This window comes from Mchenga conophoros, linkage group LG23 (assembly GCF_057382185.1).
Source record: "Mchenga conophoros isolate Kocher_MC1m ecotype Shallow Benthic linkage group LG23, M_conophoros_male_GT1.1, whole genome shotgun sequence".
NCBI lineage: Eukaryota > Metazoa > Chordata > Actinopteri > Cichliformes > Cichlidae > Mchenga > Mchenga conophoros.
In genome coordinates, this window is record NC_140547.1 from 27,182,405 (window position 1) to 27,254,493 (window position 72,089).

Genomic DNA, 72,089 nt, shown 5'->3' on the forward strand with positions numbered 1-72,089 from the left:
GGCAGAGCTTCAACAGCATTCTGAGGGAGACTGGGGACATTGAGTCTGAATGGACCATGTTCAGCATCTCCATTGCCGAAGCTGCTGCATTGAATAGAATAGAATAGAATTCAACTTTATTGTCATTGCACATGCACAGGTACAGGGCAACGAAATGCATTTGCATCCATCCAGAAGTGCTTTAGTGATATAGATATATTACAATATATATTAGCAATAATATAGATATGTGAGTATATTACAGAAATGGGTCTATTATGGTATGTTATAATGTACACGGTATGAAGTATGTTGTGAATATTCTATAACTATAAGTATGTACAGGCTGTAGTGAGTACAAGCTATGTACAGGCTATGAACAGGATATAAATATGAAAAACTATACAGAATATGAAATAAATAACTTTACAGAATCTGAGATATACAGCTATACAGAAATGGGAACTATGCAAGTTGTAAACAGTTGTAGGATTAAAGATTATCGAATGTACAGAATGATTATTTACACAGAGCTATACAGTAGTGCAGTTAAGATAAGTGAGGGTGTAGATAGTTTTTACAGAGGCTATATAAAGTGCTAGTGGTTGTGAGTGGTGGTTCAGTCCATGTTATTATTGTGTGTTTGAGGGTACAGTTGTCCATTGTGGGTGTGTGTATGTTCAGTCCATGAGTTTAACGTGGGTCAGATGTCAGGAGGCAGAGTTCAGGAGTCTGACAGCTGTGGGGAAGAAGCTGTTCCGGTACCTGGTGGTCTTAGTCCGGAGGCTCCTGTGGCGCCTCCCAGAGGGCAGGAGGGTGAAGAGTCCATGTGATGAGTGACTGGGGTCTTTGATGATTTCCCCAGCCCTTTTCAGACACCGCTTCCTGTAGATGTCTTTTATGGCAGGAAGTGGTGCTCCGGCGATGCGCTGGGCAGTTTTCACGACCCTCTGCAACGCCTTCCGGTCCGAGGCAGAGCAGTTCCCATACCAGACTGTTATACAATTGGTCAGGATGCTCTCGATGGCAACGATAGAAGTCCACCAGCTGCAGCCGCAAGGTGGTTGGTGCCTGCCATGGTGGTAATCCCCGAACCAAATGGTGGACGCCAGAGGTGAAGGAAGCCACCAGGCTGAAGGAGTCCTATCTGGCTTGGTTAGCCTGTGGGACTCCGGAGGCAGCCCGTTTCGAGGTTAGCCAGGCGGCTAATGCTATCTACCGCCTGACTACCGAGGACAGTGACGTCATCAGCGAGAGACCGGTGACCAGCATCGCGGAGCATGACATCCGAGCGGCACTGAGGAGAGTGAACACAAGGAAAGCGGCGGGGCCAGACGGTATCACCGGCCGTCTGCTGCGCTGCTGTGCTGACCAGCTAGCGTCCCTGGCAAAGTCTGTGGTCCCCACATGCTTCAAAAGATCCACCATCATCCCTGTGCCCAAGAACAGCAAACCCTCATCCCTGAACGATTACTGGCCAGTTGCACTGACCTCGGTAGTAATGAAGGTGTTTGAGAGGCTGCTGAAGAACATCATCTCCTCCTCCATCCCAGACACCACAGATCCGCTGCAGTTCGCCTACAGATCCAACAGATCCACAGAGGATGCCATCGCCCACGTCCTACACACCACTCTCAGCCACGTGGACAAGAAACAGGGTAACTATGTGCGAATGCTGTTTGTTGATTACAGTTCAGCGTTTAACACAATAGTGCCCTGCAGACTGTTCACAAAGCTGAGGGATCTGGGACTTAACAGCCGTCTGTGTGCATGGGTGTTGGACTTCCTCACTGGCAGAACTCAGTTGGTGAGGGTGGGCAGGTGCTTCTCCAACAGCATCACCATCAACACAGGAGCACCTCAGGGATGTGTCCTCTCGCCACTGCTCTACTCCCTCTACACTTCAGACTGTGTGGCCACCCATGGCTCCAACACCATTGTGAAGTTTGCTGACGACACAGTGGTGTTGGGTGCCATCTCCAACAACGATGAGGCGGCCTACATGGATGAAGTGAAGAATCTGGCATCGTGGTGCCAGGACAACCACCTCCAGCTGAACGTCAGCAAGACCAAGGAGCTGGTGGTGGACTTCAGAAGGGGTCAGCACAGAGACTACAAGCCCATTATCATCAATGGAGCTCCAGTGGAGAGGGTGCAGTCCTTCAAGTATCTTGGTGTCCACATCTCCTCAGACCTGACATGGGCTGCCCACATTCAGGTCCAGACCAAAAAGGCTAGGCAGCGCCTGTATCACCTACGACAACTGAAGAAGTTCAGGGTCTCTCCAAAGATCCTCAGGATTTTCTATACAGGCGCTGTGGAGAGCATCCTCACACAGAACATGACATCGTGGTTCGGGAACAGCTGTGTGAAGGACGAAAAAGCTCTCCAGAGAGTGATCCGTACAGCAGAACGCTGCTGCAGGATTGCTCTCCCCCCGCTTCAGGACACCTACACCAGGAGATGCCGGACTAGAGCAGCGCAGATACTGAAGGACCCGTCCCATCCTGGCAACAAACTGTTCCAACTTCTGCAATCTGGTAGAAGGTTCCGCATCTTCCGGGCAAGGACAGAGAGACTCAAGAGGAGCTTCTATCCCCAAGCCATCCGTGCCCTAAACACACACACCCGCCCTCTCACATCATCTATAATTGACTGAGACAGGACTCTTCCAGACACTAACCCAAAGCACAATGTACATTTCAATTCCTTTAATTTTAAATATGTTTATATTGTCTATCCTGTAAAATAGTCAGATATCTATTCATATTAATGTACAGAATTCACCTGCTTGCTGCTACTACTGCACATTCACCCAGTGTATATACTATGTGTGTGTATATATATATATATATATATATATATATATATATATATATATATATATATATATAATGTTCTTCCTCTACACACCCCCCCCCCAATTTTTGCACATGTCGAGGAGCGTGTCAGGCTACATTTCACTGTGTGTTATACTTGTATAACTATACATGTGACAAATAATAAAGAACCTTGAACCTTGAAGAACCTTGAACAGGTATCGATAGGCCAAGCGGAATGCGGCTCAGGCAGTGGCTGAAGCAAAAACTCGGGTGTGGGAGGAGTTCGGAGAGGCCATGGAAAAAGACTTTCGGACTGCCTCGAAGAGATTCTGGCAAACCGTCAGGCGTCTCAGGAGGGGAAAGTGGTGCTCTACCTGCACTGTGTATAGTGCTGGCGGAGCGCTGCTGACTTCAACTGAGAAAATTGTCAGGCGGTAAAAGGAATACTTCAAGGACCTCCTTAATCCCAGTGACACGTCTTCCGAGGAGGAAGCAGAGTCTGGGGATGAGGGGAATGACCCGCCAATTTCCGGAGGTGAGGTCACTGAGGCAGTTAAACAGCTCCTTGGTGGCAGAGCACCTGGTGTTGATGAGGTCCGCCCCGAGTTCCTGAAGGCTCTGGACGTTGTATGGCTGTCCTAGTTGACATGCCTCTACAATGTTGCGTAGAGATCAGGGGCAGTACCCCTGTACTGGCAGACCGGGGTGGTGGTCCCCATCTTTAAGAAGGAGGACCGGAGGGTGTGTTCCAACTACAGGGGGATCACACTCCTCAGCCTCCCTGGGAAAGTCTATGCCAGGGTGCTAGAAAGGAGAGTTTGTCCGCTAGTCGAACCTCAGATACAGGAGGAACAATGCGGTTTTCGTCTTGGTCGAGGAACACTGGACCAGCTCTTTATCCTCTCAAGGATACTTGAGGGCGAATGGGAGTTTGCCCAACCAGTCTACATGTGTTTTGTGGACATGGAGAAGGCATTCGACACGGGGTGTCCTGTGGGAGGTGCTGCAGGAGTTTGGGGTGTCTGGCCCATTGCTACGGCCATTCGATCCCTATACAACCGTTGCAAGAGCTTGGTCCGCATGGCCGGCAATAAGTCGGACTCGTTCCTGGTGGGTGATGGGCTCCGCCAGGGCTGCCCTTTGTCACAGATTCTGTTCATAATTTTTATGGACAGGATTTCTAGGCGCAGCCAAGTGGCGGAAGGCTTTCACTTCGGTGCCCTCGGAATCTCATCTCTGCTTTTCGCGGATGATGTGGTTCTGTTGGCTTTATCGAGTGAAGGCCTCCAGCTCGTACTGGAACGGTTCGCAGCTGAGTGTGAAGCAGTGGGAATGAGGATCAGCACCTCCAAATTTGAGGCCATGGTTCTCAGCCGGAAAAGGGTGGAGTGCCCACTCTGGGTTGGGGATGAGTTCCTGCCCCAAGTGGAGGAGTTCAAGTATCTGTACCGGTCCGTCGTGGTGAAGAGGGAGCTGAGTGTAAAAGCAAAGCTCTCAATTTACCGGTCGATCTACGTCCCTACCCTCACCTATGGCCACGAGCTGTGGGTAGTGACCGAAAGAACGAGATCGCGGATACAAGCGGCGGAAATGAGCTTCCTCCGAAGGGCAGCTGGCCTCTCCCTTAGAGATAGGATGAGAAGTTCGGCCATCTGGGAGGCGCTCAGAGTAGAGCCGCTGCTCCTCCACATCGAAAGGAGCCAGCTGAGGTGATTCGGGCATCTGACAAAGATGCCTCCTGGGCGCCTCCTGGGTGAGGTGTTCTGGGCATGTCCCACCGGGAGGAGGCCCCGGGGCAGACCCAGGACACACTGGAGAGATTATATCTCTCGGCCTGCCTTGGTGTTCCCCTGGATAAGCTGGAGGAGGTGGCTGGGGAGAGGGAGGTATGGGCATCTCTGCTTAGGCTGCTGCCCCCGCGACCCGGCCCCGGATAAAGCGGATGAAGATGGATGGATGAACTGAATCGATCTCCATCTCTGCTCATGGATTATTGTATCCCTTTCTCTTGAATTGCATAAACTGCTAACACAATACTTGTCTTAAAGGTTTGTTCACATTGGCTGAAAAGAGAACTATAGAGCTGAGGAAAAATAAGATCATGTGTTAGCTGTAGTTGAATCGAACTGAGCAAAACACATTTGAAATGTATAATTATGCAAAAATATCACATTTAACTTTAAGCTGCAGTTCATTAGTGAAAAAGGAAAAGAAAGAAACGTTAGCTGAATTTGCTCTGAAGGCTGAAACACACATATATAGGTGCAAATGATGTTGATTGGGTGCATGTTTTTATACCATCTTGCATGAAGAATATCACATTCGACTGTCCTCGTGACATATTCTGATCTGAATAAAATGTCCCATCTGGAAAAATGAACTAAACACAGAGCTAAGAAATTAAAAAAGTAAAACCCCTCTGGACACTCACTCTTAGACATCCCATGAAATCTTTCTGCCAAACACACTCTGTCAACCTCTCTGGACCCTTCAGATCACATAGTTGCCCACTCCGATAATTACAGTGGTAAACTCAACCCCTTCGGCCCTGCTTGACCCTCAACAATTCAGCTTTCCGCTTGAGTAAGTTGTAGGTGTGTTTACTGGGCACCAGCTTGTTCCTGTTAATAATATGAGCACTGAACCTTGGACCTCACCTGACGGCACTGTCTGGGACAATAGCCAGCTCGAGTGTGTCTCTATATGTGTGTGTGCTTCCTTTCCCATAATCCTGTTCCCCTCATGAGCCACAGAGCCTATAAAGCTGTCAGTGAACATGTAGGACACGTCACCTTTGCCGGGGTTTCTCACACACACAGATGTAGAGCTGCTGCATTATCACACATACCCTGAAAAAGCCACTGTTACACATGCAGAAAGGTATGCACATGAGAACAGTCAAGACAAACAAAAGACACACATTTAAACTGACGCACACACACACACACACACACACACACACACACACACATTCAGAGTCACACGGCACAGATAAACACAGAGTATTAACCTCTGCAGATTACTGCGCTTGTCTGTAATATGTTAAATTGGAAGCCTGACAGTTTAAAGAGTCACTCAGTGTATTAAGAATCACAAGTGTTTACACAAGGCATCTATTGGGTGTTATGTCACGCAGTAAACAAGCAGACAGATGAATCGATGATGAACCACCCTTTTTTTCTTTTCTTCACTAAACTGTTTCTTTTTCGATTAAGAGACGTGTAGGTATAAAAGAGAAGAAAAATACACGGTTAAAGTGCTCAATGCATATGTATGAATGTCCACATGAATCCACGTGTGGCTCTGTGCATGCATGTGCAAATGGGGGGTCATCCAGCTCCTGGTCTGATGGGGGGGGGGAATTATGGGAAACAGATGACTTACGCTTCTAATTTGTGGCCTTAAATTGCAAACAGAGTTTCACGAATCCAGGAGAGTAATAAATGCTGAAAGAATTGTGTGTGTGTTGAAGGTAGGTGGGTTACACTGCACACACACGCAGTCATATCATGTTGGCTGCAGGTTCACAGAAACACAGAATGACAGATTTTACATTTCAGGTATATTTTATATATCAGATTTGATGTTCCATGTACAGCAGTCAGAGCAGCAGGAACATGGATAGCTGTGGAGAAGAACACTGGTCCTAATAAAGAGGAACAGCAGGTATATACATCTATCTATATAAATATAAATAGATATGTATACACACACACACACACACACACACACATATACACATATATATATATATATATATATATATATATATATATATATATATATATAGTTAATTGGATGAGTGACGAAACGTTTGTACTGATCTCTAAATAGCTCAAGATGCAAAAACTTAATCTAAATAGAAAAAAAGTGGTCATATTATGATGATATGAAGTACCATTATGGTATTATTGGCACTGTTTGAAACAGGCTACTCCTTCTTTGAGCTAGCTTTCTTTTGATTGTCTGCCCATCAAAAACAGAGCAACATATGGGTAACCTTTAGCCGGTCTCATTTGCCCCAGATTGCAAATCTCTATGACATTATAAAAATCCAAGTGTGGAAAGAAAGTGTCTCAAACTAACTATATAAAGGAGTAAAGCCTGAGGGATGACATCTAGATGCCCTGATCTCATTATTTGAAGATTTGGCTATGACTAAAAGAAGACTTGCAACATTGCATGTATGATATATTTTTTTTAAATTGTAAGTGAAGAACATTTACTGCGATATACCCAGACAGTTTTTAGTCAGGTATCCCTTTAATTGACCAAGAAAAGGTTGGAGGTCTGTACTGGCCACTTATGTTCATGAAAATAGATAAATCTGTGTACAGTGTGTGGTCACATATCCACATGTCAAAAGTCCCACCGTGACAAAGCTCTGCTCCTGCAACACATTTTCCATGAAGGTAAACAGCTGAGCTAGCAGCACATAAACTGGCACCTGTTGGTCATTAACCTTTTCAGCCAAGGTAGTGAGAGACGCACGCGGCTCTTGTAGCTAGTAGGAATGTACACCAAAGATTCCTGACCAATGGGAGCTCAGGGAGAGAAGACAGCTGGAGAGGTTTCACCTGGCACCTGTTGAGCAACCCAAGAACTTGTCACAGACACACTCCTGCTGCTGGTTTGAGCTTTGAGTGGAGCTATTAGTCATTGTCAGTATGGGCAAATCTGGTGTGAATCATCGTCATATGGGCCTCTAGACATTTATGTCTCTCCCTTTTTTTCTCACTGATAAAGTTTTACTGCACCTGTTAAACATGAATGTGGCGTCAATGATTTGAGCTCAAGGCTGGACTATTAAAATATGTGAATAATTCAGCACTCTATGCGTTTAGACTATGATATACTTATTTTAAAGGTGGAATTATGCAATTTAACATCAAGTTATTTAATCTTCACAAAAACTAGATTATTCATATATTATTTTGTAGAAATGTCCATAAATTGGCATATTGTTGTAAGCTTTTTAATGATGTCTCGTGCTTACCCTTACATCAATTAATTAAGCAAATGTAAATCTATAGATCAATAAAATCAGCAGGATTACAGCTAGAGAACTCTTTTTGCAGCCTTAGTTGTCTAAATGAGTAACATTTAGAAAAATCTAGTATTTCCAACATATTAAATCATGTGTTAGTCATGGGCCATGCTTAAAAACACCATCTGCAGTGACTGGAAGGAGAACACAATATTAAATAAGCTATCAAGTGCAATTACATATCAAAGTATCAAGACATAAGTAGAGTAATAAAATCAAAACATGCATATACTTACAGATCATACTTGTTAGTATGGGGTTGGACCTCCTTCAGAGCTGTCTTAATTCTTCATGGCACGGATTCAACAAGGTGCTGGAAAAATTCCTCAGAGGTTTTGGTCCATATTGACATCAACATCACACAGTTACTGCAGATTTGTTGGCTGCATATCATGGATGTGCAGCCAACCAGATTTCAGTCTTAAAGGACTGAGATGTGGTGACTGTGGCCATGTGAGTACAGTGAACTCATTGTCATGTTCAAGAAACCAGTTTGAGATGATCTTAGCTTTGTGACATGGTGTGTTATCCTGCTGAAGCTGCCATCGGAAGATGGTACATTGTGGTCATAAAGGGATGGACATGGTCAGTAACAATACTCAGGTATGCTGTTGTGTTTAAACAATGTCGATTTGGTACTAAGGGGCCCAAAGTGCCCACCAGCCTAAACCGCTGGTACAAGGCAATGTGGATCCATTGGTCTTCTGCTGCTGCTCAAGGTTGAACATGTCATTTCTTCAGAGATACTCTTCTCCATACCTAGGTGTAATGAGTGGTTATTTGACTCCCTGTTCTTATCCATCAACAAGGCACTTTCACTCAGAGAGTTGCCGACCATTGACTGTGAACCCTAGAGAGGGTTTTCGGAAAATTTCAATAGATCAGCTGTTCCTGAAATACTCAGAACAACAAACATCCCACTTCAGTGTCACTCAGATCGCCTTTCTTCTTCACTCTGATGCTCAGTTTGAACTTCATCAGGTCATCTTGACCATGTATATATACTTGAACGCATTGAGTGACTGGCTGATTAGATATTAAATGAGAAGCAAAACAGGTCTATCTACTCAAGTGTCTGGAGAGTCTACATGGTCTAAAAACATTCCTGTCTAACCCACACAAATTGGCCTCCCATGAGGCAATCTGTCTAATTGAAATTGGATCCTAAGAGGTTGAAGGTGTTGCATGCTATGTCTCTGGCCAATCAGTTGGTCGTCAAAACTATTTGCAATAGGTTGACAATTGCAAACAGTCAATCAGGCAATGAGGTTACTGTTTTACTGTAGTGTGACAGACCAATTAGTGAATTGTTGCCATCTTGTTATTTTGAAATCAGACAAGACAAGTGAAAGGTGGATTTGACTGAGAAACAGGAAAAGGGCTTCACCCTAAAGCATACCCTGGGCTCCATAATTTACTAAATGAACACTATGTTGTGTTCAGTAACACTAAGTTTATCTGGAAAATGATTACTGTAGTCACAAATTCGGGGAACTGAGGGAACTTTTTTTCATAGTCTACTTGACTTGGTTTTGCAACTGTGCTGGCCATTAAAAGTAAAGCAGATTTAAGTCACTTCCACATTAGCTTCACTTTTTACTTGCTACATCCCAGACGGCTTCAAAGAAAAACAAAAAGCAATTCGCTTGCCTTACATCGCATTGTAGCCGGCAGTTAATGACAGCTAATGGACAAGCTTTAGCTGTCTAAATAATCCTCTAAACTCTTGGCCACCTCATCAAATGTCAAGGAACATCATTCTTCATTCTTAGTTGCTTGATTTTATTGACACTCAGTGTTCTCTGGCTTCTACATTGTTGCAAGTCTCTTACTTTTCATACACTCCTTACCTCCAGTTCTTAACACACTTTTATTGATCAAGTGACAGGAAATCAGTCAAATATCAAACTAATCAAGCTGAAGACTAACCACCCAGTGGGCCATAAAATATTGGGACAATCCCTTCATTGCACAGAAAAACTGTGCGCCGAAATTGCAGGGGGTCTGTAAACTGTGATGGATGATGCAACAGACAATCTGGTTTATATTTTTATGGCTCCCTTTGGCTAACCTCAGGGTTGTTTACTGTCATGTGCTTCTGATGGCCAGCTTTAACGTCACTACATTAACAACCGTTAAACCAATAAAACAGGTTTTTAAAGAACACGGCAACTAAATGTTGCTTATTTAAAGGCATTGAAATATAAACTCCAAATAAATCATAATTTTAAAGCAGCCGTAATCTCCTGGAGTAAAAGTGTGTGTGGCAGCAGTCATTTTATCTCATCAAAGAAGCGTTTGTGTGTGTGCGTTTGTATCATGAATGGCTGTGGTGGTCAGATCATTGTCACTGTCTGGACAGATTTGACACTCGTATTCATCTCATATGCCATCACATTGACATCACATCCCCCTTATTTACAGTACTTTCTGTGCTCCTCTACAGTCAAGCTTTTGTTATGTATAGTGTGCCCGAATGCATGTTTTATGTATGAATATTTTGCACAACAAAAGAAAACTAACACACCGTTTTTGAGACTCTGTTTGCTTCAGGATGTGGAATGGGACTAAAGCATTTTGTTTTTATCGGTGTATATAATCAATTTAAAGTCCATAAATAAAGTAGCACAAAGGAATCTGAGGGAAACTCCACCAATTTCACACATCAAGGTTAGTTTACTAGTCAGGACTCAGCTGGTAAACAGAAAGGCGTCATATCTCCTGTGTCTGGAATATTCTGGGAAAACAATTCCTGCTGACATCACTGTGGTGTCTCATTACCTTCTCCAAGAAGGTTATGTGATTAATCAAACCACTACTGATGAACCTGAACAAAAAGTAGTGAACACCTTGGCATAAAAGTGAGTCACTTTAGGTTTGTCTGGATCTGGATCCAGGAATTTCTGGACAGAATTAGATTATGTGCATCACAGATTCACAAACATTGGATCCAAATATCTTACTGGACATTATGCCGTGTTTTATTTTATTTTATTTGTGTAACATAAATAACAGAGGAAAAAAATCACAAAATAATCAAAATAGGCCACGCAAGACTCAAGTGCAACATCAAAATAAGAGTAAGATTAAGATATAATGTGAGTCCGATGGAAGTTAATGAATTACTTTAAATTAACATAAAAATCTAGACGTTATAAAAGCAAATGCTGAGTAAATGCAGAGTAGCACCTTACTGCAAATCTAATCATGCCTGTGTGTTTGCTTCCTTGTCTGCCACCTTCTCCTAGACGACGAGTTTAATAACCAAAATTGGCATCTTAGGTCCCTGAGGTTCCTTGTCTATACGGATAATTGGAGGTGAGCTTCCCTCCCTCCAAGACATCTACAGGAAGCGGTGCCTGAGGAAAGCGGGGAGGATCATCAAGGACTCCAGTCACCCCAGCCATAAACTGTTCAGACTACTTCCATCAGGAAGGAGGTTCTGCAGCATCTGGTCCCGTACCAGCAGATTGAGAGACAGCTTTTTCCACCAGGCCATCAGACTGCTGAACACTTCATAGACACCTCAGCTTCACTACTGGAACTTTAACATTATGCACTCCATACTGTACAGTAATGCCACTGTTTTGCACATGTCTCACTCTGTATATTTTATTTTATTTATTTTATATATTTTATTTATTGTTTACTCTATTTAATTTGTAAAATATGTGTACACACACACACACACACACACACACACGTAGAAAAATATTTAGTATACACATCCAGAAATGCATATACTATTATATATTGTACATATATTTATTAGTTTCAGATGTAGCCATTCTTGTATTTTGCTTGTTTACATTATTGTATTTTGCACAACTCTGTTGCTTGTGAAGCTCGCACACAAGAATTTCACTCACATGTGCTGTACCAATGTACCTGCACATGTGATGTGACAATAAAAGTGATTTGATTTGATTTGATTTGATTATACCAAATATTATGATGTCCTCATGTTACCTACAACACCTTACGAAAACATCCTGTCATTTCACATGTCATTTATCTTCACAAAAGCTGAAACATACAGGATGTATGTATGGACAAGCTGTTTGCTCAATTGACTGCACAGTAATCCGTCCATTCATCCATTTTTGTCCACTTATCCAATTCGGGGTTGTGGTTGAGCTGGAACCTATCCTATCCTAGCTGTCATAGAGCAAGAAGCAGGGTACGCACTGTGCAGGTCACCAGTTTACAATTTTTGGTAGATAATTTTATCAAAAATTCTCCAAAGGGCACCAACACAGTGGGCATTCCTTAAAAGCCATGATGTTGGTAGAAGTCACATGCAGGAGAATTCAGACTTGTTAAGTAGTTTTAAAGAGGTTTGACTGGTGACTGTGTGCATCCATTTTTGCATTCCATTTTTTATGTCTTGCTGGCTGCTGAAATTGAGACTATGGTTTAAAACAAATGCCTGGAGGGGTTTCAAGATGTTTGCGAGACTTGCTTCTAGAAGGATTTTGATAAAGTGTAAGAAGCCCTGCACCAAATAAGGCAACGTTTACATCTTTACACAATTTAAATTGTTGAGTTTCATAAAAAATAATTCAGAAGTTGTTGTAAGAGGAGGACTCAGCCATTCCCGTATGGGGACTGACTCAGTTGTGGTAAGAGTCTCAAGTGGAGATTAAATGAACTGCAGTTATTTCTACTTATACTTCAGTTTCTTTTCAGTTCTCAACACTCCTGCATGTGCAAAGAAGATCAGACCAAAAACTGCTCTTTTGTAGGATCCTGGCTTTTTGGGAGAATGGCCTATATGAGAAAGCCGTCTGGTCTTTAAGGGCGGTCAGAGCTTGCTCATGAACTCTGCTGTGTTTTTAATGTTAGGTGAGAAAAATGCTCAAACCCAAATAAAACAGAAAAACGGCACCACGATGGCTGACAAATTCCCAGTCCTCTACAGAGAGAACTGTGATGTGGTTCGTTAGAAGTAGAAAATGTAATCCAAACCAACGACAGGAAACAACTCGAGGGATTATGGGAAGAAGGAGGCAGAAGCCACTCTGCCTGCTCGCAAAGCCAGGGAGAAAAATATCAGCCATTAATTTCCACCTCCGCTGCCAACATTTCGAACCTACATGGCTTTTATTTACAACTCGTGGTTGCCTTGTTATTGGACAGTGTGAAACTAAACTCAAATTAAGTTTTCCACTCCGGTTTGGACCAACAAAAACAAACTATAGGTGTGATTGCAGCTTTACTTTAGATAAGAGCAAAATGGCAGTGGAATAATCAAAGTTTTTCACGGGCCATTTCCTTAATCATGTTACTCTTGTATTGCTGGTGTGCATTTAAATGTAGCTGCTTTCTCCGTTGTAAACATGGGAAAATTCTTTTGTCTGGAAGTAAAGCCAACCTGAAGCTTAAAAGATGTTAATCTAAAGCAGTCTGGTGTGAAACAAGAGAGATTAAAATGGGAAAAGACAAAAAAAATAAGTGAAGAATATGCAGTTAAAGGACTGCTGGGTGTAAAAACTGAAAACGAATAAAGAAAAATTTAAGGTTGAGAAGACACACACACACACACACACACACACACACACACACACACACACACACACACACACAACCCCGTTCAGCTATCTTAGTGAGGACCTTCACTGACATAATGCTTTACCTAGCCCCTTACCCTAACCCTAACCATTAAAAATGAATGCCTAACCCTAAACCTAACCATAACCTAATTGTAACCCTGACACTAAAACCACATTTTGAGCCTCAAAAATGCCTTTAAATACCTTCATATTTGTGAGGACCGGGTTGTGTGTCCTCACAAGTGACTTTTGGTTCTCACAAGTATAGTAGAATGCAGATTTTGGTCCTCACAAAGATAGCTAGATAGGAACACACACACACACACACACTCAGCATGTGAGAGAAAATGCAATTTCCCAGAGTGGTATACTTTATAAACTCAGTGTTAGTGGAGCTCCTTTTACAGTGTTTGCAGCAGTTCCTGAAAAAAACCCAAAACATCCAAACACTGTGAAAGACACCGAGCCTTTTTTCCCATGGTGCGATCGCTACGTATATCATAGTACAGAACACCAAGCCCCCCCCTCAAAAAAAGCCATTAATGTCCGGGTAAATTAAAGAGCATGTCAAAGTTTTTTGTGTCTTATTTATGCTGTGCTACTCACTGAAAATAGAGGTGATATATTTTACGCCGTCACATACAATGTAAAGCAGAACAAAGGTCACGGTCATCTGTCTTTGGTACGTAGCACATTACGGTGAAAGATCTTTTCATTCAAACGTGAATTGATTGCTCAGGCTGCAAAAGGTCCCGACTGTAAATAGATTCGGACGTGGACGGCGGGAGGAAACAAACTTGATGCTGGGGCTCGTTTGAAGGGATGAGGTGGCGACAGCCAATAGGAGAAGAGCAAGGGAAGAGGGTGGCCACATGCAACTTAAACCCTCTCTCCCTACACAGGTACAGTTTCTCAGGTTTAACCCGACTTCTGAATCTGTCCTCTGCTCAGAAAGAAAAAAACCTTCCTGTTTTACCCACGCAGAGAAGAATGAACTGCAGTACTGATAAAGTAGCATGATTTGAAGGCCACATTGTGCAGTAGTTCATAAATCTATGTAAATGTCATGCTTACATTATCACGAGCAGTTTGTCCCGTCATGAGAAGCACCACTGAAGTTGTTCTTTGACTTTCACCACTCAGACTACTCCTGTCTGTTTAGTGTCTTGCACTGCTTTCATGTAACATTGGATTTTAAGCAACAGGGACTAAAATTGGAGTTGCAAAAGTTATTTGCAAGAAGCTGAAGTCTAGGTGAAGAGAGGTGTCCACTGAGACTTAAAGACCAGTTCACCAACTGTCTGTTTTTAGTAGCTTTCAGAAACTCATTGTGGGAGGAGCTCAGACTAGAGCCGCTGCTCCTTTACATTGAAAGGAACCAGCCGAAATAGTTCATCTGACTAGGGTGCCTCCTGGATGTCTCCTTGGTGAGGCATTTCAGGCATGCCCAGCTCGGAAGAGGACACAGGGCAGAACCAGCACACACTAGAGAGATTTGGCTAGTTTGGGAATGCCTCAGTATCACCCAGAAGAGCTGAAGGAGATGGTTAGGGAGAAGGAAGTCTGAGCTTCTCTGTTTAGACTGGTGACTGGGACCTGAATAACCTTCTGAAAATGAATGGATTTGATTACGTTTGTTGTTTCCAGTTTGAAATCTAGGACAATGTCAGCTCATTGTGCACAATCGAAAAACTTCTAAATCTCCGAGAATTCTCACTTTCTGGATAGCGACCAGAAATCACCAAAACCATCAGTGTTCAGCCTGTTTCAAACATTGAAACTGTTAATATAATAATAGTGAACTGATCTGGGTGTTAGGCTGCTGGTTGGACAGTCTGAATGACTTCTCTTGAGCTTTTGTTGATGGACAAATGACAGGTCAGATTATACTGCATGACATCCATGTCCAGAAACAGGTGGAGATTTATAATAAAGCTTAACTTGGCAAATTTTAAAGCTAATTCACAGTGTTACTCTAAAAAAATGAAAAGCAAGGTCCTTGCTTTAAAAGTCCTAAAAGGATATCTATGCAAAAGAGTTATTACTTGTACTATATCAGATGCTGTTGTACCAGGATAGACTTATCTAACCACATTGCTGCTCCAAATTCACCACAGCAAATTCCTTTACAAGAAAAAAAAAGGCAGCAGTCGACACTGTACTGAAAACTGGGAGAAGGACTGAGAAGGGCGGGAGATGGGCGCTCAAGCCTGGATTGCTGGCTTGGCATGGCAGTCCATTTAACAGCCCATGCAAAGTGTTTACAATAAGTCTGTCTGTGGCTTCATTGTCTCGTAAATGAGGACAGCGAATCACCTGGCGAGGGGGAAAAAGGTCCCGAAGTGGAAAGGCTTTTGTTTGGCGAATGGCGAACCTCTCCCCGTCGCCTTCCCAGGGAAGAAAGGTATTTTTTTTTCTGTCTTTTTTGTTATTAAACCCACAGTCATTAGTCAGCTACAGTGGAGGGAGATGAAGAAAAGGGAGGAGGAAGAGGGGGAAAACAAAAAAAAAAACGTGAGGCCCTTTGCGGGACCTGAACCTTTTCAAATGTGAGTGCGCCTTTTGTTTTTGCAACCCTGTCAAGAACGGTCACCTAATTAGACCTGATATCTCTGGCCAAAGAGAACCCGTTTGTTAATGGCTCTTTACGGAATTTTCTTAATGAGTTTAGATGGCCATTGTGTAGCAGGGATCTCCTCTAAGACAACAGCATTTCCAAGCAAACACACACATTCACGAAAACGCATACACGCACACACATCCACACACGCAAAATAAAAGAAATGAGGGCGAAGATTGAGCACTGGGAGAAGCGAGCTGACATGACTGTGGGCTAAATAGGCAAGGTGTAGCGAGAGCTGTGAGCATTATGGGAGGAATCAAGGCAGGGTCATTAAAGCGGAACAAAAGCGAGTGAGAGCGTACCCAGGGGCCTGGTTCCTATCTGGCATTGTGTCAGGCCTTGACGGCGTTGGACGTTTTCAGACGGGGGAGCTGAACACAACACCTTGATCACGTCTACTTGCTGACACCGTTTTCTTCAGCAAACTCCAGCGGCTCTATTTTGGGAGGGGATCGCCTTTTTTTATTTTATTTTTTTTGTCTTATACTCTCCTCCAACACTCCCCTCACCCCCCGCCCCCCCGCTTTTGTTCATGTCTCAAGGCTGCAGCCTCTCTTTCTTCTCAGCTCTATGGAGAGGGAACAAGCTTGTTAGCTGGCATGGATATTTTGACTGGAGATATACTTTGGCCACTTGCCTATGGAAACAGTGTCAAAGCACAACCTGGCTTAATTGTCACATCGGCAGTCCTAGGAGAGGTCTTTGGTGAGGTCCAGGCCTAATAAATATCAAAAGCTCCTCTCATCTCTCTTTTTCCACTCACCCCCCTCACACACAAACGCATCCCTTTTTTTTTTGCCAGTGAGGGAAAACTTGAAAATTAATCTTAGTGTCAAAACAAGACTTTCTCTTCTTGCTTCAGAATCTCTAGTTATTTTTCTGTTTTTGTCCCAGAAGTTTTCATCAAAGGGTAGCGCTGTCTGAGACCTAGCGTAAGACCATCCGTGCAATTTATAGATTTGATGTTTATAGAGGCTTGCAGTTGCTCAGTTGATTTAATGAGAGTCTAAAGCTTCAGCAAAATACACAGCAGAAAGGAGAGAAGAAAAAAAACATATATCAACAACAAACAGAAGCTGTTCAGGAGTAGGACATTACACCAGTCAAGGCGGTGGAAGGGGAATGGCATTCGGGGAACTCCAATCTGATCTAACTCGAGGTTTTCCAAATGGGTCACCACGCAGTTGCAGAGCTAAACGGTGGCACGAAGAACCGATTCTTGATTATACACAAGATATGCAGTGTGAGAATTCTGAGAGTTTTTTTTTTTTTTTTGCACGAATATTTAGCAAAACATCTGATGTAACTTTTCCCATTTGCTTTGATGTGGAGAGGTCGGATACAAAGTCAGATTTTGATCCTTCATAATTTAACAGCTTTGACTGATGTGGAAACTGTGGTTTAATTACTTCAGAATAATTAACCTAGACATGCTAATTAGATTATTAATGTATGAATGAAAATGTTTAACACCAATAAACTGTATATTTTTTTAAAGAACCAAAAACATCAATACAGCACTTAGGCAGCAGAGAATAACCACAGTACACTGAAAAACTTGGATTTGTTTGTATTTATAATTTCTTTTGTAGTTAACTGACCATAAACTGTGTGTAAAAGATGAGTATAGCTGAAGAGAACATGTTTGGAGGATAAAGGGTAAGAGGGTAAAGTGCTAAGTTATTAGCTAACATTAGCAAGGTTGGATAACAAACTACATCTGCAAGCTTTCCTGCTAATTAGTGCTAAATAGCAGACTGCCACAGTACAACTGATCTAAAGGTGTAAATTAGGTATATTTATTGTAGAATGCTGTTGTCATATTTATTCTGTAATTTTACAGTTTTATAATAGTCATTTTTTGGAATGTTGCAGTTTTGTATCCATTCAGGAATGTAACTGTCATGTTTTTTCTGGAATGTTACAATATTTATTTGGGAAGGTCACAGTGTTTCAGTATCTATCCTCAATTGTTACTGTCCTGTCAGTACTAGAATGTTACTGTGCTATAATGTTAATTCCAGAATCTTTTTTGTAATTACATTCATTCTGGAACGTTTCACTGTTAAATGCACAGCAATTAAAAATGAAAACTTACAATGTTATATTGTTAATTAGAGTGTTGCTGTTATATTCATTCTCTAATGTTTCCGTGTTACTCATCCACTGTTATTACTGTTTCTTTAAGCACTGGCATCGGGTATTTTTGTGTGAAAAAGTAAATGCCCTCCAGCAAAACCTTTGGACCCTGTGAGGTGACCCCATGTACAATGACAAATTACATGCTTCTTCTTTTACAAACTGCAACTTTGCACATTTTTGGACAAAAGAAATGCTGAAAAATGTTTTTGATGCATGGTATGAAACGTGGTGCATTATAATCAACAGCTACTGAGCCAGAAAGTATCAAAACTTTCTCTTTATTGAGAAAAGTCAAATCTACCTGATTGGGGGTGGGGAGATAAAACACTGAGCAGGATGTACATTCAGAGAATATGACCATGGTCGGCTATAAAATGCCTTTCCATCATTGTTACTTCAGTGACTGATGAAGTCATATATGTCTGAGATATATAGGAAATTTTATTTCTAATGATTTATAAACCACAGCTTCATATCTGTGCTAAGTCACATTGCTATCAGTCTGCCCTGAAGAACAATTCTCTTCAGTTTTTTCCACCCAAACTAATAATAAACTCCGGGACCAGAGCACTGTTTATGATATCTGCTGTGGACATCAGAACAAAATTGACTATTGGCAGTTTTAAGTGCGTCTGACCCATCATTATGTGTTTCAAGTATCTTCTATATGTTCTCTGTTTGGTTTCCTTGCTGCCTCCGAGACAAATTCCTGTGCATTTATGCTAAATGATGCATTTAGTGATTCTGGGCTTGATTATAAAAGGGGCAATTCACCCATTTTTTTTGTAAACACACTGCTTCGGGGTCAAAGTGTCTCATTCAGCCACGCCTAATGCTCTCAGACAGTCACCGCCGCCTCATAAAAATCGAGGAGTTTAGGCTTTTATCTTTCCCCCGTCTGTTTTAATAAGCACACTTTGTGACAGCTTAGGTTTCCCCAGGATCTTTTAGGTGATCCACAACTGAGGCGGAGACTTCCAATTAAAGAGGGAGGGAGAAACGGGGAGTGACATGGAGGAAGGTGATGAGAGATGCAAAGGAACAAGTCTGGTAAAAGAGGGGAAAAAAGGTTTAAATCTGCATGGCCTTTTTTTTTTTTCTTTTTTTTTATAACCCCACTCTTGTCTGTGCCCTTGCCCTTGTTAACTGAGTTAGGCCTGTTACATTAGCCGCTGGAATGCTTTATGTACTTGTACCAATTCAATTATTTGTTTCTGCGACTCAGCCGTGGCAGGAAGTGAGGAGAGAGGCACTCACATAAATTCTAGCTGTTAATTTCCAAGTAATGCAGTGGCCGTGATCATTTAAGACAAGACAATTGATACCACTGTCAGGAAAGAGACATCTCCAAAGGATGCTTTTTTTTGTTGTTTTTCTTTTCTTTTTTCTCTCCTCAAAACATCACGATGACACACGGTTCAGATGAACTTCCCGGAAGCCCTTTGATTAATGTAATACAATAAGAGAAATGGGAGGCCAAAATGCCTGAGCACGTCTTGTTTCTGAATATTTGACTCAACAAATGAAATTCTCTCTGTCTGTCTCCTCCTGCCCCTGCTGTCGAGGTCCTCTCAATCGTTTTCTTTGTCATCAATCAATAGACATGACAGTGACAAACACTCTGAGATCCCCGTCTTCCTCTTTTTTCCTCGCTTTATTGCTTTATGGCTCCTCATTGTCAGGCTTGCCGACACATGTATTTCCATGTCATCTTTTGGAGGTGTCAGGAAGATGACAGAGGGGAAAGCGGAGGAAGGAGGGGAGGGGGTCATGAGCAAGAGGCGATGCCGGTTCATTTATGTCAGTCTCAAATGGAGACGGTGATCATAAATTCATATGTTAGCACAGGCAGAGGCGCAGGTCACTCAGCTCTGCAGCATCAAAATTTAGATTAAGTGCACCTAGACAGCAATCACTTCATTATTTACCCAGGACAGTAAATGGAGAGAGATTTGTCATGCCCTGTGCTGGTGCATGCAACCAAAAAGTGGTTCTTAGTGCATTAAATAGAGTCAAAAGTTAGAACAATGCATGAATAAATAAAAAGTAAACATATATATTTATTCAAAAAACTGGCTTTCTGTAGTTTTGATGGTATGGAAGACCAAAACTGACAAAATAAAAAAAATATACAAATACATAAACGACTGAAAATACAAGTGAATATGCAATAACTAATGAATTTATTAAACTGTGACATAATTGATGTGTTTGTTTTCTCAGTCTTACTTATCATGTTTCCTCCTTGTCTTTCTTTCTTTTTTGCTTCTGGTTAGAACTTTACATCCACTCATAATGGGGATGAATGTCATGGTAAATTTGTGCTTTTAATAATTTCTTTACTTCATTCTTTTTCCAGCGTGGAATGATTGTACACATCTTTAATGACTCTAAAGAGCAAGAATTAAGTGCATAGGTCTGAATTTATTTGGAATTTTCTCTAATCCACACAGGGTCAAATATATGGATCCATCTGTTCTCTTACACTTATCCTTATCAGGGTTGAGGGGGGGCTGGAGTCTATCCCAGCTACCATAGGGTGATAGGTAGGGTACACACTGAGCATTCTTGGAGGAATTAGTAGAGTTCATTTAAATTGGTTCATTTTGTGACGCAGGCCCAACATTCAAGCGTAGTCCCCAATTTTTCAATAGGGCTGACATCAGGGCTTTGGAAAGGCCAGATTCGAGCTGTTGACTTGAGGTGAAGTTGAAGAATTTGGAGGCAGTCCTATCCATCCACTTTATGTAATGTACCAGTACCACTGGCAGCAAAACAGCTCCAAAGCATGATTCTACCACCACCATGCTTGACAGCTGGTACAGAGTTCTTAGGGTTGAAAGTCTCACTTTTACTCCTCCAAAAATACTTCTTGTCATTGTCTCCAAACAACTCAATCTGTTACTTGTCTGACCATAAAACTTTTCTCCAGAAAGCATTTGGGTGCAAATGTCGAGCTTGAAGGCATCAATTTCTTAGGAGCATCATCATTAGTCGGCATCCTTTCAGTCCATGGTCATGTGCTTGACTGCTAACAGTGATGCTGATATTCCAGAAGTTTCCAATTCATGGTGGTCTTGATCCTTGGGTTGTTCATGAAGTGCCTTGAGGCGACTTTTGTTGTGATTTGGCACTATATAAATAAAATTGAATTGAATTGAATTCACAGGGTTAGACTGCTAATCTGGCATACTGTGCATTTGCCCAGTAGGCTGATGTACTTTTAGGTAGATAGGTCGATTGCAGGGCTACCACCACTTGGCAAGTGTTTGCAGACAAGTCGATGTCTTCCATACAAGCTATGTATGATTGTGACAACCTGCTGACTGGTTGGTAAATACACAATCTTCACAAGTGACCAGTGGTTGCCAAGGGACCGCAGACCAGTCTTTAATACTCTGACTGTATCTCTTAAACATATCTACAGAAACATGCAGAGCTGCACAACATTTCCCTAATGCACTTGTTTTCTGTGTAGGTTCTCAAATGGGACATCAAAGACTTTAATGAGTGCAAGAGACAAGAGCCTAAACTACCAGAATGCAACTCCCAGATTTGAGCCAGGTGGAACAATTTGAATTTGAAATTTGAAAACTTGGTCACTAATATAACTAAAAATAAAACAGTAAAGTGAATAAATACGGGGGACTGAAGGAAATTAAGAGAAAGATCACTTTTAGGAGTAATTTCAGATGTTGGAAGGTTTAGCCCTCTATAAAATCCAAATGAGCTGACAGCAAGATGACAGGATGGCATGTACACTGAAAAACAACCTACCAAAGTTAGATAATCATGGGTATATATCAGACTTTCAAATGTCTCACTCTGAGAAATCATTCACCACTGCTGCTCATTACTCCAAAACAAAGAAGTGGTCTTTGTCCTGCACCTTAATCAGCAGAGACACAGTACTAAAACCTGAGGGCAACCTGAATATATTTCCAGGCACCGGGCCTCGTTTTATGGCACCTGGTTGATCTTGTGACAATAATATGAAGCAGATTTGGTTGTAAAAGCATCACATCATACATGCAAGTCTCTTTCATCTCATTCATGGTCAGTGTAGCACCTCCAGGCTATGTACAGTATGGCACCTCAAATTAGAGCACTGACGCTCCAGATTCAAAAGAGCTGTTCTTGTCTACAGTCTTTGATTGGACTGTCCTTGATCAAAGTGATAATGAATAAAAGTGCTTAAATCAAGTGGTGTTTGCCTCTGACACTGGAAATGGGGAGTTTATGTCTGAGAGGCCCCTTCTCACTGGTGAAAGGAATGAAATGAGGTCTAAGAAGGCAAAAAAAAAGGTCATAGAAATATTTTTTTTCTAAGTAATGACATATTTTTGTACAGCTGCCACCAAGTAGCAAATTTGTTCAGGATAACAGTTTTTAATCAGCAAATTAAAATCAGAGATGTGCTAATTCAACATAGATCAGCATCTGGATGGAAGGGCAGGCTGTACAATAAGTCTTGCCAGGAGTATTTGGCTCCTTACTTTGCTGTTTTTAAATAAATAATGACAGGGAGGCATGCATTTATACTTAGTGCATTCTTATTCTCACAAGATACATATTATAAACTATAATGCACAGTGGGAAACCCTACAAAATTGCAATAGGTGATTCTATAAAACACATGCATATAAGAAATTCTGGAATAAACCTAGTTTAAACAATTTCAAGAACCAGTATATACTACCAGGTCTTAGTCGCACAGGCCTAAAAGACCACTCCCCCAGCAACCTCCAGTCGCTGTGAAAAAAAATCGCTGTGTATCCCCCAACTGTTTGGCAGCTGGTTGCAGTTGCCAGGTGAAATTGCTTGCAAAGAGGATGCTGCACTAAAAATGTCCTTGTGGTTACTCCATGGTCACCTGTAACTTCCATGGAAGACATCAACTTGTCTGTAAATACTCAACAACAACATGCAGACCACTGGTCAAATTCTACGAAGTGTGGCACGAACCAAATAACAAGACTGATTTCAACTTTTTTGAATTTTTTCAAGTCACAATACAGCTCAGAGAGTAACTGTTAAACTTTTGTACACAAGTTGGTGTCTTTCACGCAAATTGTGGTCAACCGCAACAACCTGCTAGTGTCAAGAAGGAGGTATTTGGCGAAGCACCCTCTTTGTGAGCATATTCACCCAGTAACCACTCCCGAACCAGTTGCAGAATACACATTTTTCCCTAGTTACCAGAGGATCCCAACCCCCTTTCAAACTTTTGGACTCACCATCAGATATGTGGACTTACCCACTGTGGTCATCCACTGTGAATAAGGGAGCAGCTGAAAGTAGCGTCTTCTTTTTCTATGTTATCTTAGTGGCTAGCGAGCTGTCGTGGATCAGCTCAAACAAAAAAAATGCATAAATTTATTTCTGTCGTGACCAAAAAGCCACAAACCAGCAGGAATTTCAGTTCTTTCTAAAATACCAACATTTTGCCATTTAATGATGGACTGGTACTTATATAGCACATTTCTATTCAGTTGCGCACTCAAAGCGCTTCCTACTACAAGTATTCACCAAATCACACAGCACTTTTATCTGTGCCTATGGACTTTCTAACATTCACATTCAGTATCTTGCCCTAGATACTTCAGCATGCGGACTGGAGGAGTCACGGACTGAGCCGCTCAAAACAATGACCAAATTTAGACCTACTATGTGGTGTTTTGCAGCTGTCGTTCACCACACTCCTACTTACTTCATTACCATCTTGCCTTTGGATGTATGCAGGAGTAAGCTCTGCAGATAAAATGTCCATCATGTGCTTTTTCCTTGCTGTTGGACGCTCTGATTGAACAGTTTCTAGTGATCTGATGAGGTAAAACTTTAATGGGATTAGGAATTATCTAACAACTCCTTATAAGTCAAATGGAATCAATGCTATTAGGTCTCCACATTGTTAAAGTGATATGTATATATATGTGTATATATATATATATATATATATGAACTCACTGCCGCACAATGTGTCCTTGATGTGTCATTTCATCCTTCCTGTGTAAAAAAACAAGTGTAGTGCCTTGGACACCTGACTGCTCTTCAGACAGGTCATGTTAATCATTGTACATTACCTGTTAGTGACCGGGACAAAGTCAAACTGTGGTTACCTTTGTGAGGCCAGGTGGAACACACCTGTTAATGAGACAAGGATTGGACAAAGGTTGGAGGAGATGTCTCCTGTATTCTTGGAAAAGTTAATTATTGGTCCATGCTTTTGTTTTGGAGAGAAATCTCAGGTGAATCTGTCAGACTATGTCCAGTTCTGAGAGACAAAGGGTTGAAGTTGCAACAAATTGATTTAATGATCCGCCTCAGCTTTCAGCCTTGAAAGAATTACTAAAGGGCCTGGCAGTGTACAGTTTGTAAAATGGCCAGCTTTGCTTAGTTGATCACAATGCACCAACATCATATTTGTCCCTGGCGCCTGACTTCAAATGGTCTTCAAAGAAGTGATAAACGGATTGACACGAATAACTGCTCATCCATCAGGTGTCCAGCTGTCCGTGTCCATATCTGCAATGGAGTATAAGCAAGTCAATCTGTGCTGGACAGCCCAATTCATCTGTACAACCATCTCAGGTGGTTGTATTCTGGTTATATTTCTGTATAAAAACTAGGTTGTCAAGCACTTAAGTCATTTTGCAATTAAGTGGAAATCCTGCGGGAACTACATCACTATTCATTAAGAAATTTCTGTTTCTAAATATAAGTAGTTCAGAATTTCTACGTTTGTGGATGGAAACAAATTTGTGATTTTTTTCCGATTTCTCACAGTTAACCATTGAATCATCCCAAACAAAGACTAAAGGCTAAAGGTTCATGGTGAAATGTTTAACTCTGACCAAAAGAAATACGTGACAGAGGCACAGTCAGAGGGAATTTGGGGTGACAAACACAAAGTAAGCTGACAAGGTTGAACTGAATCTAAACGACTTGCTTTGTCGCAGTCTTGGATGTATATTGGTTGGCCATTCTTGTATTTTGCTCGTTTGTGTTGTTGTGTTTGCACATCTCTGTTGCTTGTGGGGCTCGCACACAAGAATTTCACTCGCATGTGCTGTGCCAGTGTGCCTGCACATGTGATGTGACAATAAAAGTGATTTGATTTGATTTGATATAGGCTTTGCATTTTGCTCATTAAACACACTTTGACATCCTGTATACTCTGATTACGCTGAATTAATTTGCTTCAAACAAATTAACTCATTCACTGCCAGCCATTGGCAGTGAATGAGTTAAACCCATTGACTCATTCACTGCCATTGACGGCTATAGACGTCAATGGCAGTGAATGAGTTAAATTAAATCACGGTAGAGGTATCCAGCTCTTCTTTGCGTTGTGTATCAATAACATGATGTAAATTTATTGTCGCCCTGGATTAAAGTAATTCCAGCTCACCTCGAAACAAAAAAGAAATCACATTTTCGCTGCATTTCCTCACCATCAATTAAGAGGAAAAAAGACATCCTGATACACTCCTTCACCATCCCTGACACCTTTGCTTAATCCACTTACAATATTTGAGCTGCTACGCAAACAAATTGATATCATCAATTGTGATGTTGGCAAATACCACAGCCAATCTGCTCATGAATGTTTATCTCCTCTAACACTCACCCACCTGCTAAGAGGTGCCACGCTTTAATGAAATTGTTTGGACTGGCGGCGCCCGTTGCTAAGGAACTGTGTTTCTCCTGGTTTTTTGCCTGCAGATTTCTGTCATCAAATAATGATTAGAGATGAGCACACCTCAAGGTGCTCAAGCCAGTGAAGGGTGTATTCAGAGCTAGATTGGCAAACAGCTTCAGGGTGAGAAGAGACGCTGAAAAATGAGCCTTTGTGAGTGAAGCCCTCGCTGGTGTCGATTCCAGTCGTGGCCCTTTGAAAAGAAACACCGATGGCTTCACAAGTTAATGCGATTTGGTGACTCGTCGATGTTTACTTTTTAAAGGTGGGATGACCAGAAATTTGGCAAGCTGCCGAATTACACGGCCGAGCATTCTGCTCCTCTGTACCTCTGAAAAGGTGTCGGTATAAACCTGTTTCCACAACAACACCTCTTCACCAGCGATTAGGAATTGTCACAGTCAACTTTGGGTGCTTCTCCTTTCATCCCGCCGTTTGATGTCTGATTTCCCTTTCTCTCATATTTTTCAAAACATACATCAGCACTCTCACAGACATAGGTGACATGAAACAAGTCTAAGATCAGGTGTTTCATGAGTATGTTTACACGTAGCAGCTTTTCAATGAGAAATTATTCCTCACTTTTTCCGCCGCAGACATCTGGAGGGTGGATGTTTGACTCGATTCGTGCTACTTCACGCTGAGCACAGACACTTATTTTGTGTTTCAGGAGTATTTCTGTGTGCAGACCGAAAACACTTCTGTCTTTAACCTTTATTTTATGTAGAGAAGACTCGTCTTTCACTGTTTTCACTCCGGGTAGCTGCCATTTGAACTTTGCAGCAGCCCGGTTATTATGTGGTGATTAGCATCTTCTTATAACGAACTTTAAAGTGGATACAATAACAAAAATTTACCGAATAGCCAATATTTTGACATATATTGGTTAAGGCAGCAAACATAGTTGGATAAGTAGTAGAAATCATTTTGTTTTCATTGCGTAGGCATTCTTTGCTTGGTCAGAAACTCCGAGTATTTTCACCTTCCAGACTGAAACAACCCTCCTAAGTGCTTTTGTGTGATCTCCTACAGCTTTTTCCACATTGCTAAACACATCCCTTCCCTTAAGCAGAGCTGAACTGGCAGTCGGTCAAAAGCTCCTCTGCCCTCCATAGTGCCACCAATCCTTCCCGCAGTCTCTTTACCCCCACTCCGTGACTGTAGGTGAGCATCTGGACAATGGCATACGGTTACTAGAGCCTCTCCACAGGCCCTCTCCGTGGCGTTCAATCAGGCCGGGGGCAGCAGGGCCTCTAGACTGTATAGAACCAGAGGGGACGATCCATAGGGGTGCTCAGCCTCTGCAGCTCCGCTCCCTGAAAACCACCTCCCTTTAAGGTAGAGCCACTGCACCACTCACCACATGTTTAGATCAATTGTGTCCCTGTTAATGGAAAATAATTGAAGTTTTCCCGAACCTGCTGCTGCTGCCCAGCGTCGTACAAAGAGACGACCTGTGAGGGATGTTTTTAATTCAAACCTCTCTCTGCTAACAGGGGGGAGTTGGCCCTAAATTGACGTCTCTGTTCTCTGATGAGCGAAGACATTTTTTTTTTTTCTGCAGTGAGACTAGGAGGCATCCTCGTGATAATTACTAATGCTGCGGAACTGAAGGAGAAAGAAAGCTTTCTATAGAAGCTCTCTATAGAAAGAAATGTGGCAGCGAAATGCAGACACATCAAGAGTCACACCAAAATGGTTCCCCTTCCATGCATTAATGGCCATATCAATTCACTGGGATCTAAAGTGCTTTGAAAGGAGGTCTATGTGAGACGCACACATGCCCGCGCACGGCTCACGCATAGAGTCGGCACATCTCGTGATCTCCATCTCTAATGTAAACTCGGTGAGTGTGGAGGGAGGCTAAAGATGTTAACTGTGAAAAATAAATGTCATCATTGGCCTCTCCTTTAAGATAGTTTCCTCAGATAAAAATTCTATGGTCCAAGTTGACAACTCGAATCAATCGGCGCAATTAGGGCCCCGTGGGCCATTACGCCGCACGCACATCCTCCTATTCGTTACACTCAGTGCATGCTTTCATTGTGCACGGCAAGACGTTTTGTGAGGAGGCTCAATAGAAGGAGTGGAAGTGGAGTCTTAAGAGACTCTCTTTGTGATCGGGGTAAATATAGCTCAAGGTAAATGAGCACGTTAAGTGAAGCGGAGGTTCTCGACGTGGCGGCCGGGGATCCTGCACGCAGGAAGCGCAGGCTGTGAAAAGAATACCACGTGCTCCCTCTGAGTGACCTATTAAGTGCATGCATCTTATGGGTTATTGTGACAAAAATGTGCACGCTGCAGGTCTGAAACCTTCTCTGCTAAATCAAGGAGCAGCACAAGCTTCTTTCTCTTTGCCCCGCGAGAAAAAGCAAACTCGATTTTGGAAATTACATTGGCGATAAGCTGAAATCACCTCAAAGACGCTATCAAGTAAAACTGAGACACTTGTTTGTAAGTAAAGACCTTCAAGGAATCAACAACAAGCACTAATTCACTTCAATGACAGGATTTATTATTATTTTGTTTTTGCAGCATAAAAAAGGAAAAGATTTTCGCTGTAGTGTTGAATTTTATGCCCCTTGCACATTCAAATGTACAACTTAGAATGAGGAGTTGGGAATATATCAAACTGGAGACTAGATTTCTAGTCTGAACTAATGCTATGGTCGCCCTGTGGAGAACAGTGGTTAAAGGCCGTGGCACAGCCAAATTAGTTGGCACAGTGTGCCGCGAACGTGCAGTCGTGTTGGAGTTGAAATGGTTGTTTCGAAGACAGGGACCAGTCAGTCGCTGTGTTTAAATTTTCTTTGTGATTAAATGATTAAATAGCAGTTTCCAACTGAAGGGGGACATGCTGGCAGTAACATGCAATCTGTTTGCGAAGATGATGATTAACCCTTTAAAGCCGGTCAGCGGGAACGCTCTGTTTTACGTAACTGTTTTTAAATCCCATTAGCTCTGCAACCACGTAAGCTAGCGCAATAAATTTTTTTGCATATGAAACCGGAGGAGTTGTACTTACATCTTATGCCATCAGCTTGTCCTCGGTCACGGTTTCCTTCCACATATAGCTTTGCAAAAACTGCATAAAAAGCACTTGCAGGAACAAAAACATAACATTCCAGAAACACGCTTTGCCGATCCGATCAGCTGTTCATAACACTTCCTACGTTGGAATAGACGTCAGCGCGAACTTTTGCATGTCCGCCATTACCTGCCCGAAACCGGAAGTGACGTCATTTCCGCGGAAATGCAGTTTTTTTTTTTACCATCAGGGCATCAGGGCCTATACTGGTGTTTTTAAAAGTTATCTTTGACTTTATGACTTTCTGTGTCGTTTCTGGGATGCTTAGGACTCATATTGCACTGCTGGAAATAGTTTATTTTGATGCAGATGCTGCTTTTTTGCAAATTTGCAGTATAATATATATTTTCGTTTTTCCTGCAGTGTATAAAAATTGGTGTATTTCAAAAATAAAACTATGAAGACACTCAAAATAAATTTCCTGTGGTAGGAAAGTATTTTGTGCAACTTTTTTGTATTTACAGTTTTGAGGGATAAACCTCTTAAATTTCTCTAACTAGAAATATATGTTAGAAAAGCAAAAACGATTTTCAATTCTTTTGTAGTTTATTGCACTTTTTTGCAATTTATGTAATTACTATGCACTTAATGAATACATATTATTAAAATCTGGGCTATAATTGTTGTATTGATGTATAGCAACTTGAAATGCTCCCAAAAATGGCACCACACCATGTAAAAATATAATATAAGCTCTGGCGGACTTGGTTCTATGGTAGGTCTTAAAGGGTTAACTGTAAATACACAGAAATTGAAATGAACTGCTTACATTGAGAGTACAGCCTCAATTTTATATTCCAAATACAACAAGACGAGTTGAGTCCCTGACACATCACAGAGGAGTTGAGCTGAACGATGCAGATGGACTCAGGTGATATTAGACAGTAGTTATTTTCAAACAGTCTGCAGTCTCTCTAAGAGTGTTTGCAATGAGTGGGCCTCCCTCCCATCCGTCGCCCCTGACATGAAGAGCACATCTACTACCTGTCGAAAGGTTGGTGGTTTGATCTCCGGCTCTTCCCTTTCTTCCTGTTGATGTATCCTTGGGCAAAATACTGAACCTGGAGTTGCACTTGATGAATCCATCAGCGTGAAGGTGTGTGCTTGGATAGAGGCAAGAGCACCTGCATGAACATGTGTCAATGGACGAATGAGGCGCTTTGAGTGCTCAGATTAGAAAAGCGCTGTAAAAGCAACAGTCCGATTGCCAGTTATATAATCTTCATATCTCACTTTTATTGAGTCTATTGTTTTTGTCTTTTGCCTTCCAACGTAGAGCATGTTCAGAATAAAAACACCAACAGAAACACTGGATTCACATGATCCGCTTTATCAAAACTTTGAAATATCCAGTGAGCTCTTTCTTTCCATAGCGAGTCAAGTATTCTATGGAAGAATCAAGCTGCCAATAAATAAATAAATTACTGAAATTTTAAACAAGAGGATATAATTACAAAAACACTTTGAACTCATTACTTTTTATTCAGTCTTTTCTTCTGCTTGTTCCTGACTTCTTATTTCAGAAGTTATGAGCTTCCACAGTAAAGCAGTTTGTAATGCAGTCATATGTGAGTCTGAAAATAAGCACTGACATCATCGTTCTTATTAACTTAGCAAGGCTTCCTTCACTAAATTAAATAACAAGCTGAGCAGTAATTCCTGTAATGACTAAACTGAACCTCGAGTGAAATCAGTGGCTTTTATGAAACATGCCCATCTTTTCTATATTCACTGTTTCTTCTAGCTTCTATTTTGAAAAGACTTGCATAATTACTTGTGTTTTTACTTCCTCTGTACCTGTGATGCCTCGTGTGGAGTAACCTGCATCTCCTATAGCAGAGGCCGGGACATGTACATTTCCTCGGGGCTGGGGCTCTTGCTCGGCGGACTGTAATCAGAACCCTGTCACAACATGCCAGGGTTTCAATCATTAAAAAGCGTCCCTCCTCGCTCCTTGCTAACAGGCTTCCTTGGCATGCTCCAGTCTTCTCCAGACGTCCTCACCTAAATCACTGGACGGCCTGTCCCCGATTAGCATTAATTACAAGCTTTGTGAGCGAGCCAGGTCTGGTCGTGGATCGGCACCAGCAATTTCTATTTTAATGTTATTGAATTTTTATTCAGTTGGGAGGGGGGTGGTCAATTAAAGGAGCAGAAATTCTGATTAGCAGCGATGGTCTGGCAGCTCATCTGAACGGGCGAGTTGATGTAAGCGGCACCATGTTGAGATTGCCTGGTGTTACCTCATCCATCGTGTGGAATGCCTACGTTCAGATCAGAACTAGGTATGGAGGAAGGAGAACACGGAGGATGCACGGAGGGACCTCTGGGAATGACGAAACAGACCTCGCACGTAGTGAAGAGGCGAGCTTCTCTGTTCAAAACGCTTCTTCCTTTCTCCGGCCTTTTAGTCTGGGTAAAATCACTGCAGTGTGATAAAAACCTGGAATATGTTTGAAAGGTGGAAACGACTCTCTTCACATGTCGACTGGAATGAAAAAAGCAGAAGTAGATTTTTGGATTTCTGTGTACAAGGGATTTACGGATGCTGATGCTTTTTTAGTGTGAAACATCAATACTGATTCTAGTGTATATATTCAGTATTACTCTGTAAAGCAGATCACTTCAAATGTCTGACGTGTTTCCCAATATTTTACCTCTTCTAGCAGAGAAAAAAAACACTCAATAGCCAAAAGTATGTGGAAATGCCTTTTGTTCAGGCGTTTCAGTGTGTGAAGACATTTTAGACAGTGAGGTTCCTCCAGATTTGTGTTGATAACTTGAAGAAGGCCTTTGATTTCTGACACAAGAAGACTAATCTTCTTACCAGACAAAATTTGTGAGGCAAAATTTAATGGATTGTTAGCAGGAATTTTGTTCAGAACCCATTCAAAACTGTTGTGTTTAACAGACAGAATAACATGCATGCAAACAGTACCACAAACATAACCTTTTTTGCCGGGTAATGATACTCTATTCCTGTATTTAACAAAATACTGAGGTAGTCAAAATGAAGGGAATCCTAGAGAGCTGGAGCCCCAAACACCATGAATTTTCTTTTATTAAATATATTTCTTGAGCAAATTGTCATTGTGTTTTTGATAGAGGGGTCGCAGACAGTTATTTTATATTATTTATATATTTAACAGAGTATGGAGGATGTTGCAGTGACAAGAAGTTGTTGAAGACAGAGCTGCCAGGCAGGAGGAAAAAAGGAGGCTTATTTATGTGGTGAAGGAGGGCATGCAGACAGTTGGTGCGTCTTTTATCCCGTCCCATAAACAACAACCAGGTGACTGCCCATCTTCTTGTTAAAAGGGAGCTTTTCCTTCCAACTGTTGCCAAGTGCTTGCTCATAAGGTGAGATTGTTGTCATTTGGTGCCATATAAATAAAATGGAATTGAACTAAATTAAGTTCAAGAAGCCCGAAGAAGAAGAAGAAGAAGAAGAGATAAGAAATAAACGCAAATGTTGTTTCATTTGGACATATCGCTATGTTGCAGTTCAAAAATATTGAAGTGTGACCTTTTTATATCTGGAAGTCAGTCAGCTACAGTAAATGCTTTTGTTGTTTAGCTGCTTAAATGGCGAACTCCCAAACAAGCAGCGACTAAGAAGTGAAAACTTGGTGAACGTGCTGTAACGCCACCAACAACTTTACCGGCTTTGAAATTTGACATCTATGTGACTGCATGTCAGGCCAAAATAAGACTAAAAAACATTTCATGCTTGCAAGTTTTGCTGTGAAAGTGGGTTTTTGAATCAGTTTCGATACGCCTCTAATTATATTACTGATTTGAGTGGATATGTCACACAAGAAGAGTGCAGAACTGTCCTCTAACAACCCGACTTTTTAAATGGAGAAGAAAAAAATTAAATTGAGTAAAAGCTTCAAAACAGCAACGGGTTAAACTCTTTTCATAACAGTCCCTGTCAGTGTCACCTTCTTAGGTTTGTATTATTGAGTGATGATTGTCTGCCTCGGATCCCCTTTGGGAAAATATCAGGTTATATTATTCATCGGTGTCAGTTGTGCCATTTATGTAATTATACCAGCATGAGAGTGGTGACATTCCAGCGAGCGGCTGACAAGATGGGAATCCAACAGGAAGTGACTAACCTGTGCAGAATAATCATTAATTAAAAGCGTTTATTTTTGGCATCAGAAAGTAATTAGGCCACAGGATGAAGCAGGTGAGACATTTTAACATTAATTTGCAGACTGTAGCATAAATATCTTTAATTTATTAAAAATGTTCTAATTCCATAAATTCATATTGTGGATGTAAGCTGTGTGTGGTACAGGTGAGGCCTTGCCGGCGGGCAGGTGTGAGGTTACAAGGCCCGGCTCTGTCAAAAGGCTAATAATTAATGATCAAATGTTAGCGGCGGTGGCGGCGCTGCCGGGCTCCACTGATGCCATTAATTCAGCTCAGTGGAGCTCGGGCCTTTTGCTCGGGACCTGCTGCAGCTGTCACCGTGCTCGCTTAATTATCCCCTCCGTCTCACCCCCTCCTTCCTTCTCCCCGTCACCCCTCCCGCCTGCGGCCACCGTGACACTGCTGCCTCCTACCCCACCCTTCCACCCATCTTTCCCATCCTTTCCTGAGGTCTGCAACGACGCTCAGAGCAAAAAGACAAAGAGGTTAAAGTGGGTGAATGAGTTTAGTCTTCTTCTACGTCTCACTGGTCACTCTTACTCACAGCAGAGAGACATGATAGCCAAGTTCAAGTACAGTGCTTCATTGTTACCATGACTGAATATCCTATACAATACTGTGCAACGTAAGAAAGCTTTTTTATTTACATTTTTACTGCATTTTTGTTGAAAACACAGTAATGTCCAGTTCTCCAGGCTCACATGCTCAAAGTTTTTTAAAGACAGGTCGCTTTAAGCATTCTGCCACCATCTTCAGTGGATTTAGGATGCCTCAGTTACTTCTGTGTACTTGGTTTCATCATTATTGTTTTTTACAGCTCTTCCAGATTTCATTTTTGTTCATTACACCATTGCCTTTAAACCCTCTGAACTCTAACTGCTACTAAGTCTGTTCATAACAATTTCTAATGCCATTTTTTATCATTTAATTTTGTGCTAAGTCCCTCTTGAGCACACGTTACTGTCACAATAGCACGATTGGAGGTTCTCAGGGGTTCTTAGTAAGCTATTCTGACATGTTTTGCTGTGCAGCTGTGTGTGCGTTTGTTCCTATAAATATGATTTAAGGCGTATGTGTATAGATGTACAAGAGTACTGAAAAAGGAAATCATCACTGATCAAATAAAAGTAAAAAGTAGTTTAAAGTAGAGACTGTGGAGCTGTAAAAACAGCCTACCTGGCCCTTGGCTAGCAAACACTTCCATGTAATATTTACCAGTGTCAGATATCCTAACCTGTCTGCTTTGAAAGGGAAGTTAAATTTACCTGCTCATCTCAACACAGGAGACATCTGAGGAGCTCTCACGTTAACCAATAACCTTTAATATTTCATTGGGCATGGGCCGATACGTTCTGAGACCTCGCTGCACTTCCAAGTTGTTCTGAAACCAGCAAGATGCAAAGAGAGAGAGAGGGCGAGGAGAGGTGGGGGATATATCCACTCTCACTTTGCCGAAAGATTATTTCCGTACCTGTTCAAACATGCTCGGCTGAATTATTCAGCAGGATTGCTGAGCCCCTGCACTGTGCACTTGTACTGCAAGTATAAAACATCTTATCCATGCTTTTACCTCGTCACGGTGAAAATGTACCTTGGGCCACGGCGCGGACAAAAAGGAAACTCGTGAGAGAGCGGCGGATTACTGCCCTGGAGAACGGAGAAAGCAACGTCGCCGGCGGCAAAACAAATGCAACGCTCGCTGGTTAACCTGAGTTTTGAGCCGAGGGTTGTGATTGCCTCTGAATTATAGATGACCTCCCAAAGTGGATCACTAGAAGGTCTACGTGTTGCGCTTTCCCTGGAACAAAGTAGTTGCATACCTTCACATGTGATGGCGGCACAAGAGTGGAAAGTTTCAGGTGACTCGTGAAGCTGAGAGATTTTAAATTTACAGAACATACAAGTTGCTTTTATAGATTTATAGGAGTGAGTTAAGATTGACCACACAAACAGAGTTTGAAAGTCAATATTTGTTGTGACCACCTTTATTCTTCAGTACAGTCTGAACTCTCTTAGGCAGCTTTCTTGTCATTTCTTTAAGTAGTCATCAGGAATAGTTCTCAGGCTTCTTGAAGGACATTCAAAGCTCTTCTTTGGATGTTTCTGTTAAGGCAGACGAGAAAGCAGGACCTAAATGCAGCACTTCCAGCAAACACAGTGAAACAGTTCCAAAACGTGATGACAGTGATCTCCTAGCTCCCGGTGAAGTGAGTTCCAACTTGGTTTTCTCACGTGCTCTCCCCCACAGATTCCTGGACATAGATAAAGACCAAAATGCAGTTCGTTTCCTTGCTTGTTGCGATGATGATAAATTCTCTGTAGAGCAAGCTGAGGTTCACTGACTGAAGTCACACAGAGGGAGACGTAAACACAGATGACACTCACATAAGACATGGGGTTGAGACAAAGACACAAGAGGAACCTCACAGACAAGAAACCATTAACTGGAAATAGAAGTAACTAAGAAACATAGAAAGAACTAAAACCAAACCAAACTGTAAAACCTGTAAAACTCCTCACAATGTCACAGAAAGAATCACAAATGCAAAATAACCTCTAAATGCTGGGTCAAAGACCCAAGACCCTGACAGTTTCTGCCTTCTGTTCTGTTCTCTGTCAAGATCAGCCTTTTCTCCCTGTTTCCTTTCATTATGAATGGCTTCTTGACAACCGCCCTCCCACTGAGACCGTCTCTGATGGCGTCAGTGAACAGTAGATGGATTAACCGAAGGTCCAGATGCACCTTTCAGGTTCTGTGTCAGGTCTTTGCTCCAAACTCCATGATTTGGCCTCGCTACCCACTGCTTATGTTCATCTTCATACTGTTTAAGTGGCACGAACTGAAAGAGGTGGTGACACACCTATCAATCAAACTGTGTGTGTCTGTTATGCTAAGGCTCAAGAAGTATCTGAATAGGTAAAGTTTTCAAAAACTGACTGTACAGTTGTTATGAAGCGGGAAACTTCCCATGACAAGATGAGATACTGTTTTGTATCACAGTGTAACCTCATTGTAGATTATTACATGGGCTCACTGTTGGAAGCATGCCTGAAGTGGTCACTAGGTGAACTGCAGTTATTTAAGGGGACGTTTTTTAGCTCTCGGGGTCACTCCTTGGCTACGATGCTCACTCTAAAATAACAACCTCCCTGTTTTCAGCCATCAAGACAGCTCTGTTTCTACTGGCTGACTGTGCAACTTCACAGGTCAAAGTTGAGAAAAGACGGCCTCTGACCTCCACAGCGCTCACCAAAAACAGGCAAAGCATTGTTAAACTGATGATCGATTTGAGCGTGACCGCTCCTTTTACAATATACCCTCTTGTTCTGTGAATAAGTCTAGGAACTGACCACTACTTTTATGAACAAGACCACCTGACCTGGGGTTAACTCTTTAAAGATTTTAAATTATTAATGTACAACTAAATATGAGTAGAAGAAGAAGCCATACCTTTTCAGAATATGCACATTTCTTTGTACCATGACGTGCTGCTGGCTGGTATCTTTTAGTGGACCACTGCAAGCACTCTAATTACAAAATGAGAAGTGATTCTTTAATGGCTATGGTGTGGGCCTCTTCAATTTGGTATAATCACACAAGAGAGTGTCTCAAGATGAAAGATTATCAAAGGAGCTGTGTGCGATAGCTCAAAAAATTAATATTATCAAATAGCACAGATCTTCACTTATCAAGAACATTGCATGTTAATTAAAGAAAGTTTTTCAGTTTTTCCTTTCAAATGAAAATTACTGTGATAGCGAGAGTTATCCCTAATTGAAACATTTCCTCTCCTGTGACAACCGAGGGGGATCCAACTTCTTCTTTTTCTGACCACCACACAGCGCTGAATAAAATAAAATGTTTGTTAACAGTCAACAGAAAATAGAAAATAGAAAGCGAGGTAGACCAGAGCTATTTAAAGGTATCATCATGTATGTAAGCATGTGGGTGGTGTGAATAAGAGTAGCTTTGATGTGATTTATGTGAAAAGAAACACTATCTGCACGTTTCCCGTGCTGTTTTCTGACCAAACAGAGTTTTCACGCCAAGCTGATTACATACAAAATCTATGCAAAGATGTGAACTGATGTAGTTTTGCACACACTCGTCCTATCAGCTGGCTTAAAAAATCTTCTGGAGGAGATTATTCTTTGTGGGCCAGTGAAGCTGCATGATTCAACCTCATATTAATACGGAGACAGGAAAAATCAAAAGCAACAGCGCAACCTCAGATTAGTTCTTGAAGTAGTCACGACCTCCAAAGTATTGATTCGTGCTCCTTGAACACATTATTTATCTAATGGCCTACTTATGCGAAAAGTGACGCAAAATCCTTTGGCGCATGCCATCCTTTGGTACTGTTTCTGCTGGTTTTAGCTTCATGCAAGTGCTGAAGAGGACACATGCAATTGGGTTGCTTTTTACTGCCATTTTATTGGTCCATCAGAACAAAAGCTCAGGGATTCCAAGATTGGAACAACAGTTTGACAACCCTCGGAGTATGTGGCAGGGACTAAACACGATCACAGACTTTAGAGGGAAAACCAGCACACCGCAGACCACGGCCTCTCTGTGTGAGGATCTAAACGTATTCTACGCTAGATTCGACACAGCGAACACCATGAGACCGGACAGTGTGCGCACCGCGGATGACGTCAGTGCGCACACTGTGTCTGAGGAGGATGTGCGGAAGTGCTTCAGGAAGGTGAACGCACGCAAAGCTACTGGTCCGGACGGGATTCCCGGCCGCGTCCTCAGGTCATGCGTGGCTCGGCTGGCTGGAGTGTTCACGCACATCTTCAACCTTTCCCTCTCTCTGTCTGTAGTCCCAGCCTGCTTCAAAATGGCCACCATCGTCCCTGTACCCAAATCCTCCACCATCTCCTCATTGAACGACTGGCGACCTGTAGCCCTGACCCCCATCGTAAGCAAATGCTTCGAGAAGCTGGTCAGGGACTTCATCTGCTCTGCACTACCCGACTCACTGGACCCTCTACAGTTTGCATACCGCCACAACAGGTCCACTGATGATGCCATAGCCCTGACACTACACACTGCCCTGTCACACCTGGAGAAGAGAGACACGTATGTGAGGATGCTGTTTGTAGATTACAGCTCAGCATTCAATACCATCGTTCCCTCGAAGCTGGACAGGAAACTGCAAGATCTAGGACTGAGCAGCTCCCTCTGCAGCTGGATCCTTAGCTTCCTGTCTGACAGACGCCAGGTGGTCAGACTGGGCAGCATCACCTCATCCCCCATCACACTGAACACTGGTGCTCCACAGGGGTGTGTACTGAGCCCTCTCCTGTACTCACTCTACACCTACGACTGCACAGCCACTAACAGCTCCAACATCATTGTGAAGTTTGCGGACGACACTACAGTGGTGGGTCTTATCACCAACGGTGATGAGACGGCTTACAGGGAGGAGGTCAGCGCCCTGACCCACTGGTGTCAAGACAACCATCTCACCCTCAACGTCGCAAAGACAAAGGAGTTGATAGTGGACTTCCGGAGGTGCACACACACACACACACACACACACACACACACACACGTAGGAAAATATTTAGTACACACATCCAGAAATGCATACACTATTATATATTGTACATATATTTATTAGTTTCAGGTTGGCCATTCTTGTATTTTGCTCGTTTGTGTTGTTGTGTTTGCACATCTCTGTTGCTTGTGGGGCTTGCACACAAGAATTTCACTCGCATGTGCTGTGCCAGTGTGCCTGCACATGTGATGTGACAATAAAAAGTGATTTGATTTGATTTGATTTGATTATACAGAGAGACATGCTTCAACAGTTTGAGCGACCATCTTTGAACAGAGGCGGTGGTTTACGACACCAACTGTCTGGCATCTATAATCCAGTTTTGAGTTCCCTTCCCAGACGCCTTAACGCCCACTCACATCCTGGGCCATCTGACCTCAGGAATTCACATGATAAGGTGGGGCCAGGTTTCACAATGAGCTCACCCGAAACTCTGGCTGATTGGGACCCACACCCAGTTTCACACCTTGGCTCAGGCAATTAGAGGATCATCAGGGGATCCTTTTGTCCCTCTGTGGGCGGATACTCCCACTAGGTTTATATCTGGGACTCTCCACCATTTGACCTTAGAACTGAAGAAGCTTCTCAGATGAGAGGTGAAACGTCTTCAAGCAACTTAAAGAAGTCCAGACGCTTTTCTTTGCAAGCTCCTTTGACTACGATGACCTGGATGACTGAGAACCTTCACAGACAGTTTGAAAAGATGAGACCCAATGATTTCTTTGCTTCCTGTTTTGACTTCTTCCCCACCAATATCAGTGCCAATGTGGAGGTTTTGTCTGAGTGGTGACACCTATCATTCAGTGACTACTCGAACTCTCAGCACTTGCATAAATGGCACGACCAATGGGGCAAACACAAATGGGCCCTACTAGCTGTAACCTGATGTCACATGCATGTTCTCTGAGGACAAAGATTAATGTTGCACAACCTATTACATAGTGTCTGGTAGAACCCAATATTAGCTATTAGCCGATTTAGCATTAATAATTGACATTAATAAAGGTTAATAATTTAAAATTTAAGAAGTATAAAAGCGAGAAACACACTTCAGCCATGTTTTGTGCTGATTTTGCGTAGTTTCTCCAACAGAGTGCACTCTGCAACTTGGCTTTAGCATGTGGTTGACAGGTTGCTAGCCTATGAGCATCTGTTCAGATCTGCTGCACAATAATCAGCTAGAAAGATGGTGGCAAAAATACTCAGACTGAGTCTTTGCCACAGGACTCGGCTACCCCGGTCTATCTGCAGAGAGATATTTTTGTGATAAACACTGGGCCTTGTGGTGTCAACACAAATATTGTCTTGAGTGATAAATCCTGTGAGATTCAAGGATTACTATCCTGCTTTTTGCTAATTAACCAGCACAATATCTCGTGCACTGGATCTGGGTTTATTTCAACTGTGTTCATTTCAACTCTGAGGTGCAGAGAAATTAAACATATTAGAAAAAACAAAAAAATTGTATGGCTATACGGCGCAGTTAATTCCACACTGTGGGTTTTAATATTGTGGTTGCCACTCACTGGAAGCGGCAGAGGTTGCATACATTTTGACATAAATATGTTCATGCTGTTAGACACAGCTGATGTTTAATTATGTGTGAAAGCTGGAGTCCCTATTTGTTGCCACAGGATGCAGAAGGACTCAATTGACTTAGAAAAGTAATACCATTAAATGATTATGAGCCTCGCAACAACAACAAAAAAGTCCCGGGAATTACACACAAACCTTGATAGGAATCAATACTATCAAAACTCCGGCACCATGACACATAAAATGGAAGCAAATTTCTTCCTTTCCTCCCCGATTGCACAAAAGCAGCAAGGAGGTTCCTTCTTCCCCTCTCTCTCTCTCTCCCTCCATGCACCGGGGGCGGCTTTCTGCATCAGAAGAATTCCTGGCAAATTAATGCACTACCTCTTGGGCTAATTAAATTAGAGGGGATCAAAACTACAGAGCGGCTTTTGTGGTGGACACAATGTTGTGCTTCATGCGCTCTTTGCTCTTGGGGGAATTTCTGCCATTTAGCCTTCTCTCTGCCTGCAGCTCCATGCTGGACTCGCTCTAACACAGTCAAGTTTCTCTAATTTGCTTGAATGAGAAAGAATTATTAACTGATAATAAGAAACCGAGAGAGGGAGAGGCAGACCGAGAGAGCATCGCAGGGCTGCAGGCAAGGATGAGTGGGAAAGGGGTGAACTCCTCGGCACCTGAAGCTCATACGATTTCTTTCCTTTCTTTTTTTTATTATTAATTCCTCCCTAAAACGAGGCATTCAGGAGTAAAATTGCTGTGCAAATGACAAGAACGATTATGGTTGTAATTCCTCTTCTTTGGGAAATGTGTGCAGCTTTGTTGCAGCTCTAAATGGATCAGGCTGCTAACAAGCTACCGCTAACCACGTAGCACTAAGCGTGACCTCTGCAATGCATGATGGGTCGCTCTAAGGTTATTCTGCTCTGCAGAGGACACAGACATCGCCGATGTTCTGCACAAGTGGAGCTGCCGACTACAACACTATTTGGCTGATAAGACTGAACAATCCATGATACAGTTATCAACTGCAGGGATAGCTCAGTAGGTAAAGTGGTCACCCCATGATCGGAAGGTCGGCGGTTCGAATCCACTTAACAGCTACCCTGAGGTACCCCTGAGCAAGGTACCATCCCTATACACTGCTCCCCGGGCGCCTGCTTAGTGGGCTGCCCACTGCTTCACTGAGTGAATGGGTCAAATGCAGAGAAAAACAAGTAATTTCCCCATGGGGATCAATAAAGTATCCATTATTATTATTATTATATATATGCTAGGTGATGTACATATTTAAGTGTGTTTACAGTTACACAGGTTAAAGCCGATGTTTTTAATCACTCCTGCGTTGTTGTTTTTTGGAGCAATATTTGGATTAGAGGTTAGAGAAGAGTAAAGCTGAATTCTTAAACTGCACAGGTGCAATTCACAGATGTATGAAATAATAAAGAAATACTAATAGAAATATTTGTGAGACTACCCCTCAGCCTCTTATTGTATGAATTTCGAAATCCTATGTGGCCTTGTTATCACATCCACAGGTTTTTCAGGAAACTTGAACTCTGACCCCTGACCTTGAGGCCGAGGACACTAACAGTCAAACTCATCTGAATAGATACACCTATCGATACACTTGAAAATCCTAGGTGACTTCCTTCTCAAGTTAAAGCATTCACAAGATTTCAAACAACTTGACTTCTGACCTTGAGGCTGACATTTTACCACAGGAGTCTACTGTGTCATTTCTGCTAGTGCCTACTTGACACGACTTGACTCTATTCTACTCGGTTTCAGTCATTTTCTATTACAATTGAGTATCGCCAATGTGCGTGGGGTCTTTTTGTATGACTTCAGTTGTAAGCAAACACAAACACAACAACGACGGTTGCCGGGTGAGTCAGCTTATAGCTTTTTGTCAAATTGAGAGACCACGGTGTGGGTAAGGTTTCAAAAAAACCATGACTCATTGAGTGACACCAACTACTGACCAATCGGTGGCATGCAGTCTGCTGACATCACATTTTTGAAAAGCCTTAGGACCCCCAGCTGAGTAAGTACTACACAGTCTATCTTCTTACCCTGTAATAAACAAAGCAGAGGTGTTTTTTGTTGCCCTGGTTGTTGCCATTTGTTTCAGCAAAAACTCAACAATTTTCATCATTTAAACTGAGCCCATATTGCCAACAAATCTCGTGTCCTGTTTACTCTCCTGAAGTCACCAATTCTTCTGCTTGCACCAGGATCATATCTGATATTTATTCCTCTGAAATAACTGAAACAATTACTGCAGGGTGGCAGCACACATGGGCATGATTTTTGTTACCGGGAGACTGAAGTTAAAATCTCATTTTAAAATTTCCTATTGTGGTTTTATTAACACTTTTTTACCCTTTTACAATGATAAACCCAGGCTTGCTAGGTTTCTGGGTTTGCTTTGTTTATAGGCGATAGCATTGGTAAACATTATATATTCAGTTATTCAGAGAACTGCTAAAGAATGCTTATGTTTAAAACTTACCTATAAATGTACCTGATAAGCTGCTTGCAATTTTTTTTTGTTATGCTCGAGGTAAGTCTTGCTAAAAAGCGTAAGTATGAGACTGCAGTTTAGGATCAACAAATCATCAATCATCAAATCTCAGCTATAGTTCAGCGACGCTAACATTCACCAACATATTACCAACATATTCGGTTTCATACGTTTCCTTCGCTCTTTTGTGTTCCACTGTTTCTGTTTTCATCTTTGCCGGTGTGCTTAATTTGCCTTTTAGGTTCCGCCTATTTTACTTTGAAGGCCAGTCTTCTCTTATTGTGGTTTTTACTTCCTGCCTTTGTTCCCTCCTTTCCTGACTGGGAATGACAGACAGGTGAGAACAATTAAGGCAGGGCAGCCAATCCGTCCAGATATTTTCCCTGCTTGATATTTAGTCTGGTTTTTGTACCTTTACTGTTACTTTGTGGACCTTTTTAATACAGCTCGTCTTTAGAATTGTATTTACTTTTATTCTTCTGGGTTCCTCTTTCAACTGTATCTTAGAGAGCCTAAACTTGACGCAAATAAGTTCACTTAGCAAACGTAAGAATGTATTTTTAAGAACAATTTCTGAGATTTTCTAATTGTAAAAAAGCTGAAGTAGACTTTTACAAGCTGAAAGGGGCAAGCACCTGATCCGGACACCTAGATGCCTCCTTTTGGATGCCCAGCTGGGGATCCAAGGGATCCTGGCTTATGCTGGAATTATGGTGGATGGTAGGCTGTGGATGACCCATCTACCTGCATAGAGCATCTGTTGTCAATATAGGCATTGTGCAAAGCATATGGTACAACCAGTTTTTGGGCTCCTCTTACTTGTGCTGTTGGTAGTCCATCAGTCAGGTGCAGAGAAGAGCAAAGTTATAAACTACAAAGAGCTGACTTGAAAGCAAGTGTTAAAAATGATTAAAAGTGTCTACTGTCTATGCTCTTCATACTTCATCTTTGATCCTCGATGTTTTTTCTCCCATCCTGATGAACCCAGCAGTCCTTCACATCAAGCAATGTGCAGTTTCAATCTTGGAGAACTGCACGTGAATGCTTTGCGGTGGTTTAAAACCCCTCTCAGTATAATCTCTGTAGGTAGAGAAATCCATATCTAAAACGGAGACAATTGCGGTAGCATAAATTATACATTAGACTAAGACTTAGGCTCACAGGAGAGATTATATATCTCATCTGGTCTGGAATCGTCCTCCAGGAGAGACGGGAAAGTTAAGAAAAAGAACATCTGGAATACCTGCTTTGGATAAGCAGAAGAAAATGTATGGAAGGAAAGACATGGAATATTCCCCAAAAACATCTTAAAACCGCAACCTACATGGTACAATATCATCCCTGTTGTTGTGGATCTATGCAAACTTTTTGATTTTGTACAACTGAGAAGAGTTAGGGCTAAAATCAACAGGGTAATTGGTAAAACAATTCCAGCCACTATAAACTACACAAAAATCAGCTTTCCCTTTGACTCAACTTTGTGTCAAAACTTTGTATCCACACTATTGCTGCCTTTTTTCCCCCGTGCAATGGGCTTATTGCGATAGTCACACATTGCGGCCAAATTACAGCAGAATTAATCAATTGAAAGTAGTCGCCTGTATGTGGCTGTGAGGCACAGTGTCGGAGAGGGAGGGGGCAGAAAAAAAAAGCTGATTTGGATCAGCAACAGAAATCTTAAGTGTGTTTTGCATGCCTTCAGGAAATCTCTCAGAAGTTGAAGGAAGTAACCCCCCCCACACACCCAACTACCCATGCTAGCCGCCCACTTGCCCCACCCAACACGTCCTGGTCCGTGGTGGCAGCGCCATGCCCACGGATTAGGAATTATTTCATCCATCAAAGCCTGCTTTCCTTGCCATTAAGGTGGGGATCCCCTCCTAAGCAACTGATAAAGGAAGACATCTGCATTCAGTGTGCCGTCTTGCTTCTGCAATTACGAATTTGAACAAACTTCTCACTTCCATCAGTGACGTGCAGTTTGTGCATTACGTGCTTGTCATGCATCTTCATGTTTACTGCACTAATACATCTGCGCTGTTTGATTAGTCTCAGATGAAAACCTTTCCCAGCCTTCCTGCACTGTCACTACTGACAACAAACCCAACAGAAGATGGTTATTTTGAGTTTTATTGCAGAAAATGCCCCTTAGATGTGATATAATTTTCATTTTCTTCACAAAGAGTACATTATGTTATCAGCTCTGGGACCAAAAGCACGTGTTGTATGTTTTCCAGCCTCTGTGCTCTCTTTGCACCTGGTTTACTTTGTTAGACACGCACAAAGTCACACACACATACAGAGAGAAAAATACATTCGCCTCTGCCTTAGAACAAGAGACAGCGATCCTGCAGTGGAACAGAGACTAGCTGAAGTGATCCTTCAGCTGGAGGGCACTTACAGCCATCAGACTCATGACCTTCCAGCTATATAATCACTGGGAAGGACTTAGTTAATATTGCTACCATAATAGCATGTGCTAATACAAAAAAAAGGAATCCATTCTACCATTGTTTTAATATAAAGTGCTGACATTTTTTAAATGTTTTTTTTTTGCAACTTAAGTTAGCTTAGGACATTTTTTCTGCAAGTGTAATTTGAGTATTTAAAGCAGATGCTGATAGGAAATACTAAATTGATATGAGAAATATAAAAATTAATACAAAACAATTAAGAGTGTTTTGCCATTTTTTAACTCTTGATGCAAGTTTGAGTTTTCTTCTCATCTCAGTCCACGTAGTAGAAGATAATGGTTCAGTCAAACGACTAAAAATACCTCCAATACCTCGAGCTGCAACCTCCTTGCAGCTGGAAAAAAATCTGTGGTTGCCCCACGGTTGCAATGTGACTGCACAGGTCACCTGCTGGGAGGCAACCTGTCTCCAAACAATTGCAGTCCGACTCAATCAATCTCAGACAGATAAAGACAAAGGTTTCCAGTTAACTGTCGTCTTATTTGGACACAAAATGCCAATAGTGTGCAATACTACAAATTTTGGAATGGCTCCGATACCATGTAAATATAGGCCCAGTATTGCCGATACTGATACCGATAATTTCACCTTACAAATGCAGCTTATAAAAGGGAAAGTGGTGTGTCATGATTTTTGAGACGAACCATTAACAATTTGCAAATTCTGAACACATTAAGGACCACTAAATCACTGTGATTTTTACTTAAAGATAATGAAAGTATTGCACACAAAAATACACATTTCTCAGGTTTTCATGTATGGTGAAACTGTTCTTTTGGTGGGTGTTTTTTTGGAGACCTCGGTTGTAAATGCGGCCGTCGTTAGAGCATTTTGGGTCAGTTTCTGTTGTTTAAATGTACTATAGCCTATAAAAACATAGAAATGACAGTCAACAATGACCTTTTTCACAGTGCATGTTTGAAGTACAGTTTTTTTTTTAATTTCTCCCCCTGCACAAAAATGTTTTTTTTAATTATTATATTATTATTATTATTAATTATTATTTAACACAGTTCAATGTGCTACATACTGAACTTTTAGGATAGAAACAAAATATCAATCCTAACATGCTAGTATCATTCCGATACCAGATATCGATACCAAACATTGATAGTATCGATATTTGGTATCTGGGATCTGAGCTATGATTTGTAAATACACTGCCATTTAATACCTTTGTTTGTAGTGTATTAAGTACTTCAGATGTAGCTGATATAGATTTTCATGCTGTCCTAAACAGGTTATAATGGTTGTGTTACACTGAAGACTGAACATCCTGCCTTTGGAAAAATAAACCAAAAAAACCCCAGCACATTTCCCGATTACATGGTTAATTATGATTGCTGATGTGCCCTTAATTCATTAACATGTTTGAGCACCACCACTTTTAGTTTAGTAGAACTCCCCTCGATTGACCATTATTCCGTTCATCGACAGCTCAACCTTAACAACAGATTTGTAATAATGAAAAATATTACTGCCATTATTCCACATTATGATACAGACACAGCAAACTGGGATATTAAAAGCAAGCAGCTGTCTAAATTGCTACTTGCTCTCTAATCCAGAGAGAATTAGGGCCCTTCCTGTGTACAAGGCCCTCTCCCGGTCAGGGCCCCTGTCCTGTTTAGATTTGTGAGCTTGATAAACCACGACGGCCAACAGGTCTGTTATGAGTGGGAAACGGCAAAGCAAGGGAGGAGGGGGGACACATTTTCTCATAGCCAAAGTCAACCAGGGGATAATACCTCAATCCTAATGGGGCTCAGTGCGGGCATTATCAGGCCTCAAATGTTTTTTTCCTTCCCACTTCCTCTTTGTTCATGTGGAAGTCGAGTTTATCCTCCCTCACACCACGCCACTGGACCCCCGAGTGTCGACCTTTCTGGTTCGGTTTCAGGTAGGTTTTCGCCCCAGCAACAGAGTGAGGGAGCGTGAACTCAATCAGGATATGAGACAAAGCTCTCCGTATAGTCCCCCCTCTTCCCCTCCTGTCATATCCGCGCGCTGAGAGATAAGCCCCAGTTTTCCCTTTTCCCATGATAGCACCGCAGGGACAAGGCGACAGCAGCCACGGTGGCCTTGGTCTAGTGATTACAGCCTCAATATGAGCTGACATTGTCAGGAGAGAGCGGTTTGGTGGCTGAGATTAAGTAATGATTCTTGTTGTGAAGAATTGTTGTTAACGGTGGCACACACCTCAAGAGCCAGACCGCCATTTGAAGTGATTACAAGGTCGTTATACAGCGGAGAAGCTAATGACGTACATTCCAACTTGTCTATCACCAAAAAGAGAAATCTTTACTCGTGCTTTCTACTTGCTATTTCCACCACCCGCGAAGGAAGGAAGGGAGGAAGGAAGAAGGGGGGGGAGAAAGAAAAAAAAGGCGTCTCTTCTTAATGTAATCATTTTCGCATCAAGAAAAACGTGCCAAAATATTTTCCCGTGAAAGCTGGTCGTATTTGTCAAATTCTCCGCAGCCTAATCTTGCAATATTGCACGATGAATATTCCTATAAGAAGCATGGGGGTGACGGAGGGCAATGCTGGTGGGAAGGTGGGTGGGCCTTTTTTAATAAGGACAGTTTATCTTGTGTCGACAAAAAATAAAATTAAGACACTTGTCAGCCTCTCCCTGCCTCATCCTTCTCGCAGGTGATGGAATATGCGCGGAGACGGTGGCGCTGATGACGACTGGGCTGGTTTAGGTGAACAGATGGTGATGAGGCCTGTTACTAGGATGAAAGGCCTGCAGTATCTAATTCCTGAATATTTGCCTTGCAGGCACATGTTTTACTCTTGCTTTCAGAGGTAGAGGAGCACAAAGCAGGGTGATGAAGGTGGTGAAAGAGGGGAACTTAGCTGAAGATCACCTCAGTTTGAGAAACCGAGGTGATCTCCTTCAAGGCAATATGTGAGATTTGCATTGGTCCAACCTCTTTAAGAGTGATTGCAGTCACTCACACTCACTTGCAGACAGGTTGCCTCACACCATGGACCTGGACACATGAAGCAAAGATTTTCCACTTTTAAAGGATGAAAAAGTCTGCTTTTAGAAGAAGGACATGTTGGCAAAGGGGGAAACTACTTCCTCAGATCACAGCAGAAACCACAGAGTCCCATATATAAACTCTCTATATATGTTATTACCAATCGATCGCTAGCAATTACATTATTTCTCAAGACGGGCTTCACCTTAAAGAAGGCATGAAATACTACATGTATTGAGCCAAATTTACATATATAAAAATGTAAAAACATTTTAGTGTGTAAAAATAAGAAGCAATAAAACACTGATGAAACTGATAAAGAAACAGTCTCTCTGAATGACCATTCACTTAAACAATGTGCACTACACAACGTGAGAAGGTTGACGTTCGCACCAAACAGCATCCAATCTCAAGATTTTAACTACGCCTATGTTATGTTCCCAAGCAGAGGGCTCCTGCTCAGACTTATGAATAATCTAAACCAAGCCAAATCATTTTTAGGACCTGGACCAGAGAAACTGAATAGCTTTTAAGCATAGTAAAAACAGTAGAAACTGCTATGAAAGATGCTCACCAGGCATGTCAACGTCCTTCAAACTAGTTTTTAGAAGGAGGTAAATAATGCTGGCTTGCTGGGAGGCAAGCTGAAGAGACACTTGGAAATATGTCTTTGCTGTAAAAGTGCACTTTTAAATAATTTTTAAAATGACAATTTTAAATTAAAGCTTACGTTTTAGAATTATTTGATGTGTGTTTATTTGTGCTTGTAATGGTGTAGTGGTTAACGATATTTGCTCAGCAAGTGAACACAAATCCAATTTGCGGTCGCATCAGGAAGGACATTCACTGAAAATGTTCTTGAAAGTAACTCTTTTAATGATGTTTATTAATTTAATTTCAGTGATTGACTTATTTGTTGATTTCATTTTAGTCTTTTGTTGACTTAATAAACTAAATGTGTTACATTTTTAAACAATTTTACGCAAAATCTTAAAATGATAAAGTTAAGATCCTCCTTTCATGGAGCAGTTAAAAATTAAGTTAGACAAAACAAAGGTAAGAAGATTAAAACTATTGCAGACAGATTTTAAAACTATAAGGAATAAAGACCTTTTTCTGCAAATATGCATGTAGGAGTGTGTTAAAATAATGGCTTGCTCTTTAGCATCCCTTTATCACAAAAACTTTATAGACCACCAGTCGCCTAGCTGGCATTGTGATGCAGCTTTTATTTTATTTTTTATTTTTTTTCTTAAGCAACTCCAAATTATTTTGCCCGCTCTTATCGCGCAACACGGCACAAGATTTTTCTCCAGAACAGGCCACTTCAGAGGATGTTGGAGAAGCTTCTCCCCACTAGGTAAACAATCAACCCTGAGAACAGACTCTTTCTCTGCTCCGGCTCCAACAATCACACCAGCTCCAACCACAGAGGACTTTCACCCCCCCCCCCCCCTCCGCTCAGTTTGCCTCTTCTCCCACCTTCTCTCACTTCTTTCTTTCTCTGTACAACATAGACCCCCACCCAGAAGAAGAAAAAGAAGAAGAAAAAATCACCAGCTTTCAGCACACTCTACCACCCTATCTCTCTGTATACAGGACCCTGTCGGCCCGTTTCCTCTGTCAAACACCCCCGGTCTCCCCTCCTTTTTTTTCCTTTTTGTTTGCTTTACTGTAATCATTTTGCTGGCCCAGAAACGTGTGGGTGTGCTGGCAGTGGTACAAAAAAACGAGAGGCAGAGAGAAAGAGAAGTTACATGGGAACTGAGTTAAGGTTGAATATTTATTAGAAGAAGCCATCTGGCGTCGCAATGTCTGTACAAAGAGGGCTTGCTCTCTTCTTGTAATAGTCCTCCTCCTTCTCTTTCCCTGACTTTATCTCTCTCTCATTCTCGCTCCCATTTTCTTCCTTTCCCCCAGTGTCTCAGTGAAAATATTCAGCTCCAACCACATGCTCGCAGAGCTTTTCACATAATCACAGCATTATACCATTTCAAAGAATCGCTAATCAAAGGAAAGAGCACAGAGATCTTTTACCCTAAATGGTTTACTTTGCTGCTCGGGGGGGCTTTCTGCGATTGTGACATCACACACCTCGTGTTTGTTGCAGCCACTTCACGGGACTGCAAATTGTTTTTCCACTCATACGTAAGACAGATTTTTACATTTCTAATCTGAGGTGACCATTCACCTGAGATAGATTACATCTTCATATCAGGGTGAAAAAGATGGCGTCTGCTGAACTCATCCACATTTGTGTTTGCACTTTTACAGTATCCAATATGATTGACTGCGAATGTGTGTCTGTTTGCACGCCTAAACACATGCAAACAACCAGCATCTCTCCATGTACACACAGACTTCCTGGTCGGAATTGGAGTTGGAGTCCAGAGGGAACGTCAGGACGGAGCGCTTGCATTTCACCCAACAAATCCCAGAGGAATGTTCGGAGTTCCCGCAAGAATGAAGCCACCGCCTCTTAGGGAATTCTCTGTGGAAATACATCAGAATGCAGTACTATTCGTTTCTCTAAAAGCACATCTGTGCTGCTCTCTGTGTAGCTCAGCAGTCATTTGTTCAGAAGGTTTTTAGGTCAAAATAATAATATACTGAAAAATCTGCAGCACAAATACAGCAGGGGATTTGTGTGTGTATATGGAGGACCAAACCTGTCAAAAAAAACAAAAAAAACAACCTCAAACATAAATAAATATTTAACAAAAACACCTTTGATCAATTTTGCTGTGTCTTGCAATTCAATTTTCAATTTATATACAAAATTCTTTTTTAAATGTATTTATCTGTTTTCTCTGTATTCCCAATGTATTATTTACCCATTTGCCCTTATTTTCTTTCCCATCCCAGGGCTGAAACCATTTGTTATATTTGAACATTTGGAGACAAATAAATATTTACTTTCCCCAACCAAAACGATTAAAATCTAATGTCCCAGAAGTAGCTGGATGTCAGGCCATCACACAAGCTCACTGACCCTTCAAACAGATTAGCTAAAAACTAAACATAAATAAATCCATACAAGAATTACTATTAAATGCAAAAAAAAAAAAAAATCCAAAATATAAAACTAAAAAAGTGTCTTTAAATTATATGTATTTGCTTTAATGCTATGTATTAGTGTCACTATTTATTTTCATTTTTTGAAAACGCCAAACTTTTTGCTTGTTAGTGCATACTAAACACGCTGCTCTGGCTGACTAGCAGCAGTTATTTAAGGCACATAAATACAAATTCAAAAAAACAAATCACTTAAATTTACATTTTAATTACATCTTACACTTTTTTTTTACATTATTATGATGCATTGAATGACACCCTTTTTATTTTCTTTTTGAAAATTTGGCAGTTATTGCCCTCCAAATTTTTGGACCAAGTTCTTTAAAATTTTTGCTGATTATAAATCTGAACTTAAGACGGTTTAAAATCTAGTAGTAGATGTCTGACAAATAAAAAAAGAAAGCTAAAATGACCACCAGTAGAGTTTTAAAGATTTTTAAAATGGCCTAAGGCATTTTTACCTCGCTTTTCTTCATATTAAAATTGAACCCAAATCCCTCTTTAAAAGAACTGCCAATAAGCCCCAAAACATAATATTTACTTAAAAACTACCACATATTGCAGCATCATAATCAGCTGTCATGGAGATGTGTGCTCAACAGTGTGCAAAATACTTAAAAAAGTAAATAAACAGAACCAGTGAGATCATTCATCTCCGAGAGACACAGGATAACACTGAAACCGCATTGAAAATTAGCTTTTTAATTACAAGTGTTAAGGCCATTTTTATTTCATGGTTCACATTGAGAAAGATGTGAAATAGACACAGTAAATTTCCTGTTTTTATTTAATAATTATTTTTGAGACCATATGTTTGATTGAAAGGAAAAAGAAAAAGTATATCAAAACATTATGTGAAATATTTTCTCTTGCCACACTTAGGAGTCATTTGTAATTAAATCTTCCTTTAATTTCAGTCTTGGGTAAATATTTAGAACTGTAATGACGACAGCTATTATAGATGTAATTCATTTGACGCTGAATTAAATATTACTGAGGTTTCCAGCTGAAGGAGCTGTATACAAGACAGCGAAAATGAGTTCATTGTGGTTCTTAAAGAACGTGTTTATCTGAATTCCAGGGTCAATAAATTGGACATCTAATCAAGTCTAGTGTGTTATTAGAGCCTTCAAAGCATCAATAAAGTTTGATTCATAGATCCCACATCAGTTTCCCCCAAATGACTGGTCAATGTAGCGTTTTTTCACAACACCACAGACAAATGAGACTTAATTTAACTTGGAAAACACGTGTATGGCCAAACTTGGGTTCGATTTGCGTTTCAAATTGGTTATACATGGCCTAGATTCTTCGGTTCGCTTGACCACCCCCTGCTTTGATGATAAAGACATAAAAAGAGAAGATGATGATTTTCTTACACCAGAAACCGAACAATTATGTGAGATGTGATATTTACCAGAAGGCCTGAGCGTTTACGTCTTCTTATTGGCAGCAGATGAACCAAATCCCACAGTATATTGCGCCTTTATATGCAGGCTGAAGTCTGAAAAAAAGCCAACGCGAAACAAACTGTATTAACTTCAGAATTTACTGTATTAATTGAAAGGATTTTTCCACATTATGAGCGCTATTACTGAGAGCAATATAGTTGCATTAGATTCGAATAAATGCGTCGCGTGTGTTTATGGGATGTCTTCCAGTTTGCAGGTACACACCATGCATCCCAATTATGGCAGAATAAAGCAAAATGAAATTTCCATCTCCATTCAGGAATATGAATGTGTAATTCTATGAGGAGAAAAAAGGTGCCAAAGAGGTAAGTACCTTGCCACCGCGGTGAAAAATAGCACCAATTAAAGCTTAACTTGCTTGTTTTCTCATAACATACATGTTTTCATAACTCTGAAATCAAATAATTGCCCATCTTTATATCGCACACAATAAAAGTGAAAATATGGTGACTAGAGGATCCTCCTGAATATTTTAGTGGAATTTCTGAGGGTGAAGAAAAAGAAAGAAAAGGAGGGGGCCGGCAGAAAAATGTGGCAAAGTGAGATGCATATGTAAGGGTTCCTTCAAGAAATCTAAGAGGAAAACTGCCTCATTTATCTTTTCAGGCTTGGAAATCATGTTTGTGATTATATGCCAAAAGCAGCACGCTGGTCCCTCACAGATTATATGAAAACAGTGTGTTTATAGCTGGCAAAAAAAAAACCTCTGCCTGTTTTGCCTGAAGCTGTGTAACTTCTTGCTGCCGTCTATCTGTCCAGCAGGTTTCCACAACTGTGTCCAATCAGCTGCATTTTTTAAGAAACACCAAGTCAATTAAATCTAATTTATAGGTTATTGTAATTATCACTGCTCACACGGAAGTACAATTGGTGGTTTATTACTTTAGTAGCTGTTTATATTACTCCACCCTCTCAATACCAGCTCACATACACAAACAAAGACGCACAAGACTGATGTTAATCAATTTGGAGAAGAGCCCGGATTGTTTAAACTGTCATCACCACCCATCAGTCGACTGCAGTCTCGTAGGAATTTGAATATCTCTTGGGTGAGGCGTTATTCTAACACATCAACAGACACACACAAGCACAAATACAGCTCTGACCACACTCATACTGGAAGTGAAATCCTCTACTTAATGATTACATTCAGATAAATTAGTACCGAATACGTTACTTTGTTTTTATTAGTTGTCACGTTTTTTGGTATCATGACTCGAAGCAGAAACACATATGTTTTTGGGACTCTTCAGTGAGGACAACACTGAGCTCTAAAATATATACCAACCTAACCGTGAACTTTTTCTAAACCTAAGCCGGTAATTTAAAGTATCGCCCTTTTCAGTGCGTTACCTGGCGTGCTAACACTTAACTCAGGGTGTTGTCCACACATTGACTTGTCAGCGTATCTTCCCAATGGTCCACATGAGAAACTGGGACTGTTGTGGAGGATTGCACCAATAAGCTCATGGAGATAAAATTATCATTGAGAAAAACTGAGTTCACATTATTTGTGTGGCCCTCCACAACAGCCCCAGTTTCTCATGTGAGCCATTGGGAAGATCAATCACCCACCATTGCCCTAAAGCATTCTCTGCTTTATCCACATATATGCGCTCTAAATGGGACCATAGTTTACATTACATTGTTTTATATTACATACAGTACATTATACAATATATATTACATATATGACATATATTCTTTTAATGAATGTATTTTACTTGCCCATTTAGTTTATTTCTCACTTCATTTATAACCTCTGTAAACTCATATTGTCTTTTGTTGCTTCATAAAACATGATAATTTGGTAAATTATGGTAAGTGTTAATATCTCTCTATGAGCTTATAGGTGTGGCCCTCCACAACAGTCCCAGAGTTCCATGAAATTTGTGAAATAGTCATGACCTTTAATCTATTAATACTCATACTTTGGACATGAATTTTAAAGTCTTCTTTTTCATAAAGTAAAAACATGTTCAGGCACATTCCTGAACATGACTTTTCGTCAGTCTGCTTAGATTTGTGCTAAATGTAGACATTAACAACAATTTAGGCTAACAATACAGCGCTTATTTGGCGACTGAGCTGTTCAGAGGTGCAGTTATGCTAACTGATGCTACTTGATGAGGTCCACCCGTGGTTCAGATAGGCATGTAGTTTTATCACTAATCACACTCCAACACAGATCTCCTGTGCTTTCTTAACGACAGCTGCCTCTGTAAAAATCATCATATTAACAAATATATGAGAGAACAGAAACTCAATGTAGACTGTGAAACATAGCTGGAATGCAGAACTGCAGGGTGGTAGAGACAGCCATAGGTACTCAAGCACGGTACAAGGCTAGTGTGAGTACAGCCATGCTGTGTAGAGCAAAATCAGTTAGCTTTCTACAGTTAATAATAAACTTTAATTTAAAAAAAACCCCTGCTAATCCTGGTGTGGTGATTCAAATGCTTGATATAGAAGATCTTGACATGTTGACTGACTCATATATTATTAATAAAATATTTTTATGTAATATATTTTCTTTTACATCTACAAATAAAAAAATAAAGGAATACTTTTAAGCATTGTGTAATTGATGAGAATAAATGATGTAAGTGTGTGGAAATAAAAATCATCAATATTTTGAGAGTTTGACAGTTAAAAACCTCACAAAACCTGTGACATGGCGTAACTCAGCAGTATGCATCACGTGATAGAGCGGCTGCGTGTATTTGTAGCCTCACTAGCAGTCCGGCATTTCATCTCCGAGGAAGTTATCCCAGAGAGAAGTAAAGCAAATGTGTAAGTTCATCTCTGAATGTTTGTAAAGCATTCCCGCGTTAAGCTTAACAACCGATATATGGAGCGGATGCCTCTCTCTCCCTCTCTCTCCTGTTGCTACTTCAATCATGAAACTGATCAGTGATCAGCTGATCGGCTTTTCTGTTGCGAGTCCGTCTCTCTTCTTTGTTTTTGGCCCACTTTGCACCAGAAAGAGGAAACCAGCGGCTGAACAACAGCAGCACGTTTAAGTTTGATAAGCTGTTGTTAGAATGTATTTAATATTACTTTCTACACCAGGATCTTTTTCTACGTAGCTGACGGCTGGTAACTGTGCAGGGGCGGATCTAGCAAAGTTTAGCCAGGGGGGCCGATAGGGCATGAACAGGGAAAAGGGGGCACAAAGACATACTTTTCTTTCTTATTCTCATTTAAAATGTCGAGCTTTTAATAAATAATTATCCGAATCTTACACCCAAAGTTTTAATCTGATGTAAAATGTATAGAAGTCCATTACTGTATATAGTAACTAATAAGTCTAATATATCCTAGTAAGCAAGATGGCGCCGAGGTTACAAGATGGCGCCGAGTATGGCAGTCTCATCGCGAGCTCCCCCCAAGCAACAGCTGTTTTCTGTGTTTAATTTTACTTTTCCTTTATTTTTTCACGAGCAGCACATGTCTCCTTGTGTACGACTGACAAACCTTGCTGGACATAAAAGACGGTCTTTCTTATAACTTTCCGGAGTTCAAGTTTTGCAACACGGACCCTCCGTTCGCAGACCCCCCATTCATCTCACGTGAGACGCCTTTGTTCTCTGGCCCTGGAGGCCGCAAACGCCGACGCAGAGGGAGAAGATCTGACGTTCTGGTTCGACTGAGACGGCGCACTAACAGACCACCGTTACCCAGTTTATTACTGGCTAATGTGCAGTCTCTGGAGAACAAGCTGTGCGAGCTTCGGGCATGGATCTCATTCCGGTGAGAGATGCGGGACTGCTGTGTGATCTGCCTCAAAGAAACCTGGCTATCGGACAAAGTACCGGACTCCGCAATACAACTACCGGGGTTCTCTGTGCACCGCGCGGACAGGTCACAGGATCTTACTGGGAAAAGCAGAGGCGGTGGTGTGTGTTTCATGATCAACAACAGCTGGTGTGATTATGCGAACGTGCACCCGGTCAAATCCCTCTGCTCACCTGACCTGGAGTACCTGATGATTAAGTGCCGGCCATTCTGGCTACCGAGGGAATTTACAGCAGTGATTGTTACGGCTGTTTACATTCCCCCACAAGCCGACACTGACCGAGCACTCAGGGAACTGTACAGCGCGATCAGCAGCGAGGAAACCGCACACCCAGAGGCAGCGTTTATCACAGCCGGAGACTTTAATAAGGGAAACCTGAAGAAAGTCTCACCCAAACTCCACCAACACATCCATTTTAACACTCGTGGAGACCGGCTACTCGACCACTGCTACACCTCTTTCCGGGATGCGTACAAAGCCCTCCCCCGCGCCCCATTCGGCCAATCAGATCACCGCTCCATCCTGCTCCTGCCCGCCTACAGGCAGAAGCTGAAACAGGAAGCTCCAACCCGGAGGGCGGTGCACTGTTGGATGGACCAATCGGAGTCTACGCTGCGGGACTGTTTTGATCACGTGGACTGGGAAATGTTTCACGTGGCTGCTAGGGACATTGATGAATACACAGACTCAGTCTGCGGATTTTTCAGGAAATGCGTGGAAGATGTCGTCCCATCCAGAACAGTTAAATCCTTCCCAAATCAAAAACCCTGGATTAACGGAGATGTTCGCGCGGCACGGAGCACCGCCTTTGCCTCCGCGAACACATCGGACTACAAACACGCACATTACCAACTCCGGAAGACGATCAAAGCAGCCAAACGTGAGTACAGGGACAGGGTGGAGCAACAGTTTGACAACCCTCGGAGTATGTGGCAGGGACTAAACACGATCGCAGACTTTAGAGGGAAAACCAGCACACCGCAGACCACGGCCTCTCTGTGTGAGGATCTAAACGTATTCTACGCTAGATTCGACGCAGCGAACACCATGAGACCGGACAGTGTGCGCACCGCGGATGACATCAGTGCGCACACTGTGTCTGAGGAGGATGTGCGGAAGTGCTTCAGGAAGGTGAACGCACGCAAACCTACAGGTCCGGACGGGATTCCTGGCCGTGTCCTCAAGTCATGCGCGGCTCAGCTGGCTGGAGTGTTCACGCACATCTTCAACCTTTCCCTCTCTCTGTCTGTAGTCCCAGCCTGCTTCAAAATGGCCACCGTCATCCCTGTGCCCAAATCCTCCACCATCTCCTCACTGAACAACTGGCGACCTGTAGCCCTGACCCCCATCGTAAGCAAATGCTTCGAGAAGCTGGTCAGGAACTTCATCTGCTCTGCACTACCCGACTCACTGGACCCTCTACAGTTCGCATACCGCCACAACAGTTCCACTGATGATGCCATAGCCCTGACATTACATACTGCCCTGTCACACCTGGAGAAGAGAGACACGTATGTGAGAATGCTGTTTGTAGATTACAGCTCAGCATTCAATACCATCGTTCCCTCGAAGCTGGACAGGAAACTGCAGGATCTAGGACTGAGCAGCTCCCTCTGCAGCTGGATCCTTAGCTTCCTGTCTGACAGACGCCAAGTGGTCAGACTGGGCAGCATCACCTCATCCCCCGTCACACTGAACACTGGTGCTCCACAGGGGTGTGTACTGAGCCCTCTCCTGTACTCACTCTACACCTACGACTGCACGGCCACTAACAGCTCCAACATCATTGTGAAGTTTGCGGACGACACTACAGTGGTGGGTCTTATCACCAATGGTGATGAGACGGCTTACAGGGAGGAGGTCAGCGCCCTGACCCACTGGTGTCAAGACAACCATCTCACCCTCAACGTCGCAAAGACAAAGGAGTTGATAGTGGACTTCCGGAGGTGCAGAGAAGTACACACCCCCATCACCATCAACGGCGCTGCTGTGGAGAGAGTGAGCAGCTTCCGGTTCCTTGGTGTACATCTGGCTGAGGATCTTACGTGGTCAGTACACACAAACAAAACAGTGAAGAAGGCGCAGCAGCGCCTCTTCTTTCTCAGGAGACTGAAAAGATTCGGCATGAGCCCCCGCATCCTCAGGACCTTCTATCGCTGTGCCATTGAGAGCATCCTCACTGGATGCATCACCACCTGGTATGGCAACAGCACCGCCTACAACCGCAAAGCTCTCCAGCGAGTAGTGCGGTGCTCTGAACGGATAATTGGAGGTGAGCTTCCCTCCCTCCAAGACATCTACAGGAAGCGCTGCCTGAGGAAAGCGGGGAGGATCATCAAGGACTCCAGTCACCCCAGCCATAAACTGTTCAGACTGCTTCCATCAGGAAGGAGGTTCTGCAGCATCCGGTCCTGTACCAGCAGACTGAGAGACAGCTTTTTCCATCAGGCCATCAGACTGCTGAACACGTCATAGACACCTCAGCTTCACTACTGGAACTTTAACATTATGCACTCCATACTGTACAGTAATGCCACTGTTTTGCACATGTCTCAACTCTGTATATTTTTATATATTTTATTTATTTTTTACTCTATTTAATTTGTAAAATATGTGTATACACACACACACACACACACGTAGAAAAACATTTAGTATACACATCCAGAATTTTTTTTTTTTTTGCATATACTATTATATATTGTACATATATTTATTAGTTTCAGATGTAGCCATTCTTGTATTTTGCTTGTTTACATTATTGTATTTTGCACAACTCTGTTGCTTGTGAAGCTCGCACACAAGAATTTCACTCGCATGTGGTGTACCAATGTACCTGCACATGTGATGTGACAATAAAAGTGATTTGATTTGATTTGATTTGAAGCTATAGTACTTTTTCCTTTGGGAAGGTACCATCTGTGCAGTCTGCAATTCTGTTGAAGAAAGATGTTGAAGAAAGATGTTGAATCTATTTAATTATTCTTCAAAAATAATTGATTTCTGGGCATTTTTTTTCACACTGCATCAAATTGAAGTTGATTACGTCAATTAAGCATCATGAGGTGGGGGGTGGTTCCCTATTTTTTTTTTTTTTTTTTGCTGGGAGTTTTAGAGCCCTATTAGTTAGGTTGCTTACTCTTTAAAATACCAGAATAGGAAGGATGGAGTAGGTTTAAGTTTATAAGATTGATCAGTATTGCTTAACTATAAAATATTTTGGGTGCAGTGTATTTTTTGCATACAGGTATAACAGAATAGCTTTAGTGTTTTTGTTTTTTTTTTAACTTGAGTATGAACTTATACAAAAAGCAGCAAAATATTAAAAAAAAAACAGTTTTATTGATTAAAAACACACCATATCGGATTCATATCGCCCGATATCCAAATTTATGATATCGGTATCGGACATAAGAAAGTGGTATTGTGCCATCTCTAATATATATATATATATATATATATATATATATATATATATATATATATATATATATATCTGTTTAAGCACATATGTATGTGTGTGTAGCGTCACTGTGATCTGTAAATTGTAGAAACACAGCTAAGTAGATGCCAATGGTCGTTCTTTTTCTTTTTAGGACATCTAAGGCTGTTTATAGCAAACAAATGTTTCAAGAAATGTGACTATTTTATAGGACCAAATTCAGTGAAAAAAGGGAATGTTAATATTTTTTGAGTAGTTTCTTTTCAGATGCATTATTATCGAACAGTTTTACTGGTCTGGGTCACTTAAGCACAAATTGAGCTGCATGAGAACTAAACTAAGTTTGGCACTCCTGGTGTTGGGCTAAATGTCTCATTCTTGCAGAGGCAGAAAAAGACAATGACCACATTCACATGCAAACAGAAGTAGTTATCCAGCCAATAAAGCAGTGAGGACCTTTCATTAGCTGTAAATTAAATTCATTTGTATTTAATTAGCAATTGTAATTTCTATCTTAATCTCTTTAAGTAAATTACCCAGTCATGGATTAAGCATAGTCATAAACTACAAGAAAAATTAAAAGATCTCTTTCCTGTCCGGGAAACTGAGCCATCACCTCTTATCTCCGGATTAGTCACCCATTCATATTTTTGTCTAAATTAGATTAGAATTCCGTTCAGGTCACCGACAAGGCGCTAAATTGAACCACGTTTGATTTATCAGTAGATGTGAGTTGACGTGAAGCAGCATCTTACATCAAATTCTCACATTTTCTGACACACACCGAACTTCCACTGCTTTACGTGCCACCGCTCTGCATGACATATGATTGTGAGTAAAGCCTGTGCATCCTCCTGGTTTCTGTTTAAACATCCACATGTCAACAGAATCATTAGCGAAGACATCACTTTACCGTATCCCATAAATGACTTAATTGTGCCATTTTATTACATCAAACTTGGAAAATTGCTCTCTGCATAACAGCGATGTCAGTTTAAAGAAATCTAGGTTGAGTTCATGTTTCTGCAGCGTTTTTTCCCCCCCTCCCCTCCAAAGGCCCGGAGGTTAAGTAACTCTAGCCTTCTATGTCTTCTTCGACTAAATTGAAGGCAGAGCTCAGAGGAGTGTGGATTAATTGCAAATAAAGAGGTTATTCTCCAAAGAAATAGGCCACAATTCCCTCTTCATCTGCTCAAAAGAGGAATGTGAAAAATAACAGGGTGACACACTGCAGGTCACAGGTGCCATACGCAGGGTGCCAGTTTAGCAAACCGCGATCTAAAACGATTTCTTGAAGTTGTTTAAGGTCACAAAAAACAAAAAAGAAAATCTGTCCTCGTGTGCTTATGTTGAGGAAAATATCAAGCAACAAGATAAGTCATGTTCTGGAAGAACCTCTCACCTCTTATTCTGTCAACCAGAGCAGATAAAATCGAGGTTTGACAAAGGGAGCATTAGAGAAACATCGCTCTAATGCAGGTCGGGCGTCAGTGTCTTGTTTACTCTAGGTGCAACCGCGAGCTGGGCCGAAATAATTGGGCACTTCCCGGCTTCCGCGGTCACGCAACCCACATTGCATTGTCCAGTGAATTTCTGAAATGGCTGTAAATGTCTGCACGGTGACACGTCTCGCTGCGGCGGCGCGAGCGTTCACACAAAGAAGCTGTTAGGAAGGAAATGGGTCAAGATCAAAGTTGCTCGTCTCCTAAGTTGCGAAGGGGGATCAAAGAGACGAGGGGTGAAAAAGAGAAGCAAAACTGTCTCGTTTCAGCATTTTACATGTCACGCATTCAGCTGACACTTCCAGTGCCCGATAACCCTGAAAGAAACACGAGAATGAGCTTCCAGATCAGCTCCATTACAACTGGAAATTGTATTAGAAGCAACTGGAAGTGGCGCGGTGGGGAGAGGGGGAGACGTAAACACAAGAGTTGGAATTAAAGGCAACAGAGAAACCTCCTTAAAATGACATCTTTCGGGCTTGATTTCCCCCCTCCTCTTCCCCACCTCGCAGATTTGTGATGTCTAAGAAAAGAAGAATAGAAACAACTATAAGAGGGGAGGTGTGGGAAACAGGAAGTGTAAACTGCCTGATTTGTGTTTGCGATGTTAGACAGGCAGCAGGGAGGTCAAAAGAGTCTCATTTTTTATTTTGTGTTTTTTTTTTTCTTTGCTACATAAAAGGCCGTCAGCCAGTCTGGGTTAAGGTTTATGATTCTTCTTCTTCTTCTTCTTCTTCATGCAACTGCAGGAAAAACATGAGCTAATAATGAAATGTGCACAATAAAGACGCAATCTGTCATTTATGCTAGCTTATCACCAAAGCTTTTTGTCTGTGTGACACAGACGCTTCAGCCAAAGCCACAGAAAAATTGCTTTAATGACAAGATTTTCTTTTTTCTTTTTTCTGCCTCCCCAAATAAGAAACAAATAAAAGAAGAAGAAAAGGGCTCGGAGAAGACAAAAATCTTTTTGAACCCCACAATGGGAGTGGGTGTGAGTCGTGTCACTTCTATCTGAGCTTTTGATGATCTTTGGCGCCACGCTTTTCTTTTCTTCTTCCTTGCTTTCAAGTTGTTTTGTCTGCCTCTTTTTGCCCAGCTATTCTACAGAAGTGTGCTGGAGTTAACACAAATTCTGCCCCGGCCGTAAATTATTTATTTCATCCGTGGCAGGGCTCTGTCCTCGCAGCCCCGAGAAGTACGTCATTTGATCACTGGCGCGGGCCCTCGTTCGGTCTGGCCGTGCCAGAGTGGAGATCCACCCTCCCCTAATTACCAGCGTAATTGTTCAGGCATCTCCTCACCGCTGGAAAGGCAGAAGGCTCTCACGCTGGAGCTCAGCAGCCAGAAATGAGTGCCATGTGGGGAGAGACTGTACCCGACCACAGCAGAGAATTTGAGGTGGCGCCTTGACGCCTGGAGCCCGCCGCTGTGCCCCCAGGCTGCCAGAACGACCACGATTCAAGTGTTAGATTTTGTTAGATTTAAGAGCACTCTGACTGTAAGCCTCTCCTCCTCCTCTCCTCTCTGATCCTGGCACTGATTTATATCTAGGAAATGTTGATGACAACTTTGTGATGTATAACAGGATGAATAAATGCTGTGGGAACCAAATATTGTTTTGGTCTTCTTTTGTGGAGCTGCATATGGAAAGATTGTTTGTGTCTCAGCAGGGACATCACTCTCTGTTCTCCCCTTTCGCCTTCATTGGCTTTTTTTAATCAAAATCAAATATTTGCCAGTGAATCATGTTCACCGCTGATATGATGGAGGTGATTAAGTGATTTCACTCCAATAACGTCATGGCTGTCAGTGCAACACCCTGATTTAAGGAGTTCCTACCCATAAAAGAAGTTCATTAGTTTCATAACAACCTAGAATAGAAGCAGCGGAGCGGAGGCTTTTCCACTGTGGAAAGGGTTACATTTTGGAAAGACGCTGGTGTATAACAGGCTTTAAAGTAGACCAGTTCTGCTTTTCCTTATTTTCTGTTGTATCTATACTGTTCCAGTGGATACTATTCATATGAAGGATGGCCAAAGTTTCAAATAATGAGGTCGGTGTTTTTGCAAGCTACCCCTGTGAGCCAAAACCTCAAACTTAGGGCAATTATTTCTGCTCTTGGAGCTGTGTGACATCAAATGGAGAAGCCATGCCCACCTGCTGTTCAAACCTTGCGTTTATGGAGAGCAGCCAATCAGAAAAGCCAGCTTTAAATGGGGGTGGAGCTAAAACAGCTTCTTTCAAACAGGATGAACTGAGGGTTAGGCTGTCGAATAATCCTGTGGAGCTCAAAGCAACCAGCCTTCCCAAACCAAAATAAGCACTTTAGTACTTAAACCAAAACAGTGACTAAAGAAAAAGTAAAAAGCAAGCTAAAAGTAAATAGAGTGGAAAAAATAAAATGTTGCACAGTTTCCTGCAGCAGATAAATCTGCATTTGACAACACTACAACCTCCTAACACAGGCTTTCATGTCTCTAAAATGGGACTGTTAGATTGGATGCCAAAAGACACTTTGTACTTAAATGGGAGACAAAACAACATTATTTTCTGTCTTGGGACCAGAACATCTTAATTTTGAACTGTGAATCATGCAGCCAAAGTCCAAGAATAAAATTCTGGGCCTGTAAATAAAGAGAATAATTCCACTTCAGCAGTAATAATAATCATTTCATTTATGTTGTACTTTTCTGAAATCATTACTACAAAGTGCTTTACAGGAGCGAAGAAACAAAACAAAAAAGTGAGAATTGCAGGAAATAAAAGGACAATTCAAATCGAATTATAGGTTTTAAGATGCGACTTTAAAGAAGTGACCATCTCCACCAACCTGACTTCCTCCAGCAGAGCCTTGAGGCTCTGACCGCAAACACTTTGTACCCTTTAGTTTTCAGTCAGGCAACCAAAGCAGACGTATCCCAATGATCTCAAGGATTACTTTTAAGAAATCAAAGATGTAGCTCGGCAACAAGGCCATGTACTTAAACTACTTAATTAATCTATTTTTATTTAAATGGCACATCTCTCTGTTTGCTATATTTTCCTGATAGTGTACCAAACAGATATCGATTACTCTACTGCTCCACTATAGTTCAAAAGATATTAAAAGCTCATCCATGAGCCATGTCTTTGCTCTGAGGGACACATTCCTTCATTACCATGAACACACTAGTTCATTTCACACATTCCTGCTGCCATAAAAGAAATCCTCACAACGACAAAGGCAATGTTAAGTTTATTCTTCAGTTTTATTTTGCTGCTAGTTCTGTTTCTGCTCCACGAACATAACATACACTTACCTGCTTCCTTTTAGTTTTGTCATTCTCCATGCTTCTCGTATCCTTTTGCCTGTTTTTTTTTGTCTCACATTTGTCTTCTGACTGACTTCCTGTGACTCATCCGTTCCCTAGTAATAACATTTTTGTCTTTTGACTGTTACCCATCGCAGGTTTTTGGATCCTTTCTCATGCCATGGTAAAATGGTAAATGGCCTGTATTTCTATAGCGCTTTACTAGTCCCTAAAGACCCCAAAGCACTTTACACATCCAGTCATCCACCCATTCACACACACATTCACACACGATCACAAATAAAGCCCCCAAAACTCCAGTGCTGAAAATTTTTCATCAAATCATTCAATCAATGAAACTATCCCTGCATCTCAAATCAAGTTCCAGCTTTGAGTTCCTGGGTGGTGTGCTAATCTGAACTCTACAGTGGCCAGAAACACCCTTCAACGATCGATGTTATGAGTGTTGATGTATTTTTTCATGAAAAGGCACTCTGCAACTTATCTGTTGGCAACACGTGTTTGGATCACCACAAACAAACAGCTAATCTGAGTAGAGTGCATAACTGCACATGACAAATGTTAAGGATATCTGCTGGAACCAGGTTGATGGTGTATGTGTTATGGTTACCACCTCCTTCTCAATATCTCTGCTACTTTTACATCTCTGCTTTTTGACCATTTGAATGAGAGGATTTAATTTAGACTAATGGCAACTTTTGTAGTTCTTCTTAACGTTTGACTTGAACAAACATAGCTTGGTGTATCAGCTTATCTTCCTGGAGCTTCAGACTTTTCTCACCTGGATGAATACTGCTTGGGTCTTGCTTCTGTCCCAGCTTTTCTGTCTATCATGTGCACACAAAGTACTGTACTTCTCTTAGGGGTTCAGCGTCTAGCTAAACATGTCTGTCTTTTGCAACCAGTATCATATTTTTTCTAAACAACTGGCTCCATTTTAATAATATAATTGGCACAGAAAGATCCAGAAGTAAAAGGTTAAGCACATTAAGTCACCTTGTAAACAGTGTAATCAAATAAAATTAAGGCTTTTTAAGCTCTCCCTGAAGGCGAAAGATCAGAAGTTAAAAGACAAAGAGTGGCAGTGAGCCATCAGACTGAAAACCAAGCATCAGAAGGAAGTTGATGCTGATTCCCATCCGGACATCATAGGGCAAATGACGGTGCATTAACAACATAAAGCAACATTGGTCAGAGTAACCTTGAGTGGAGGAGGACGTAGATGTCACTGGTTTCCTGGGAAGATCTGGGGAGGCTGAGTTACTTCAGCTGCACCACACTGATCTACAAACACATCTTAGAGAAACTTCAACACCAAAGTGAAAATTTGTGCACAAAAAAAAAAAGACAGGGGGTTTTGTCTTTTTAATTTTCTTTTTGTTTGTCTCCCCTTATCTCTCTGTGCTTCAGGATCCCCCTCCACTTTTGTGTCTTCTCAGCATCCAAAACCTGTGTTTTGACTCTCCACACTTTTAAACAGCCGCTGCACACCAACCAGCAGGCCCAGGCATCATTTCTGGGTTTCTGTACATTGGCCACAGTTAATTGCAGCTGCCATCGTTTCAGAAATCATCCCAAAATGCCTCACTGTATCAAATCCAACTCCAAAACTGTGAGTCAGATTGTCCATTCTTTCACCAAAGCTTATCTGAAAGCATACGCCAACAACCCCCGCTGTCTGATACCATGATTTGGACAAGAAGAATTTTTTTTTCATTTTCACTTAGGAAAAGATTTGTCTTAGGGCGAATGTGGTGCCGTGCCAAAGTGACGACAAGGAGGAATCATGAGCTAGGAGGCGCATATCTCTGGGCCGAGATCAGGAGCGCACTAAATATAGGCCACATCCAGTAAAATTTATTGCTATATAATGAGAAAAGGATGTTCCTCTAAAGTGGATGCGAGGCATTCATTCATTACGAGGAAGTTTAGCGTCCTCTCACTTTTCTCATGTGAAAGTTGGAGACTCACTGAGCATGAAAAGTGGCCTTTTTCTCATCTTAAATGTACTCTGTTGTGTGCAAAAACAGAAAAAGAAAGCCAAAGGTGCTCCCACAAAAGGCTTTATCCAATCCACACAGGGCAATGTGGTACTTTGTGATATTTCTCGCTCATGTCAGCATGCAGCTTCTATTTTCCTCTATGCCTGATCTAATAAGAAGGAAACACTGATGTGTATGCGGGGGTCAAAAGGAAAATCCAATCACACGACACACAAAGGCGTGAGCGACACATCTGACAGGAGGCAGCCGATGTTATCTATCCACCCCGCCATCCACTCCCATCTCCTCCTCTCCTGCTGGTGTCATTAGGTGACAAGATTCCCCAAACATGTCCGGAATTATTTCACACCGCATCTTTTGCAACTCTGCCCCCCCCCCCCTCCTCCTCCTCCTCTTCTTCACGGTATGGCGTGCAACATTAACCATTAACGTGTCACTTTGTGGACGTGGCTCTGTCTCTGAGAAAGGGAGTGAATAACCTTTAAGGACCAGGCAGTGACTTCGATAATGAACTCCGTTTTCTTAGCGAATCTGTCAAGGCTGTCAACAGATTTTACAATCTGTTGCTAGAAGGAGAAAAACGAAAAGGAGGTGTGGGGCGGCATGGGTGGGGGTGTCCTTGAAAACCAGGAGGTGTAAGGTGGATACTGCACCTCGACACCGGATTGATTTAATTTGAACACATTTCCAAGCAGAAAATGAAATTATTAGCAGATTGGTACACTGATGGAGAAGGCGTTGTTGCGACGTTTTTGTCGCAAATTGGGGAGATAAAAGTGTCACAACAGACTTAGCTGATGGAAATGATGTGACACTTTGGTTTGCTGTTGGGGAAGAAACGGGCTGAACTCAGGGATTTGAAAAAAAAAAGTCAAGAGGGTAAAGATGAAGATCTTCACCCATCTTACATTTAAAAACATGCAGCTATAGCTGGTGTGGCTCAAACTACAGTTTGAAAAATCCTACAGAGTGATCAGTAGTAGCACCAGTGCACATTTTGGTGAAATATGCAATGCAGTGTAAAAAGACAAGCGTGCTTCAAAAGTTTCATAATGATATCTGCTTTTATGTTAGTCTACGTTTAAAAATTGCTGCCCTTGTCCATAACAAAAATACTGGTTGAGTTACACTAACTATTCATATTTTATTAAGTCGCAAATTTAAGTCTAAGATGTGACACTTAGACTTCATTTGGATACTCCAGATAGTATTTAAAGGTTACAAATATTTAATGTGTCTTTATGAGACATTTGAATGCCCAATGTTTAAACATGTCCATTAGATTGTGATCAATTTGGATGTTTTCTAAGCTTTTTCTGACTTGTAAATGAACCTATTAGTGTTTTTTCTCCCATTTCAAGTAGGAAACTAGAAATTCCTAGGAACTGATACACCTATCAGCAGCAATATGCCTGTGAACACATAGCTTTGGTCGTTTGTGGTAAAAAGTCACTTATTCTGCTGCAGGTCAATCAATATCATACATTAGGAAGAGGATGTCTAATATTAAAAGTGAAGAATCATCCTTTTTCTCCTTTTGTCTTGCATGTTTCTGTTTTGTTTCAGTGTACACATCAAACCTGACTCCTTATGAGCAGAAAAGTCTAATCATTTCCTAAAAAACCTTAAAATGTGAACTGAAGCTGCCCGACTTTATAGGTAGTTATCTTTAAAGATCAAATCTAAGTGCACACATTTGTATGACAAAGCATTGTTTCCTTGCTGTGAGTCCTTTAGTGAGGCTGTCACATTGTTAACAATCCTCTGTGTTCTCCACGGTCAGATTAATCTACAAGCAGCCGCGATCCATTTCCATTTCAACACTGCTCGCTATCCGCCCCCCCTCTTTCTGACGTGTCGCCCCCACTGAGCATTGCTTAAAGCGTAAAAGTAGCATCCTCACTCAGTCGAGGGCCTGCTCTTCAGAGGAGCATGTTCAGTAGGAGTGTGCCAGGGAAATATTTGCTTTGAATCATCAGAGGACATTAAAGAGCTCTTTGACGGAGTGGTGCACTCTTTCCTCGCCTGTGATGTGGCTCAGCTGAGAGCAAAATCATTCAGAGCGCTGAAGGAGTGATACCGGTATTTTTTTTTTTTTTTTTTTTGTGCGGTGGAGTGTGTGTGGAGTTTGTGCGGCTGCTTAGTGTGTGTGTGAAATGAAAACAGAGAGGCAGAAATCATCCTAACTTACGTTCATGTCTTGGCACATGTTTGCATGCTCCTGACACTGCTTTAATATTTATTAGTATGCATTCATGTGTATTGCGGTTCAGGTCCTGATAGCATGCTAACATTTTGAAGCTTTAGGATAGGAATTTGGGATACTGGATTATCCCACTGAGAAGTGTCAACATATCAAGGTTACGGAACAGCAAACACTTTATAAATATTCACACACCAAAAATAATACTGACCAAATTAAAACCCTCCAAAAAAAAAAAGTTCAGATACATTAGCTGTACTATGCTTAATTGTTAGTACTCATAATCTATTTTTTCTGTGGTAGTTCTTAATGCTAATGCTAAGCTATCCGCTTCAAGGGGTCATGCCACAAACTAGTGTGATGTGTTAAGCCACAAACCAGCATTAAGCTATCAGTCAAAGTCAGTACTGGTTGCAGAGGAGTTATTTAATGCAATGCATTTTTTTGTTGAGCCAAAACATAACAAAAGGCATTTTATATTGTCAGGTAAAGACCCTACAATAATACAGAGAAAACCCCAACAATCAGATGACCCCATACAAGCAAGTGCTTGGCGACAGTGGGAAGGAAAAACTCCCTTTTAACAGGAAGAGCCCTCCAGCAGAACCAGGCTCAGGGAGGATTAGCCATCTGCTGTGACCGGTTGGGGATGAGGTGAGGGAGTGTCAGAGATTAATACTAACTATTGATTAAATCCAGAGTGACATTTAAACAGAAGAATCTAATCTGTTGGAGGAAATCACCTGACCTCATGCATATATCCCAAAATCTGTACAGGGTTGGATAAGATGTGACGTCACCTACTGGTTTAAAACCAGTAACCAATTCAGCCTATCAACAAACATGCGTAAACATACCGCTGCATTGATTTTCGTACTTTTCCCTCTATTGTTTGCTAACTGTGAATGTTGAACAGTGTTAAATCTTCCAGCAGAGGTCCCGTGCCTGAGAGGTAAACATCATCTTGGGTTTTCAAAACAAACTAAAAGAAAAAAACATAAACAACAACTCTCAGATTGACAGAGAAGATTAAAAACAAACAAACAAAAGAACAAAGTTAGACTTACAAACCAACAAATAAAAATTGACGACCACAACCACCTGATTTTCAAAGAAAAGTTTAGCAAAATAAACTTTTGGATTTTCCCAAACACACACACACAGACACACACAAAAGCAAAGTTAATACCAGAACGGCGGTGACCTATCAGCTCATCCGTCTCATGAACCATCACACTTCACGAGGTGTGTTAGAAAGTGATGTTTTATTGTCATTTATTGGCTGTATTGCACTAATGACTGAGAACTGAAATCCTCAGAGACGTCAAGAAGGCAAGCAGAAAGCAGAAATTATTCCAGCTTCACTAAAATCTGACCAGTAGACTTGGAGAAGTGGTGATTCATACTAAAAGTGCCCGTCCAAATGACCAATATGATATCCACAAACACAACTTTATGGATGTGTTGATGCATGCTCAAATCATCCAGGTTGATTCTGCTCATCTGGATGGATCTGGATGTTTCGTCAGTCATCCAAGTGATTTCTTCAGTCTGAGCTGACTGCAGTTTCCCCAACCTTATAAACAGTACATTTGCACAATAACTGAAACTAGCTCACTGAATGGAGAAAGGGCTGTGAGGTCAGTTCTCCCACTGAAAATGTTGCGTCCAGATGAACACAATCAACCGTTTGGGACAACTTTTATGGATTTTGCACAATGAACATTTGGAATGCCTTGTTTTGCTTTCAAATGTGTCTTTTTCTCTTTGATTATGTAACAATGTCACAAATGCCGTGAAAAACGTGGAATTTCTAAGAAGGCAGCCGATTCCGCATAGTGGCTTCCAGAAGCCTCCGAAGCTGAACCTAAATAGATTTTAAAGGTGATTCTGAGGGATTTGGATCGAATAAGTGGATTTAATTCTGTACACTGAGAATACAAAGTGAAACCTGAGCCGCAGCTTTTGTACGTCTGTCTGCGAGGCCCGCGTACCTGTGTCAGGCAGTTTTATTTTTTCTGAGCTTGACATTGTGCTTCCACGTACTCGGCAGGCTTTCATGTGCCTGCGTGTGAGGTATGTGTTTGTCTCCCGTGCCTTTCTATGGATTTGTTGCGCACCCCGGCTGTTAACAGAGTCGACAGCCCACTGATCTCCCATCAAACCGAGCAGCGCTGCAGGTACGGCGTGTAAAGGCTTTGCTTTGAGACTACCTGTCATCACACATCAGGAGATTATGGCGCTTTGCTCTGTGTCTCTCTCTCGCGCTCTCTCCGCAGCTACTACACCATCTGCAAAACGTTACATCAATGAGGTACATATCTCAACACGGAGCCGCAGATAATCTTTGGCATTTCAAACACAGAGGCACAATCACGTCATCGTGCAGCAGTAGGCCTCTCTGCTGAGTCGGCCGCCGTGTACTCGAGCGCTCAGATAATGCCAGATGCCGGTGCCATATGGGAAGCTAAATTTATCATCTGTTTTTTTTAAGAGTAGCGGCGTCTTCGTTTTCAATTTCACATCGTACTGTCGTACCATCAATTCGGGGCCCCTGACACGTGAGAAGATAAAGGTGGTGATTATGTTTTATGGAAACTCAAATTAAAACAGCAATAACATCATGTGATTCTCACTGATTTGTGGGTTTTTTAAAAGATTACTTTCACTTTCTAAACTTTTTTTTTTCTGATTCAGCCTTCAAAACAATTTAATCCGTGATCACTTCCCAGGATTGAATTTGCATTTTTTTGATAGCCTTTCTACATCTCTGCAACTGAGGGCAAAACAGGAAGTATGAAGCCATTACCGCGACCAGAGTGCTAATATATTTAGACCCCAAAATAGAATAAAACGTAAATGATCATTCTTGCAATAATCCTCAGTGACCCGTGAGGGCGGCGCATCTTTCCCCCGGGCGAGTCTTAATGTGCTCTGGTGTCTCTTTGCTCGGTGCACTGAGGTGACATCCGCAACTACATAAATCTGATTTAGAGGGTTTGCACACTGAATAAGCAAATACAAGAGCACAGCATCACCTCGCATCAGGGCAGGGAGGATGAGAAGGAAGGT